Source organism: Solanum dulcamara, chromosome 2 (assembly GCF_947179165.1).
Source record: "Solanum dulcamara chromosome 2, daSolDulc1.2, whole genome shotgun sequence".
Taxonomy (NCBI): domain Eukaryota; kingdom Viridiplantae; phylum Streptophyta; class Magnoliopsida; order Solanales; family Solanaceae; genus Solanum; species Solanum dulcamara.
Window position 1 is genome coordinate 12,787,653 of NC_077238.1, and position 72,089 is coordinate 12,859,741.

Consider the following 72,089-nt stretch of genomic DNA (forward strand, 5'->3'; position numbering starts at 1 on the left):
AAACCAATCCTCTCCTCATTTATCACTTCCTTAGGACTCATCACAACTCTAAGAATTTTAAACCAATAATTCAAGAGGAATAACACATTTAAGGAAATTGACACATTCAACATAATCACATAGTTAAGGAAATCAACCGAGCATATTAACAAACCATCTCTATAAACTCATGCTAACATAAAGGTTTTAGAAATTCTTAGCTCAATAACTTCAACACAATAAGAATCAAATTAATAGGAGACAAGACTCATTCAAATATGAACCATATCAAGAAACTTCATCCTCATGGACATCTAACCTCAAAGAAGAGTAGGGCACATTGGTGGACTCAACCCATGATTTGAGTAGCCTTACATACCTTAGAATAGATTCTTGAAGAAACCTTATTGTTGGGACTTCAATGGAAACTTGGAGTCTTGAAGCTCTTGGAATAATTCCTTATTGGAGAAGAAGAAAAAGAAGGGAGGGATTGCTAAGGCTTTTTAGAGAGAGAGTGAGGGATTGAAAATGGTCCCAAAATGTGCTAAGGCTGATACATATATAATTTGGGACAATTCCCAAATTACCCTTTCTCCAAAATTCGGAAAAATGGCTGAAAATGATCCTGGCACGATAGTGGTGTATCGTGCTATTGTAGTGCCAGGTCGATTAGGCCTAAAACCTGCACATCCGTTAGTGGCGTGCCGCGCCAAGGACCAAACTACCGAGGCATATTCTTGGCGTGATAGTGGCGCGTCGCGCCCTTACAGCGCCAAGGCCATATTTCCTGGGTTTTGGAAAATAGGATTGAAAACCCTGCACACCTCGTAGTGGCGCGCCGCGCCAGGGGTCAAACTACTGAGGCTTATTCCTAGCGCGATAGTGGCGCATCGCGCCCTTGCGACGCCAAGGCCATATTCCCAGCAGTTGCAACCCAGGCCTAAAATTCCTGTCGAGTTAGTTCATCTTAGGATCGTTATATCTTTTGACTCTGAACTCCAAAAATTACATTCTTGGTGGTGTTGGAAAGAAGACTCGACGACCTTTAATTTAATAGATTGTAGGCCATCCAGATTATCGTCTTTCAAAAGGTAGGGTCATTAGAAGTCGACCCCTTATACGAACTCATCCTAAAACTTAGTCATGACGAATCGTTTGGACTTAGCTTGGTCCTAGGGGCCCTTTGTAACCCCACATCACCTCTAACACTGTTTAATTTCTCAGGGACTCATCTTAACTCATGCATATACTTCATAATACTCGAGTTTAACCCTACCCATATACAAGAAGGGTCCGAATCTTAGGGAAATTTTTTGAGGGGTATTACATTATCTCCCCCTTGGGATCATTCATCCTCGAATGACGAGTAACCAAGAATGGACTCGGAGTATAAATCACAATCAGAATTCAGTCACTCAACCAATTAAATTCTCAAACAAATTACCAATCAAACTTATAATGCGCAAACAAATTCAAGTCAAAGAAATGGACATTACCTTCAACATTCTCGTCGGTAGGCACGAATAGATGTGGATATTTAGATTTCATGTCTTCCTCCGCTTCTTATGTGGCTTCCTCAACAAATTGATTTCTCCATAGGACTTTAACTGAGGCGATCTCTTTGTTCCTCAATTTGCGGATTTGGCGATCAAGAATTTGGACTGGGACCTCTTCATAGGATAAGTTATCCTTAACTCCAATACTATCAATGGGGACTACCAATGAGGGATCGCCTAAGCACTTCTTCAACATCGAAACATGGAATACCGGATGAATAGAGGCTAGCTCTGAGGGTAACTCCAACTCATAGGCAACACTCCCAATCCGCCTCAAAATCTGGTAAGGACCAATATATCGAGGACTGAGCTTCCCCTTCCTTTCAAACCTCATGATGCTCTTCATGGGTGACACTTTCAAGTATACCCAATCACCCACCTCAAACTCTAAGTCTTTCCTCCTCACGTCGGTGTAAGATTTTTGGCGACTTTGGGCTGTCTTTAGCATGTCTTGAATGACTCTCACCTTCTCCATGGCTTGGTGAACAAAATTGGGCCCAATCAACTCAACTTCACCAACTTTAAACCATCCAATTGGCGATCTATACCTCCTCCCATACAAAGCTTTATAAGGAGCCATTTGAATGCTTGCATGATAGATATTATTATATGCAAACTCTATGAGAGGTAAGTGATCGTCCCAATTTCCTTTGAATTCAAGCACACATGCCCTCAACATATCTTCCAATGTCTAGATGGTGCACTCTACTTGGCCATCTGTCTGGGGATGAAAGGCCGTACTCAAGTTCACCGTCGAACCTAATCCCTTCTGAAAGGATCTCCAGAATTGGGAAGTGAATTGAGCTCCTCGGTCTGAGATGATAGACAAGGGGACCCCATGCAATCTCATGATCTCCTGAATGTATAACTTTGCATAATCTTCTACGGTGTCAGTAGTCTTAACTGCCAAGAAGTGAGCTGATTTCGTTATTCTATCCATAATCACCCAAATTGAATCATGTTGTTTTCGGGACCTCGACAAACCTGTAATAAAGTCCATATTGATCATCTCCCACTTCCATTCCGGAATTTCTATATTTTGAGCCAAGCCACATGGTCGTTGATGCTCAACTTTCACCTGTTGGCAATTCGGGCACTTGGAGACAAACTTCGCAATATCTCTCTTCATCCCACTCCACCAATAGATCTCCCTCAAGTCATGGTACATTTTTGTAGAGCCCGGATGAACAGAGTATCTATAACTATGCGCTTCGGCCATAATCCTCTCTCGAACATCATCGACATCCGGCATACACAATCTATTTTGGTACCTCAACACACCATCTCCCCCTTTGGTAAAAACCATGACCTCTTATTTGTGAACAACTCCCTTCAATTGGAGAAGGACGGGATCTTAGTCTTGTTTCTTCTTTACCTCTGCCACAAGTGAGGATGTAGACCCATCCTAAATAGTAACTCTGCCTTCATTGTTCTCTTCCAGATGAACTCCTAATCGGGCTAATCTATGTACCTCCTTTGCCAATTCCCTCCTTCCTTCCTCTACATGGGTAGTGCTACCCATGGACAACCTGCTAAGAGCATCAGCAACAACATTAGCTTTACCTGGGTGGTAGAGGATGCTCATATCATAGTTTTTGAGTAGTTTGAGCCACCTTCTTTGCCTTAAGTTGAGTTCCTTCTGGCTGAAGATGTATTGTAAGCTTTTGTGATCGGTGAATACATCAACATACACTCCATACAAGTAGTGGCGCCAAATTTTAAGCGCAAATACCACCGCTGCCAGCTCAAGGTCATGAGTTGGGTAATTTCTCTCATGAATCTTAAGCTGTCTTGAAGCATAGGCTATTACCTTCCCCCTCTGCATTAACACACAACCCAAACCAACTCTAGATGCATCACAATAGATCACAAAGCCCTCTGTTCCATTGGGCAAAGTCAAAACAGGTGCAGTGGTTATCTTGGTCTTCAATTTCTGGAAACTCTCTTCACAAGCATCGGACCATTGGAACTTAGCCTTCTTTTGGTTCAGCTAGGTCAATGGTGATGATATGGATGAGAATCCCTCTACAAACCTTCAATAATAGCCGGCCAAACCCAAGAAGATCCTTATCTTTGTCAGAGACGTGGGTCTGGGCCAATTCTTAACTGCCTCAATCTTCTGAGCATCGACCTAAATACCAACTCCAGATATAATGTGGCCTAGAAAATCCACTAATACAAACCAAAATTCCCATTTGGAGAACTTTGCATACAATACCTGGTCCTTCAGAGTTTCAAGACGACTCTAAGATGATGGGCGTGCTCCTCCTCATTCTTGGAGTAGACCAAGATATCATCTATGAATACAATCACAAACATATCAAGATATGGTTTAAACACTCGATTCATGAGGTCCATAAAAGCTGCGGGGGAATTAGTCAACCCAAAGGACATGACCAAAAATTCAAAGTGGTCATAATGGATCTGAAACGCTGTCTTTGGAATATCATGCTCCCTCACCTTCAACTGATGGTAGCCAGATCTTAGGTCTATTTTTGAGAAACAAGTGGCACCTTGAAGTTGATCAAATAAGTCGTCTATTCTGGGGAGAGGGTATTTGTTCTTTATGGTGACCTTGTTCAGCTGCCTGTAATCAATACACATTCTAAGAGACCCATCTTTCTTCCGCACAAATTAGATGGGAGCACCCCATGGTGAGACACTCGGCCTAATAAACCCCTTATATAACAAGTCCTTCAACTGCTCCTTCAACTCTTTCAACTCAGCCGGAGCTATTCTATAGAGAGGGATTGAGATAGGATGGATATTAGGAAGAACATCAATTCCAAAGTCAATCTCCTTATCAGGAGGTACTCCAGGTAAATCTTCAGGAAAGACTTCAGGAAACTCGTTGACAATTGGAACCGACTCAAGGGATGGAGACTCAATACTATTATCTTTCACTCGAACAAGGTGATAAATACACCCTTTTGAGATTAGCTTCTTGGCCCTACGGTAGTAAATAAATTTACCCTTAGGCACGACAGGACTCCCCTTCCACTCTATGACAGCCTCGTTCGGGAATTTAAACTTAACAATTTGAGTCCTACAATCAATAAAAGCATAACAGACATAAAACCAGTCCATGCCAAGGATCACATCAAAATCAACCATGTACAACTCGACTAAGTCAGCCAAGGTATCCCTATGATGAATTGACATGGTGCAATCTCTATAGACTCTCTCAGCTAAGACAGAATTACCAACAAAAGTAGCTACACTGAAAGGCTCAAGGAGACATTCGGGAATTTTATTAAACTTACTTTCTACGTAAGGAGTCACAAAAGATAGTGTGGCACCCGGATCCATCAAAACATAACAGTCAAGAGAAGAGACTCAAATCATACCCGTCACGACGTTTGGAGAGTTCTCTTGATCTTGGCGACTACCCATAGCATATAAACGATTTGTACCTCCTCTCGTGCCTGAAGTAGTGACCTTTTGATCACCTCTAGCCGGTGGTACGGTGGTAGAATACTGGGATTTGTTTCCCCCTATTGGACACTCCCTCTGAAAATGATCCATTTGGCCGCATTTATAACAACTAACCCTTCCCGCTCTGCACTCCCCCAAGTAGAGTCTACCGCACTTGCCACATGGTGGCTTTCCTCTCGAACCTTGACTCACATTAGCTTGGGATTAAGAACCTTGGGGTTTGAAATTCTGGCAACTCTGTCCCTGCCGATCATACCTGTACTGTGGCATAGGTGCATTGGCGGTAGATGAGGCATAGTTGGAAGGCCTCTTCTGGAAGAAGGACCTGTTGCCCTTGTTTTGCCTCTGTTCATTCTCCTGCCCAGCTGATCTTGCCTTCTTGCTCAAATGCTACTCTCTGTCTTTTCTCTTCTCATCCTCCACCTGTTGAGCGTACATCATTAATCTTAAAATATCCATATTGGAGATCAACAATACCGCTTTGCACTCCTTCTTCACATGTCTTCCCAAACCGGAGACAAATTTCCTCATCTTCGACCTCACATCTGTGATCATCTCTGGAGCATACCTGGACAGCTGGATGAACTTTAGGACGTACTCCTTAACAATCATACCTTCTTGTTTTAGATTCACAAACTCCTCCACCTTCGCTTCCCTTAATTCTCGGGGAAAGAAGTGGTCAAGGAAGGCTCCCTCGAATTCATCCCATATAGCAGGTTCAACATCTTCACCTCTACCTTGTTCCCATTGGTTATACCAAATGTTTGCCACATCTTTTAGTTGATAATACACCAACTCAACCCCTTCAATTTCCATAGCATGCATAGCTTTCAGGAATTTCTACATCTCAACAATAAAATTTTGGGGATCTTCATCAACCTTAGAACCCGTAAATGTCAGCGGATTCATTCTCAGAGAGTCTCTAATTCTGGCGGCAGCAGACGGCTCTTGGGAACTAGAGATAAGAGTTGGTGAACTCTGGTTACCATTTTGGGCAGCCACTAATTGAGAGAGCATGGCAATCGCTCCTCTAAAGTCTGCTTCTGAAGTTGGTGTAGGCGGAGTAGTAGGCATTTGAGGTGCCTCCGCATACCTCGCCAGTCCGCCTCTAGTCTTCGATGGGTGTACCTCTGACTGTGGCATCTCTACGTTATCAGCATTCCTCTGGCTAGTAGCACATTTAGGAGGATTTATCTGCAACGTATAAATGCATGAATTAGAAAGAAATTTTATAGAGTTTAACTCTATCGCACGAATTCAAAGTATGAAAGAAGCGAAATAATTCCTAATGTCTTATAGCCTCCTGATTATAAGTGTGGTGCACAACACACCCATAAGCAAGACTCTACTAGACACGGCTTCATAGACTCCCTAGGACTCTAGAACTCTGGGCTCTGATACCATGTTTGTCATGACCCGGAAGGGTACCCTAGACATGACTGGCACTCGAAAGCCATTTCTAGCCTTCAAGAGAAACACCTGATTCAATCACACTATCATTCAATCACATTCATTCAATGGAGGATTCAATCATAAACACAATATTCACATTATGGGGGCCGAAGGCCAAACACTATCAACTCAACAAAACAGATATGATAGTACTCCTTAAAATAACAGTCCAACCTCCCCACACTCTAGTCTATGAAGCCCCTATCAAAGTCTAGGAGGTGCCAATGACAAGCCCATGGCTACCAACATTCAAAATAAAAGGGAACAACACAAAGCTATACAAGAAACTCAACATCCTCTGGAAACTAGGAGGACTTACCAACTAATAGGGAGTGTGTGGATCTTCAATGGTGCGCCGGTTGATGATCTCTGATACCTATCTTTGCATCATGAAACGATGCAGGCCAAATGGCGTCAGTACATGGAATGTACGAGTATGTAAAAAGGCCGAATAAAACAATATCAGAAAAAGATCAACCAACTCAGAAACCTTAACTCATAAAGAAGTGACAACTCACTCAAGGGTCCTAAGTCTAACAAGAAATAGTTTTGACGGGACCAAATTACATGCCACTCAACTCAACTGACTCAGAGCACTATCAAGACCTAAATGGGAGTTTCTCTTATCCGACAACCATCACTTATGAGCCAGTGATAGTACAATAATCAGACGTTGTTGCCACATTCGTCCATACCTTGCCAAGGCATGAACGCCTCCCTAATCATGGATTCCATAGATTAGTCAAGTCCTATCATTTCAGGACAATAAAATGGGAAAACATCCGACTTTAATGGTTCGATCCCCCGGGAAGCATTCGACTTTAACGGTTCCATCCCTACCTACATTGGCGGCGTAGTTTCTGGGGTTCGAGTATAGACTATACTCTCACCCGCTTCAATGCTCGATACTCCTCCCATGACTCCATGCTCATAAGACTACCTCCAATCATCTCAAACAAGCCCTCACAACTAGTTTCATTTAGGACCTTGCCAACTCATCAACTCTATCCTCAAATCAACTCATTAAAGTCTAAATTAGATATGCATTTATAACATCTCACAAATATAACAAACCAATCCTCTCCTCATTTATCAACTCCTTAGGACTCATCACAACTCTAAGAATTTTAAACCAACAATTCAAGAGGAATAACACATTTAAAGAAATTGACATATTCAACATAATCACATGGTTAAGGAAATCAACCGAGCATATTAACAAACCATCTCCATCAACTCATGCTAACATAAAGGTTTTAGAAATTCTTAGCTCAACAACTTCAACACAATAAGAATCAAATTAATAGGAGACAAGACTCATTCAAACATGAACCATATCAAGAAACTCCATCCTCATGGGCATCTAACCTCAAAGAAGAGTAGGGCACATGGGTGGACTCAATCCATGCTTTGAATAGCCTTACATATCTTAGAATAGATTCTTGAAAAAACCTTATTGTTGGGTCTTCAATGGAAACTTGGAGTCTTGAAGCTCTTGGAACAATTCCTTATTGGAGAAGAAGAGAGGGATTGCTAGGGCTTTTTAAAGAGAGAGTGAGGGATTGAAAATGGTCCCAAAACGTGCTAAGGCTGATACATATATAATTTGGGACAATTCCCAAATTGCCCTTTCTCCAAAATTTCGAAAAATGGCTAAAAATGCTCCTGGCACGATAGTGGCGCGTCGCACCATTGCAGCGCCAGGTCGATTAGGCCTAAAACCTGCACACCCGTTATTGGCGCACTGCGTCAAGGACCAAACTACTGAGGCATGTTCTTGGTTCGATAGTGGCGCATCGCGCCCTTACAGCGCCAAGGCCATATTTCCTGGGTTCTGGAAAATAGGCTTGAAAACCCTGCACACCTAGTAGTGGTGCATCGCGCCAGGGGTCAAACTACTGAGGCTTATTCCTAGCGCGATAGTGGCGCGTTGCGCCCCTTCGACGCCAAGGCCATATTCCCAGCAGTTGCAACCCAGGCCTAAAATTCCTGTCGAGTTAGTTCGTCTTAGGATCGTCATATCTTTTGACTCTAAACTCCAAAAATTACATTCTTGGTGGCATTGGAAAGAAGACTCGATGACCTTTAATTTAATAGGTCGTGGGACATCTAGATTTTCGTCTTTCAAAAGGTAGGGTCATTAGAAGTCGACCCCTTATACGAACTCATCCTAAAACTTAGTCACGACGAATCTTTTGGACTTAGCTTGGTCCTAGGGGCCCTTTGGAACCCCACATCACCTCTAACACTGCTTAATTTCTCAGGGACTCATTTTAACTCATGCATATACTTCACAATACTCAAGTTTGACCCTACCCATATATAAGAAGGGTCCAAATCTTAGGGTAAATATTTGAGGGGTGTTTTTTTTTAAGGAAACAGACCCTACACGAGGCTCCCACCTCTCGTGCACAGTCAGGGGTTGAGCATCACCCCTAAGCCTTAACATAAATAATAAATAGAAAGGTACAATGAGGGGGACATAAAACCTTACCTCCGATCCTATGTTGATTCATAAGTCGGCTAACCTACTAAGGTCGGCTAACTCATCCCTGATACAAAAGAGGGCTAACTAAAAAATAGAAAGCAGTAAACCTATGAAAGGACTCCTCCCAGTATAAGTTGACTATGAAAGCATAAATGAGGGAGACTCCCTCCTTCCATGAGAAAACAAGAAAGTAGCCTACACTAGTCCTATTCAACTACGCTACATATCATACATAGCTAATTGAAGCAGAATAAGTATACGAACCTTCTATCTCGCATGGGGTGAGGAAGCTCTTTTCATCTTTGCCATTTTTAGTCTTGTCGTACCAAGAAAATCCAAAGGAAGTATACAACAACATCTAGAGCATGAATATCAGCTAAGGAGGGTGAAAGGAGGAGAAGTATATGGAACTTGAGCAGTCAGCAGCCTTGGGATTTTTAAAGAAGAAAGTGGTGGGCTGAAAAAACATATCTTGCAAGTCCTGGCTTGACCAGCTGCTTGGATGTTTAACTGTTGTTGCCTTGCATATTAGAGAGATTCTTCTGTGCCTACAATTAAATAAATAAACAGAAAAGGAGCTCCAAGAATTTTGGATGCAAGGGGCCTGTTATAAGTGTGAGACCCCTGCATTTATGGTTGTTATCTCCCATTGTTTGAAGCTTTGTGGGCCTGCACAAACAAGTAACCAAGCAAGGATCTCCAAGAATATTGTTACTAGTAGTGAATGCAGTCTGCTGCATCTCAGCCATGTAGTTGTTGGTGTTGTGATGTAGCTTCTACATGTGTTGTCGTTGGGGAGTTGTGAGACTATATGTATTTATTGGTGTAGGACTTCCAAAACCAGATGCTACAGGTCCAACACAAGGCTCAAAGTTGCATAATGCCTGCACAAAGAGATATAAAACAGAGAACAAAAGTAGAACTGAAGATTCAGTTTTGATGTCTGCTGAATGGATTTCCATGTGTTGGAATTTGTCTTGCTGATCTGGAGAGGTATTGCTGGAGGCTCCTGAATGTTGTTGAAGGTTGAAGTTCTTGTTCTAGGGAAATGGAGTTTTGTAGAGGAGGAAGAACACAACCAAAAACTGGAGCAATTGTTGTGGGGTTGCTGCTTTGTGAGCAGCTCCAAGTTGCTCAGCTGGAGATCCATATTGTTGCCTTTTATTTGACAAGGTGCTGTGAATAGCACCCCTGGTGTTGTTTTACCTACACAAATACAAACAAACAAAGATAGGCAACCAACCAAACACAATACCCAAGAGGGGCTTCTAATTCTGTACAATCCTTTTGTAGCACTCTTGGTGAAGATATTTGATTTGGTGGTTGTATCTGTGATGTCCTCTATGTAGTTGTTGTTAATGCATGTTGATGTATCACTCTAGCAACCTGCAATAATACAACAAACAAACAAAAGTAATAAAGGACTTGCACAAGCTAGCAAAAAGGAAAGGACCTCTAAGAGTGCTTTGGAGCCTGTTAGCTTTTTCAAGGTCGCTCGACTAACATCTCCAATTATCTGATTGAGCTGAAACTTCTTGAGCTTTGCACATACAGCCTTTTCTTTAGTCCTGCAAGATTTGGAGGCTTTTTGCATAAGTTGGAATTTCCAAATTGCAAATTGCTCCCTCTTTAGGCTTAAGACAGCTGACTTTTTCAAGGTCGCTCGCCTAATGTCTCCAATTATTCATTTGAGGTGAAACTTCTTGGGCCTTTCCACTATAGTATTTGCTGCAATCTTGCAAACTTTGGAGTCCTTGGTGCAGGTCCACATGATGCAAATCACCCTGCACATCATACCCTGTTGTAGCTTGGTCTTAGTTCTAGATGTTGCATAGAGAAAGTTGGCATGAATGGAAGGCTGAAGAATTGGTAAAGTCCTAGTATGCCAGGCTGTTGTCTCTCTTCTGTTGAAGTACTTTGAACCTGTATAAACAAGTGGCAATGAGACAAACAAGGGAGATAAGTGCATATGCTACTGCAGGTCCTTTTGCAACTCCATATTACTTCCATAGTAGAGGGGGTTAAGTTGCTTGTTATTCCAAGCTACTCCCAAGAGGAGACCCTTCATTGTGAACAGGATCATCTCCTTAGAGTACCTGCACCCACAAACAAAAAAAGAAAAACACACAAACAAACAATTTTGCAAGTTGTTGTAACTAATACTAATAACTTGTAGATGTTCCTTGGGTGTTACAGGTTGGTGGAGCTGTTGCTGAAGGATGTTGTTGTTGAGAAAGGTAAGAGGCAAGTTGAAGGTGCTGTACAAAAGAGTCCCTAAGCAGGATCTTGTATTACTGCAACCCTTAGAGCAAATCCAAGGAGGGCCTGCATCAGGTGATGTAGGCAAGCTTTCAACTGAAACATGTTGCATCCTGCTACTGTTACACCATGGAATAAGTAAGGCTGTGCCTCCAAGTGTATATTGAAGAGATGCAAGTTTGTATGTACCTGCACAGACAACCAAGAGAGGAAAAGAAAGAAGAATTACCCTATTTCTTACCTCAAGAGGCAAGTTGTTATGTCTAGGAAAGCAATAAGAAGAAGAGACTCTCCCCTTTACAATGGTCCTAATTATAGGATCCTCAAAGTAGCTATAACTATACATAGAGATATCCAAGTTAAAGATCAAATTAGAACAGCAGTTTGGGGGAGGTCAAGGGGGTTTCTTGATCTTTTTGAGCCTTCTTCTTCTAAAATTTGTCATTCTCAGCATGTTTATTTCCATGTGAGTTGTAGCTTCCCTGAGGAGGTCCTGCTTGGTGAAGTAGAGCTCAGGATCTGTGCATTTATGGCTGTATTTGGAAAGACTATCAGTTGTGGAGTTGGCTTCTCTGAAGGCATGATTGCAGCTGAACTCTTAGAATTGGATGATGAGGCTATTGAGTTTGTCCAGCAGTTCCTTGATAGACCAAGGAGGCTTTGTTTCATGCTGCAGCCATCTGATAAGCAGCTGAGAATCAATCTCCAGCACTACCTGTGAATAACCAAGATGAAGGCACCAAGAGAGACCAAAGATTGCAGCTTTAATCTCTGCTTGATTGTTAGTTCCAGCACCTAGAAGAATTGCAAAAGAAAAAATGAGCTTAGAAGATGCATTTCTAAGGATTCCTCCTCCACCAATATTTCCAAGATTGTTGAGAGCACAACCATCAGTGTTTAGCTTCACCAAATGATCAAGAGGCTTGGTCCAGCATACAGGGGTAATCTTGATATCATGGTAGCATTGTTCAACTAAGGGGACAAGGTCTCTCCAGTTGTTAGGCCACATAATATATGGAAAAACATTGTGAAGCAAGTGGAAAATATCCTTAAAGACAGAGAATTTGACTCTTGCAAGATTAGACTGCTTTCCTCCATACTTGGAAGCACATTTATTCTTCCAAAGGTTCCAACATATGAAGATAGAGAGAGCCTGTAACAAGAGCCTGTGGGCCTCATTCTTATACTTAGCATTCCACCACCTCATTAGCAAATTTATAAGAGGTGTGTACTCCTTGTTAATGCCCAAGGAATCAGCAAATACACTCCAAGTACTCCTATCAAAGGCTCCTGCAACAAAGATGTGATCTATGGTATCTTGGCCAGGTCTGTAGCAGCAGTAGCACTGAGAAGGAGGGTGGCCAAATCTGGTAAGCTTGTCATTAGAGGGAAGCTTCCTTCTAATAGCCCTCCAAACAAGAAAGGAGCTTTTGAAAGGGATGTGTTGGTGCCAGACATTGGAGTTAATATTGGTTTTGGGCCTCTTGTCTCTGATGATATCCCAAACAGAAGAACAACTAAACTCTCCATTATTGTTTAGTGTCCAACATGATTGGTCTTGCTTGAGAGGCTGATGGTTGATGTGAGTAGCAATAATAGTAGATACAAACTGTGGAGGAGCCTATTTAATGAGCAAATCAGCATTCCATTGTCCATTGTTCATGAAGGCTGAGACTTGGGTGTTATTGAGCCTGCAGCTGTGAGTGCTGAATTGAGCTAAAGGGCCAATTCCCAGCCAGTTATCCCACCAAAAGAGGCAAGAACCAGACTTAATTTGCCATTGTATGTGAGGCTCAACATTATGCTTGTTCTTCATCAGATGCTTCCAGATCAGAGATTGTCCAGTATCCCATTTTTTGGTAATGGGATTGGACCTTTGACAATACTTGGCTTTGAGAAACTCCCCCCCACGGAGAATGTTTGGTCCTAAATACCCACCACTGTTTATATTGGAAGGACTTGGCCACATCAGATATTTGTCTCATACCAATACCTCCTTCATCATAGGGGTAACTAAGGTTCTTCCAGGAGGACCAATAGTACTTCCTCTTGTCATTTTTCCACCCCAAAAAGAAATTTGTAGTGATGCTCTGGATTTGTTTGATAGTGGTTGTAGGAGGGGAACTAGCTGGGAGAAGATGAATAGGAAGGGCTTGAATGACATGCTTAATCAATGTGACTCTGCCTCCATAGTAGAGGATCTTAGCCTGCCACCCTGTTATTTTATTCACAACTTTGGCAATCAAATCAGAGTAATAAATGATCTTCTGCCTACCAATATAGAGAGGGCATCCCAAGTAAGTGATAGGGCTGGTCTTTTGCTTGAAGCCAGTGACCCTCTTAATCCTTCTTATAGTAGAATTGAAGGCATTAGAGGGGACCATGAAATGGCTTTTATCTCTGTTGATCAACTGACCTGAAGTACTCTCATAAGTGTGCAAAGTATCCATAATGAGCTGCAAGGTTTGAGACCTCCCAGAAGAGAAAATGATCACATCATCTGCAAAGTTGAGATGATTAATCTGGGGGGCCCTCTTTGCCATGAAAAAGCCATGATACCTGGGATGATGGTGAATATTATTCATAAGTCTTGACAGCACTTCAGCCCCAAGGATGAACAAGGCAGGTGAGAGAAGGTCTCCTTGTTTAAGGCCTCCAGTGGAGTGGAAAAAGCCATGTATTGAGCCATTAATAATGATGGAGTACCAGTTATAGGACATAATCCTCCATACCATATCAATGAACCCTTCCCCAAAGCCCATTCTCCTCAAGACCAAACAGATATAGGACCAAGAAACTCTATCATATGCCTTGGCCATGTCCAACTTAATGACCACATTGCCACCACATTAGGCTTCTTAATCTGATGAATGATCTCTTGAGCAAGCATGATATTCTCAGAAATGCTCCTATTCTTGACAAATCCAGATTGGTTAAGGTAAATAAGATTAGGAAGAATGGGAGCTAATCTAAGGCAAAGAAGCTTGGAGATGATCTTGTTGGTGAAGTTACTAAGTCTAATAGGCCTAAATTCAGAAAGCTTGTTAGGATGGTTAACTTTTGGGAGAAGAACCAAACAGGTATGAGTCAGGTATTTAGGCAGGTTTTGACCACTAAAGAAAGTAAGGACCACTCTGAACAAGTCCTCCTTAATAATCTCCCAGTATTCCTGAAAAAATTTTCCATTCATCCCATCAGGGCCAGTTGGTGAGTTAGGATTCATAGAGAATATAACATTTCTCAGTTCTTCTAAAGTGGGGAGAGCTTGGAGATTCATGTTTTGGTCATCACTGACTAGATTAGGGATGCACTGAAGGGCATCTTACTGGATATGATACTTCTTACCTATGAAGATGTGCTGAAAATAAGCACAGGCAGCCCTGGCTATATCTTCTTCTCCCTGCAGCCATGTGCCTTCTTCATCTTGAATTCTATGAATGTAAAGCTTCCTCCTCCTTTCTCTGATGACAGCATGGAAGTACAAGGAGTTCATGTCTCCATCTTTGAACCAGTACAACTGAGTTTTTTGTTTCAGCATGGAGTCCTCCATCTTTAAATATCTAATATACTCAGTATTGATAGCATGCATGTTGGCTCTACATTTCTCAAAGTTGGATGAAATTAGTTCCTCTTCAGCTTGTCTAGCCTTGTCCTCATACTCTTTCACCTTGGCATATATGTCCCCAAACTGCAGCTTAGACCACCTACTAAGAGTAGTAGATAATCTCTTCATTTTCTGATGGAAACACCACATGGGATTTCCTTTAATAGGCTTGTTCCAGCAGTTACTAACAATCTCCATAAATAAGGGGTGATCAGTCCAGCAGTTCAGAAACTTGAAGTATTTGATGTGATGATGATTGTACTCAGTCATTTCTAACAATAAGGGGCAGTGGTCTGAGCCCACAGTAGAGAGGTGAGTAATGGTAGTCTGAGGCATCACTTCCAGCCATTTTTCATTGACCATACCCCTATCTAATCTCCTCCATATTCTGAAGAATATACCCCTCTGATTAGACCAGGTAAACTTCTTACCAGAGAACCCCAAATATTGCAAGCCACAAGCTTCTATAATGCTAATAAACTCCAAACACTTTCTCATATTGTATATGGCCCCCCCTAGTTTCTCTTCAGGATCTGTAATCACATTGAAATCACCTAAGGTGCACCAAGGAAGGGAGGTATTGGACTGGTGAAGCATACTATCCTAAAGAGGTCTTCTGAGGTAGTCTTTACACTTAGCATATACAAAGGATACAATGAACTGATTTGGATTCATTACATGGTTAATTTCACAAGTGATCACCTGCTCTCCATTATCCAGAATCCTGCAGTCCACATCCTTGGTCCAAAAAAGCCAAATCTTACCATTTGGATTGCTAAGTACATGATCCATATTGAGCTGATTTCTGAAATGATGAATCTGAGAGCTATTAGAGAAAGGCTCCAAAATTGCAAAAAGAGAAACCTGATGGATATTCTTGAGAGATTTAAGTCTTTCCATGGCTCCTTGGGTATTAATATCCCTCACATTCTAATAGAGAGTACTAATTATTAGGAGATTTTGGAGGTGTAGGATCTAGTTTTTGGTCTACCCTTGGTGGCACAGTTAATAGTGTTACTTGGTTTGGAGTTGAACTTTGTCCTGTATGTACCTCTTGGAGATAATCCTTGAGAGTTAGTAACATATTGGATCTCATTTTCATAGACATTATCCCTGGATGGGCTGAAAGCTTTGATCAATTGTTCACTCACAGCATCATCCTCATCATACTCATTCATAGGCTGATTATCACTATCCTCTTCATCTTTAGAGACACACAACATACTCATCAACCTTAGGAGAAACTTCATTGTTGATGTTGAGAGTACAGCTGAGTTGGGGGTGAGCAGTAGTTGCTTCAGGAATGAGACTTGCTGAGTGAGGGGGAGAAGTGAGGATACAATGGGCCTGAAGAGGGGTTATATCCATTCCCACTTGATCATCATCAATCACAAACTATTGACAACTCTGATCCACATGCTGTAAAGATATGTTGTCAAGAAACTTAGGAATTTGACATTTCTCAGCATGATTTTTTTCATCTATTTTATTATTTATAGCATCCCTCCTTTTTTTACTCAACTTGTTCTTTTTTGTAGTAAAATATTGGAAACTAGTGCTGGCAATAGACCCCAAATCCTTAGCCATAGAACCTTTGGGAGTTGGCATGGTAGGATCCTTTGCAAGATCCTTTTTTTCAGTGGTTGCAAGCTGGGCTGTAGCATTTATATCAGTATGATCAGTGGTTGCAGGGACTCTAAGGTCACTCCTAGGGTCAGTGTTTTGGTTCTCATGCAAAACATGAGACAAATCCCTTCCCCTTGTGGTTTCCCCTTCCTACAAGTTAGAATGTTTCTCCTTTCCTTTTCTATCTTGACCCCCAACAGCTTCAGCATCAACAACATTAATACTTGGGGGTAGTCTGGGGATTGGGAGTATAAACTCAATACCTAGGGGGCTTAATTCTTTGTTTATATCACTATTAGTTTTACCTGGCCCCTGATTAGTGGTGCTATCCTGACCTGTTGGTTCCTTCCTAAGAAAAGTCTGTATTTGGCTATGTTGTATCCCTGCAGTTTGGTTAGTGGGTTGATCTTGCTTAACAAGATCAACATAGTTATTGAGAGTAGGACTTAGAATAGAAATCTTACCTGGATCAGCATTGTGTTGCTGAACTGGGACATATTTACCTTTGGATGCTGCACCTGTGGGTCTGGTGTCCTGGTTCTGTTGAGCATTGTTATGGCCTTTGTTTTATTTTCTTTTTTGAGTTTGCCAACCATTGTCATCCTTGCTTGCCTTATTGTTTTGGAGCTGTTGTGAAGCATTAGATGTTGGGGGATTGCTGTGCACCTGTAAGTTAGCAGGTTGTGGATGATCTTGGTTTTTGTTGTCCCTCTCCTCTTGGTTCTTACTTTTTTTGGCATTTTCAGTTTCCTTCCTTTTCTTTTGTTCTTCATCTCTTTTCCTGATGTTACAGACATGCACCATATGCCCCTGATGCTTGCAGTACATACAATACTCAAGGACATTTTCATATATGAGTTCTTTCCATCTCCCTAAAGTGGGATCATTTTTGTCATACCCAAGCCAAACATGATGAGGTCTCTCCTGAGTAAGGTTGATTTAGACTCTTACCTTATCAGTGCTTCCTCTTGTCTTTTGGATAGAGGGTGCATCCATGAATAACACTTTACCAACAGGGGCAAAAAGTGTAGTTACAAACTCCTTCTCATAGCAATGCCATGGGAGTTCTGGAAGTGCTACCCACACAGGGGCAATGGAAGTTTCCTCCTCAGGCCTAAATATTGGAGTCCATGTCTGTATCCTCATAACTTGGCCTTCAATTATCATCCTTTGCTTGGTCCATATAGTTGTGTAGTCCATTTCATTGTCCAAGTCAATGTACACATGCCTTGCATTGAAATAGGAAATCTTAACACCTCCTACAAGTTGTGTTTGGAGGATGAAGCTTTTCCTAATTAGCTCTACTTTAGGCATTGTACTACTGAATTTCCCAACAAGAGTATATTTACACTTTGCAGCCAGTTTAACCATGAAGTCTTCTTTATCATAGATTACAGTAGGTAATCCTTGTCTAGTAGTGTAAATAGGAGTGGATAGATCAAGAGGAACATCATTTTTGGCTTGGTTTAGTCTTAACTTGGATTCAAAGGTTTGTATAATAGTGTAGGGGGCAGGGTGAGGAACCTTTGAGGGGTGTTACACTACTTTGGTTGGTGGTTCTGCTTTATTCACACCACTAGTCTTGGATAACAACTGCAGAATTTGTTGATATTGATCCTGAGTGAAGAAAGCACCAGGGTGTCGGTTTGAAATTGATTGACCTTGACAGTTGTTCACCTTTAGTTCTTGTCCCATGCTTTGTGATAACTTAATATTATTTGCATATGCTCCTGAGTTCAGAGACTTCTTTTTAGACTTGAAATCTGTAGGATACCCTACAATCTTATAGCATTGATCCTTAGAGTGTCCCTTATATCCACAATGTTCACACTGTAGAAAAGACTTCCTAGCATTGTAGTTTCCTCTAGAGGTACTTGGATTACTATTATAGCTTCCACCAGTACTGTTGTGTCCACTGGAGGTACCACCAGAGTATGAACCTAGAAATGGACCTTTGGATGTACCTGCTCCATTATTATAATGAGAATTCCTGTGACTATACATTGTAGTTCCTTCTATTGCTTCTGGGGTGGATGAACTTGTCAGGTTTCTCTGACTCTCTTGATCATTTAGAAGAGCATAGACTTTGTTCAATGTTGGTATAGGACTCATTATGAGGATTTGACTCCTAGGAGAAGAGTAGGACTCGTTGAAGCCCATTAAAAACTATAGTAACCTCTGATACTCAGAGTGTTCACTGAATTTTTTTTACTCGGAACATGGACATCTAGGACAAGGCATAAAAGCGTCATACTCATCCTAGAGATCTCTTAGCCTAGAGAAGTAATCATCAATCGACCTTATGCCTTGAGTAAGAGTGTGAATTTCTCTGTATAGATGGAATATTCTAGATCCATTAATAGTGTCAAACCTCTCTCTCAAATCAAGCCACACCTTGCGTGCATCAGATGCTTATACAACAGAACTAAGTAAACCAGGCCTGACAGCATTCATGATCCAGGATAAAACTATTGCATTACACTTCTCCCATTGATCATGTAACACTGGCTCGAATTTAGACTTAGGAAACCTACCATCTATGAATCCTATCTTACTTCAACCTACAAGCCCAATTCTAAAGGATCTACTCCATAAAGAATAGTTCTTTAAACATGTTAATTGCAGAGAAATTAAAATGCTACCAGGAGTATCTGTGGGCTAAAGGAAAAGTGGATGATTCTGATCAATGACTGGGAATGAAACTGTGCGTGTAACTCCATTAGAACCAGTCGATCCTTCAATTGTATCACCATTCACCATTATATTGAGACTTCTCTTGCAGCTTTGACTTGCTATACCTTTGATTCACCTTTATCACTATGTGAATCGAAGTATTCAACAGTCCAATGCTTTGTGATTTGTCACCTACGATCTCAGCTCTGATACCATGATAACTCCATTAAAGGAGTTGTAGTATTGATCAACTTACAGAGAAACAGTAAGAAAAGAAAGGAGAGAAGAAAGAAGAAGAAGAAGAAGAAGAAGAAGAGAAGAAGATCTTATTTCACCATTACTGTTACATTGATATTTCTTAATGAATCATCTTGCTACATCACATATATATACATTGACTTGGCTAACTAACTCCTCATCTAACATGTGTTGCACGTGCACACTCTAACTAACTTGTAACTTGCGCCAGCTCACTAACTAACTTGTGCAAGTTCACTAACTTCCTAACTGGCGAGTCACACCATATAGTGATGATATTTATTTTTACCCGTTGGGTCTAAGAAATGATTTTAATTTGGGGACAATATATAGACCTCGCATGGGTCACGATTACCTAAAATAGGAGTTTATGTGTACTAGTGCATTTCCAATGGATTGATTATCATACTTCATATCAATTCTTACATGTTTGGTTGAGATTATTTGAAGCTACTTGCTTAACTTGCTAATTTTGATTATTTCTAAAAATTGTTACTATTTTGTTTATTTACCTGTTTGAATTACCTATATTTGTTATTGATATGATTATAGAGGAGCGTGGATGTAAGCATGGTAATACTAACCCTTGCCGTCGTTTTATTTAGGATTGATATATTGACGATGTTGTTAAGTGCACGTGTTTCTCATACTCATTTTATACTTGTTGCACCTTTTTATGTGCAAATTCTCTTCCGAGTTTGAGTGGTAGGTGAGCATGCTGCCAGTTAGTGATATCTTGGAGTATTCGGGGTGTCTTTTCTTTTGAACGGATGTAATTTATTTGGTGAAATTGCAACTGCTCTTGTACTTGTGACACGAGGTTATGGACGACGTTTCACTATATTTTCCACACTTTCTATAGTATGAATGTTGCTTTTGACTTTATTATCGACTTTTCTCTTACTTCGGTGTTTAAAATTGCTAAAATAGACTTAATAGTGTAATTAGTTTGCCTACATAGTTTGAGTAGATGCCATCACAACTTAAGATTTTTGGATCGTGACAAATCTCAAACCCATGAAAACTCTAATTTCAGAGTGTCCCAAAAGAATCCAAATCATGACAAGTTTATAATCTCATGATTAGTGTGTTAATCAACCAAGCATTATTGAAAAAGTATAATAAAAAATATCTAAATAAATTCAGGCATGTAAGTTTCTCTACTGACTAAACTGACATAGCAGTCTCTCCTGCATCATAAGACATAATGCAGTAAAACAATAAAGTGAAAGTAGCTGAGTCATGTTGGAATAAGAGAGTAATTTCATGGGGCCTAGTGAAAATTCAACAGATTAGTGAAGTATTCAAAGGAATGAAAGCCAAAATGTTACTTTCTCTCATAACAAAGCAAAACAAAATTAAAATATATACCCTTCCTTCTTGCAGTAAAGGACAACAAGAATATCTTTAGTTGTCTTCTCTTTAATAAAGAAAAAGCACCACTTTTTTTAATTCAAAAACCCCCTCAAATCAAACCAAGAATATATCTAACCTATTGGAATGCAATAGTCCCACATGTATAATTTTCTAGTTTCACTCAAGAAACAAAATCAAGAATCAAACTTTATATATAAATTGAAATATTCCCACATTTATTGTCTTATAGGTAATGCTTGTTCTACATCTCCCATTTACTTCTCCAACATCTTCCTTTGGTTTCACTCAAAGAACAACACAACCTTAGTCTAAAAACAACTTCATACTATTAGTCAAACTACTGCTCAATCCCTTGTTATCGTTTACTCTTCATTTTTCTAGCGAGGTCTATCCTACCTACCCTAATATTTGTCACGACCCAAAATTCCAAGCGAAATGGATCAATTGCAACCACAACAACCTGTTCAAGTTTATCCTAACAATCCAAACAATTTCCCAAACCAACCAAACAATATCCCAATGACTCAATCCTCTTCTTCTCATAACTCATCAAATGGTTCATTTGTGAGTGTTTTTGTTGTCCTAGCTATAGTTTTTGTCATATCTGTTATTGCTTGTGTTGTAGGACGTCTATGCAGCAAGAAAAGCAATGGTCCTAAGGTGAAGAAAAGTCATGGTCAACCACAAAAACAAAAAGAGGGAAAACAAAATAAGCACAATGAGTTTCATAATAAAAGAGAAAGAGGGGATATAGAATTTGGATTTGATAAGAAAATTGCAAGTTCTAAAGTGGCTGCAGCACATGGAGATCATTATAAGGCGTCTAAGCCTTTTAAGAATAGTGGAGGTAAAGGCGGAGTTAGATTTTCTGATAATCATATTGATTTCAAGCTTGGTCCATGAAAATTTGTAGGAAAAAAATCTTCATAGAGGAACTCCCTTTATGTGCTAATTACTTGGTAGTAGTTTTTAATTTTATTTGTTAAATTTTAAGTGCTTTCATAACATGGAGGAAGGGGAGTAGAAAGGTAAAGGGATTCGTGAGTCACGCATTTATTGTGTGGAAAACTTTCTGCTGGTAATTACTTCCTTATGTTTTTTTTTTGTTGGTTAATTGTAGCTTTTGGCCTGGGTATTTTGTTTTGTATTTATGCCTAATGCAACATGATTGTTGTACTTGGTATTGTCAAATTTTAGTATTTTCTGTTTATCAATTGGAATATATGGTTGGGGGTTCAAGAAAATCCAGATTTGTTAGCGTTTTTTTCCATTTCATTTGCTACTCTGTGTCTAATCTCAATGTCTCCAAAATAACCCACACTGAGTAGGCGTTTTAACATGTGATTTCATCTAGTAATTTGAAATTAGGATATGCAATCAGCATTTGGACATGTGATTTTATCTCATAATTTAATTCCAAATTCTCCAAAAATCTTGATTTAGAATTTCATATCATGATTTCACATTTTCAAATATAAAAATTAACCCATAAGTTTATATTTTGTAATTTTTTTATTATTATTTTATGTTTACTTATTTTTTTTGCGAGAATATTAAAGGAGTGATCAAATATTCATGGAATATGAACTTGATGATATAGTTATTAATGACATTAATTAACAAATGACTTAATAAATATAGTACACCACAACTCATGTTCAATTTTACTTTTTTATTGAATTAAAGTTCAATCAATAAATATTTTATTTTATTAAAAAAATTGTGATAATGTATTATACTTTTGTTACTAACTTTTGATTATTTGGTAAAATTGTATAAAAAAATGGGGCAAGTTTTATAATTTTTATAACTTATGGGTTTTTATGTCTATGAGCTAAAAATACTATTTAAAAAATTTAAATTATATGTCTAAGCAAAACTTCTACTCAGGTCATATGATTTTGATTTTAAATCATGATTTCATTTCACATTTGTTTTAAATTGTCAGGTTGCAAGCATTTAGTTACTAAGATCTGATTATGAGTGTTATTAAATGATAAAATGAATAAAAATTCTCAATTGAAAGACATGTTCTAAAGGGTCCAATGAATTCCTAATTGAAATTAGAGGATCTTTTTTAATTGATTCTTTTATCACAATGTGATAATTTACATCCTTGAATGACCCCATTCGAGAACAACAATTGGCTGCTGACAAAATTATCAAACATTCCTTATTTCATTTCAACAACGCATGAAAGTAACAAGCACTAGATGGTCCAAAGGTATAGGACTGTACTTTTCTCTAAATTTGCATAAATGTAACCTTAGACTATTTAGTTTACAAACATGATCGAAGTATACATTATCTATACACTTCGATTGTATATGCTATGTGTAAGGGGGTCAACTCATGATGATCTTACTCACTTCGACAGTCTAACACTTTAGACTCAACCTTTCTTTCTTTTTCCTCAATCTCATTTTACACTTAAACAATGCCTACGAATTTAAAAACACACAAGCACGTATAGAAATAAGTTCCAACTTTGTATTAAACTTATGCCACAAAGAAGCACACAAAATCAGCCTTACAAAAATTCTGCCCAAATGACTCTCTGCCTGTGACTGATCTGCCTGTGCCATTAAATAGGCCACAACACCCAGTCACATGCCAATCATATGCCTGCAGAGTCAGTTGACATCCCCAAGATAGGCCAAATTTGAATTTCAAAAAAACAAGTTTATCTGCGATGCTGACAAGGCCAAAACGGCTAGAAACTGCCCTACCGCCCAACTGCCCACGCATGTGCGAGGCACACGCGGGCAACCCTCTTTTTTGGCGCCAAAATATGTACTCGCGCCTACCCACGTGCCTGCGCCGTGTCTAGGTCCTGCCTCGCACAACTTGCCATTGTGGTCCAAACTCCTCAGCCTTTGCCTCCTTTATCCAGCACTTAGCCCACACTTGTTTAGCCACGACCTTGCCACTAGGGGTGTACATGGATCGGGTTGGTTCGGATTTTTTACAAACCAAACCAAATCATTTGTGTCGGGTTATTAAATCTATAAACCAAACCAAACCAATAAAAGTTGGATTTTTTTATATCAATTTTTCTCGGATTTTTTGGGTTTTTTCGAGTTATTTTGGGTTTCTCGGATTTTTCATAGTATCTAATAAAAAACACAGAGCAGTACTTCTTAAAAAGAGTTCTAGTACAAAATATCAGCATATAAGATGGAGACAAAACACTGTTTGAAGTTTTAACTTTATAATATAACTTTATAAGATGAGCTTTTTTTGTATATTATTTAGATGAGCTTCTCAAGTCCAAATCTAAATGTAAGAAAGAAAATAAAAATTATGAAAAATTTTAAAACAATATTTATAAATTATATTTTAATAAATATTTTTATGTATAACATAATTTAAAAGTAGTATATCTATAATCGGATAGGTTTGGGTTCGGTTTGACTTTTTTTAGTTAAAACCAAACCAACCCTATAACGGTCGTTTTTTTTTCCAAACACCAAACCAAGTCAAACCAAACCACTAGTCGGGTTTTTTTCCTGTTTGGTTCGGTTTATCGGTTTGGTGCGGTTTATCGGCTTGCCCTGTACAGCCCTACTTGCCACGATCATAGCCTTGCCTTGCCTTATCTTTGCCCAGCCCTTGCATGCCTTAGCCACGTCTTGTCTTGCATACCTTAGCCACGACATTGCCAAGGTCTTGTCAATTGAACTTAATCTTGACTGATTGCATTGGGCCTTAATTAGGTTCATCATGTAAATTCCTAGCCATGTCCTAGTCACTCGAACCATCAAGCTAAGGGTCTAACACTATGTATATTATGTATAGGGTATGTATATATTATATTGTATAGTCTAAAGTATATATTATCTATATATTGTGTACATATTTTGTAAACTAGACGGTTCACAGGGATTAGACTGTAATCTCAATCATTTATTCATTTTGTTATGGTCAAGCCAAATGATTAGTTACTTGAGAACTTCAAACTAGATTTGACCAGGAAAGTAATAAAACAACGGATCGAAATTTTTTTTGTACTCCGATAAGAGCAAAGAGAGATAGTGAGTGGGGAAGCAAGATTAGGGAAGATCGTATTTATGGTCGTTTGCTGGAGGAGAAAGGGAAAGGGGAGTGGTTGACGGTGGAGAGCAGCACGCAAGAGAGGAAGGATGTCTTCTAGACGGAAAAAAAGAAATACATATGTATTAAAGCTTTTGCTGTGAAATTAAAACTATCACTAGGAATTGCAATGTTTTCAAACTATATATAGGTATATGTTGTATTACAGAGGCTTGTATTTGCTCTATTTAGTTAATTTTTCCTTGTTCTAAGTCATTTGATTTATCAAAATTTACTAATTTAATTAATTTAGATTCACAGAGCATGTATGATTTATTAAAAAAAAGCCATTTCTTTTAGTTTTAAAGCTCGAACTCTCGTCCTTTAATAAAAAATAAAGAGAATTCACATATTTCAACATTGTTTTGATGGTCATACATCTTATATCAGATGCACATATTTTTCAAATCTTAGGCACCAAATAGTCTCATTAGAATTATTTTGAATCTTTATGTCAAAATACAAAGTTACATCTTGCACAATACATGGTAGCCTTCAAATAATTTTCATAACATCACTCTTCATACCGCAACTGCAAGAAGTTCGAGAAATTAAATGAACAAAAAGAGAGTATGTTGTACAGGTACAAAATATTTCTAAAGAATGCAAAGAATCTAGAAAACTCACTCCTGATAATGTACCACTCCCCAATTTTAAACAATCTAAAACATTCACTGACAATAATGCTAATTTCTCACATTCACCAATTATCAATTATTTTTTTTTACTGATTTATTCATATAACAAATCAGGCCAAGAATTGTATTTACGATAATGTGGCATACTATAATTTAACAACGTTAGTTGGCCTTCGACCAAATTAATTGGAAATCAGTCTAATTTCTTTTTTTTGTTGTTTATGACTTTGTGAAAATTAGGGAGAATGACCATTCGGCTTATCTTATATTTTTACTAATCAAAATTGACCTAATTATTACTCTCCTTCTGTCCCATATTAGATAGACATCTTGTTAAAAATATTTGTCTCATATTATTTGGCCACTTATTAAATCAAGATAGAATTAATTAAAAAAATAAATTATTTTACCCCTACAATTAATATGGTCTTTTGAATGTAAATAATTCTCAATACTGACTATTTCTATACTCTATATTTATTGCATTAATATAAGCAAAGAGCAAAATGATAAAATCTTCCAATATATTAATATTTTTTAATTACTATGTAAAGTTGGAAGTGTTTATCTAATATGGGACAGAGGAAGTAGTTAATTATCTCATATAATTTTATCAATCGTTGATTCCCACCCGTTTTTCCTCTTTCACGTAACTTTTTTAGTGTTCAATATAATTTTATCAATCATTGATTCCCACCCGTTTTTCCTCTTTCACGTAACTTTTTTAGTGTTCAATTTCTTCTCTCTCTTTTATTATATCACCTTCCTCCCTTATTTTTTTTCAAAGTAAAACTTCATTCCCCGTTCAATTTGTGATCGGTGGAGAAATTTAAAGAACCTTTTTATGCTTTTTTTGCCTTCTTTCATCTTTTCTATTATTTGAAGATAAATTGTATCTGTAGCCTTATTTTTCTATTATTATGTAATACCTATTTTTTTCCCTCACAAAATTAGGGGTGGATGTTCGGTTCTTCAGTTCGGTTTTGTTAAAGTTCAGTTCGACATTTTGGTGTTCGATTTAAAAAAGTGTGCACCATATTTCAAATCAAACTAGATCGGTTCGGTTATTTTTTTTCAACTTCGATTCAACTTATTTCGGTGTTTTTAAAATGGGTTTCGATACAATTTACTATGATTATTCTATATATGACTTACTCATTAGTCAAAAGAAGAGATTTGTTGAATCCAGGAGTAACATCTATATTTCTTAGGTGAAGTTTATCAGGTACTTGATAGAAGTACAATATTGGTAAACTATTTTGATTATGTCTTTGATCCAAATTAGTTATATAGGTAATCTATATCTTTTTCACTCTATTAAGGCAATATCAATATTTCATAGAGTAATTTGAAATATACAAATACTAGAAATATAAGTATTAAAACTCAAAAATAAAAAACTAGTCTTTTGTAATGAAAGCAAGCAACTTCATTGAGTGAAGAGAGCAATGGAGAGTGAAGAGTGACGACGGAGTGAAGCCTGAAGGAAGAGGGGCTGCGGGGAGAGCAGTGTTTAATTTAAGGCTCTAAAATTTGGGCCAAAATTTAAAATGGGTCATTGAGTTGGGTAAAAATTAAAGAAAAACTAAATTCATGCCCCATAAAAGCAAAATAATTACAAACAAATACCCCTTTACAATTCATACCCCCAAAGCATGAGATTCGCGAGCAAAATACCATCACAGTATTAATATACTAACATGATATCATTGAGGCTGTTTCAGTCCTTAATGATACCACCACAATATATCTATATACTATCATGGTATCATTGATGTCTACTTCAATCCTTTAGCTACATCTCCATAAAACCATCATATACTGGCATGATATCATTAAGGATAGTTTCATATAATCATTAAGGATCGTTTCATACAAATATTGAATGATATCATCATAGTATATATATACTGTGATAATATCATAAAGATTTTTCTAAATCATTTGATATTACATTAATGATACCACCACAGTATATTTGTATATTATCATGACATTGAAAATCCTTAATGAATCACTTTTAAAATCCTCAATGGTACCATAACAATATCTTGATACCTTATCGGTATCATATAGGATTGAACTCTTTTTTAAAAAAAAATAAAAAAAAATAATTAAGAGAAAATTATTAAAATCACAATCTTATTTATTAAACTAATTAGTAAATATATTATTTGTGATACTCCTTCGGTATGTTGATACTATATCGGTATCATATAAGACTGGCTTAATCCTCTGTGATATTCTATCGATATATGATACCCTATCATCATGATGTCAACGGGCGAATTTAAAAATAATTAAAGGGGGTATATATATATATATATTTTTTAAGGGAATAGAACCTACACGAGGCTCCCACCTCTCGTGCGCGGCCAGGGGTTAAGCCGCTCACCCCAAGCTGTATTATACATAAAACAGAAAAAAATACAGGGAGGGGGCATAGACCTAACCTCCAATCCTATGGTGGTTCATAAGCCGGCCATCCTACTAAGGTCAACCAACTCATCCCCGATACATGCACACGAAAATAAAACCTAAAAACTATGCACCTAAAGGAGAGGACTCCTCTCGACACAAAGAAATTAGGAAAGCATAAATAGGGGAGAACACTGTAATTGGGTGCTCAATCCAAGGGTGCAAAATGAAATAGTAGATCATGGAGGCTTTTTAATCCATTTGGTCTTCCTCCGTCTGAAGCTAGGCAGACCGACTCTACCTAGCATGTAGTATCCTCGAGTACTAGGAGGTAGCTGATGGAGGGTGGTGTAGTGGCTTGGAGTGGTAAGAATGTGACTATGCTTGGAGAGAGCATCCGCAGTGAAGTTTGCCTCCTTGTATACATGCCTGCAAGAAAAGAAAGCAAATAATTTGGAAATAACAACAAGGTCATGAGTTACCTGGTGAAGGCTCCACGGAGGTTTCGTTTGATGATTGATCCATTTAGTGAGCAACTCCGAGTCAACTTCTAGGATAACGTGCTGAAAGCCCTTTTGAATGCACCATTTAAGCCCATAAACTGTCGCCTCTAGTTCGGCTTAATTGTTGGTTCCCTCCCCTAACGGTATGGCATAGGCGAAGATGAGTTTACCCATGTGACCCTTTAAGATTCCACCCCCCAGTTGGCCCCAGATTACCCAACACACTGCTATCAGTGTTCAGCTTGACGAAACCTAGTTGTGGCTTAATCCACGAGACTTGGGTGATCTTCATCTCATAAGTACACTTATCTATACAGGAGATGGTGTGGATCCAGTTCGAGGGCCAATGGATATAGGGGTACGCGACTCTAAGGAGAGTTAAGATGTCCTTGAAAATTGTAAATTTCACTCTCGCCAAACTAGAACTCTTCCCCCCCGTATTTGCTGACGCACCTATTCTTCCACAAATTCCAACATATAAATATTGGGGTGGAGTGGAGGATAAGTTTGTGAGCTTTTGTGCGGTACTTGCGAAGCCACCAACTCATAACAAGAGGTTTGAGGGGTGTGGCATTCATGCCTTATGCCTTATGCCTAGGGAATCTGAGAAGTAGCGCCAAATATTCCTAGCGAATTGGCCAGTGCTGAAAATGTGCTCTATGGTATCCGCACCTGGAATGTGGCAGCAACAACATGGAGTGGAATCATAGCCGAATGCAGTTAGCTTTTCCTCCGTTGGCAGCTTGCCTCTAAAAGCCCTCCACAACAAAAAGAAGCATTTAAAGGGGATGTTTTTGTGCCAAGTGTAATAGTCGGAAAATGTCTTGGTCCAATGTTCCCTGACAACCTGCTATGCCGAGGAACATGTGAAGTTTCCATTGGTATTAGGCTTCCAAATGGCCTGATCGGGTGTGTTTCCTTGCATCTGAATTGTGGAAGAAGTAATGAGAGGGACGAGTTGCGCTGGTGCCAACTGATTTAGCATATCGATGTTCCATTGACCATTTATAAGAAAATCAGCCACCCTCGCATTGCTTGCGTTTCCCAATTCCTGCCTATAGTTGGTTAAGGGGCCGATACCTAGCCAATCGTCCCACCAAAAATAACACGAACCCGAGTGAAGCCTCCATTGAATATGAGGTTCAACAATGTGTTTGTTGTGCATCATGTGTTTCCATACAAGTGACTGGCCAGAATGGAATTTCTTTCTGATGGGGCTGGCTCTCTGACAGTATTTGGCTCTAAGGAACTCACCCCACAACGTTGGTTTAGCTCTAAAGATCCACCATTGCTTGAACTGGAGAGATTTACACACATCTGTAGTTCTCCTCAACCCAATACCTCCTTCGTCATATGGATAACAAAGTTTTTTCCATGAAGCCCAATGGTATTTTTTCTTGTTATCCTTCCACCCCCAGAAAAAATCAGCGGTGACTCTCTCAATCTGTTTGAGAGTAGTACGGGGGGGAGTAATGGCCGAAAGAAGGTGAATGGGGAGCGACTGAACTACGTATTTCACGAGTGTAGCTCTACCGCCGTAGTTGAGGATTTTGGAGTGCCACCCTCTAATTCTGTTGACAACCTTAGAGACCATGTTCGTGTAGTACATGACTATTTGCCTGCCAATGTACAGAGGACATCCTAAGTAGGTGATGGGACTATGCTTCTGAGTGAAACCCATAACCTGTTTCACCGTTTCCACATTGTCTTGGAGTGCATTGGGATGCATCATGAAGTGGCTTTTATTTTTGTTTATAAGCTACCCCGATGTCTTTTCATACAGAGTCAAGGTCTTCATGATAATTTGAAGAATTTCCCTCCTTCCGGAGGAAAAGATGATAACGTCATCCGTAAAACTCAAATGGTTAATTTGTGGGCCTCTTTTCTTCATATAAAAACCATGGTAGAAGTGGTAATTATGAAGTCTATTCAGCATTCTGGAAAGCACCTCCGCTCCCTAAATAAATAAAGCGGAAGCAAGAGGATCACCCTGTTTGAGCCCTCTGGTGGAATGGAAAAAACCATGTCTAGATCCATTAATAATAACAAAGTACCAATTGTTAGACATGATTCGCCAAATCATATCAATAAAGGTCTCACCGAAGCCCATCCTTCTCAGTACCAGACAAGTATAAGACCAGGAGACTCTATCATATGCTTTGGCCATGTCTAACTTGATAACCACATTGTCACCAATAATGGGCTTTCGTATATCGTGGATAATCTCCTGTGCTAGCATGATATTTTCGGAGATGCTTCTTCCTTTTACAAATCCAGATTGATTGGGAGAAATAAGAACGGGGAGAATCGGTGCAAGCCTGAGGCTAATGAGTTTTGATATGATCTTATTGGTGAAGTTACTGAGACTAATGGGTCTATAGTCAGAGAGTGTGTTGGGGTGATCTACCTTAGGGAGCAAGACCAAACAAGCATGAGAAAAGAATTTAGGCATAGCATACCCTCCGAAGAAAGAAGTAATCACTGCTAGTAGGTCCTCCGAAATAATCTCCCAGCAAGTTTGGAAGAATTTTCCATTCATACCATCTGGACCAGCTGCAGAGTTAGGATTCATGGAGAAGATCACATGTTTCAATTCTTCAATGGTAGGCGTGGCTTGAAGGATTTCATTCTGAGCATCTGTGATTATTCTAGGAATGTAATTCAAGATGTTCTCCGAAATCGGAGATTGATCACCTGTGAATATTTTCTGAAAATGATCGCAAGCTGCTCTAGCAATGTGCTCGTCGCCCTGAATCCAATCCCCTTCTTCGTTAGTAACCTTGTGAATGAAAAGTCGTCTTCTCTTACCACAGATTAAAACATGGAAATACTTGGTGTTAGCATCTCCATCCTTGAACCAATGTAGTTGAGTTTTTTGTTTGAGAATGTTTTCTTCAATTTTAAGAAATCTGATGTATTTGGCGTTGAGAGAATGCAATTGCATCCTATTCTCTTCATTATAGGATACTATCAGATTTTCTTTGGCGATTTTCACCAGTTCTTCATATTTCCTAACCTTGGCAAAAATGTCGCTGAATTCTACTCGCGACCATTTGCTAAGTGTGGAGGAGAGCCTTTTCATTCTTTGGTGAAAGGACCACATTGGGTTCCCAATAGGACTCTACAGTTTCGAGAAAAGTAGGGTTATCCACCCAACAGTTCAAGAATTTAAAATATTTAATGGTGGAATCCTGTCTTTCATTCATTTCTATAAGTAGAGGGGAGATGGGTGATTGAAGTGTGAGGCATAGCGGCTAACCAGTTATCGGACACTATAGCTCTATCGAGTCGCTTCCATATTTTTTATGCATATCTCGTTGATTACACCAAGTGTAGTCTGAGCCATGATACCCCAAATTTGTTAGGCCACATGCTTCAATAACGCTAATGAATTCAAAGCTTTTGTTCATGTTGTAAGGGATTCCACCTAGTTTCTCATTCGTGGAGGTGATGACATTGAAGTCCCCAACTGTGCACCATGGAAGGTTAGTGGAAGCGTGATGCATAAGTCTATCCCAAAGCGGTCTTCTAAGAGTATCTTTGCATTTTCCATAAACAAATGTCATGAGAAATGCACTTTGATGCTTTACATGTTTCATCTCGTAAGTTATCTGTTGGTCGTCAACATCAATAACTTTACAATTAACATCTTATGTCCAAAAGATCCAAATCTTACCATTAGGATTGCACACGGACCTATCCATACCAAGGTTGATTCCAAAGCTTTGGAGATGAACATTGTTAGAGAAAGGTTCTAGGATAGAGATTATGGACGTTTGGTTGGATATGTTTGAGCGACTTAAGTCTATCTATGACTCCTTTGGTATTAATTCCCCTAACATTCCATATAATTATTCTAATCATTGATGGGATCTAAGGTTGCGGAGCCTAGTGTTTGGTCTGTTACTAGGAGCATGAATAGTAGTAATTTTAGGATTGTGGTGAACCCCTCTAGGTGATAAGCCTTGCTCACTAGCTAGTTGGTTCATTTCATCGTTCGTGATTTTAGTCGTGATCCTAGAAGGTACAGCTGTACTATTAGACTGTTCAACAATCTCTTCTTCATCCTCTAACCCAACCTCACTTTGAAAGTCTTTGTCGTATTCATCCTCCGAGTGTATAACACCATATTCATCATCACTATCAGGAGCTGAGATCTGAGCCTCCTTAAAAGTGCATAGGATGTTGATGGCATTTTCAGGTTGCATAAGAGGAGCTGCTTGAATATTCAAAGGGGTAAGGTTAAGAGGATCTTCACCACCAAAATCTGGGCTTCTAATTGGGGTGGTCTAATCTAGGAGGACATACTTAGAGCAAAAGTTTGAAACCACCTTACCAATGGTATTATTTTCAACTCTATCAGAAGCAGTGTTTGTAGTGGTAGAGGTTGAAACTTCTTTTTGCTTTTCTAATTTCTTCTTTCTAGCTCTCTTTCTCCTTAGATTTTTAAAGTTACTAGGACTAGCTGAGAATTCTATATCATTAGTGTTGGAAATATCTTGTTGTTTGGTGATAGAAACTTGCACTTGGTGGGAACAAGGACTAGGCACATGGTCACTTGAGGTTGTGCTGAAACTGTAGCCATTAATTGGGTCATTTTCAGCCCTCTCAATGTGACCAACCCTTTGTTTTTGGTGTTGAAAAGTTGTAAGTGTAGGTGCCATAGGCTGAACATTTTGTTCTTTCAACCTAGGAGCTGGACCACCTTCTAAAACCTGACTGGCCATATTTTGCTGCATATTCTCCTTCAAAGGAACAACAGAATTAGCACCTACAACTTGCCTAGTTTCATTGGAGAGGACAGCTTCAGAAACTCCCAAATCATGCCATATTTCTTGCAAATCTAAAGCTACAGTCTGGCTCAAGATCTGCTGATTATGAGGCTGAGAATGGCCTGAGGAACTGCCTATTTCCTGAGTGGAGATATGGCCAACTACAGGTGCAGGTCCTTGCACTTGGTTGGGACTAGGACTAGGGGTTGGATCACTCGAGAATATGCTGAAGTTATAGGCATGGTGTTGGTATTTTTCAGTATTTTAATGTGACTCTCACCATGTCTGTGGTGCTGGAATGGTATGGGATTAGAGGCTGGGGCTTGCACCTTTTTTTCTTTCAAGTTAGAGAGTGAAATAGCACCCAAGACCTGTAAATTTTCTTTTACAGAGACAACAACACCATGTCCCAGTAACTGCAGGTTTTGGGACTGAATAGGGGCATCATTCTTGGCATTTTCCTGTGGGGGATTAGGAGAAACTGAGAACCCTAACTTTTGTGCATTGACAAAGTCCATTTTGTCCATTTGCTTGGAAGAAAAGTGTTGAATATTTAAAGTGGTAGCAAGGGCTCTAAGGTCATTCCTAGGGTCAACCATAGGGTTCTCATGCAAAACATGAGACAAATCCCCCCACTGGACACCCCATCCTGCAGGTTAGTTGGTTTCTCCTGAATACCATCCTCTCCTCCATCAACTTCAGAATCAGCCAATACATTAAAAGTAATATTCGGGGAGACATGAGGGATTGGGAGCATTGAGTCAATACCTGATTGGCGCTTGCGATGTCCATGAATTGCATCAGTACCTGTATTCTTGGCTTGGGTGGGTTTATATACCTGATGAGTGTTTCCTTGTACCTTCTGGGTGTTTTGCATAGTTTGGGTCTTACCTTTGAAGTTTCTTTTCTTTTGGGTTTCCCATTGTTCATTTGAAATTTGATTCTTGTTTGTATTGGTTGATTGTTCCTTAGCCTTGCCTCTTTCTTCCTGAGATGTGGTGGTAGATATTTCTGGTGGTACCTGTTGCCTGAAACTTACAGCATTAGTTAAGACAATAGGAGTAGAGATCATACCTGTGTGTTTTGTCAACGCATCTTTGCTTAGCTCTTCTTCCTTGTCTTTGGCCTTGTTGCGTTCTGCATCTCTTCTGTTGATGGGGCATAAAAGAGGAGTATGGCCTTGGTGTTTGCAATAGGAACAATAAAGGGGGACATCTTCATAATCGATGTCCTACCATCTACCTTCTCCATTTGGATCATCATTTTCATCGAATCCAATACAAACACTTTGGATTCTAGGCTTTGTGATGTCCATTTGGACTTTTGCTTTCGCTACGCTCCCCCTTGTCTTTTGCATAAAGGCCATGTACAAGTGCAACACTTGTCCCACGTCCGCAAGCAAGAGCATAACAAATTTTTTATGGAAGCAGTGCCATCGGAGCTCCGGGAGTATGACCCAAACGGGAAAAATGGGGGTTTCATAATTTGGATCGAAAGTAGGGGTCCAAACTTGAAACCGCATAAAGACACCGTCAATGTACATATGCTTACTATCTAAAATGGTGTCTCTATCATGTTCATTATCAAGGTCAATGTATATGTGTCTAGAGTTGAAGTGGGTAATCTTGACCTTGCCCCTTAGTTCAGTTTGGGTAATGAATTTCTTTCGAATAATCTCCATTTTGGGCATAGGGCTGTAAAACTTGCCTATGAGTGTATACTTACAGGATTCAGCCATCTTAATCATGTAATCATCTCTCTTAAACATGATGGCCGGACATCCTTGTTTTGTAGCTCTTTTCGGAGGTGATAGGTCTATTTTAGTTTCGGTACCGACTTGTCTAATCCTAAGTCTTGTGGCTAAGGATTGCATTATGATGGACGGAGGGGGGTGGTTAGTAGTGGTGGGTTTATTGTTGGGAGGTTTAGTTGTTGGAGGTATAGCACTGGGGTTAGGGAAACTATAGGTTCTTTAGTGATTTTAGGGTCGAATTTTTTAAAATTGGATGAAATGGTAGGAAAGTTTGAGACTGTGGGGTGTTTGGTAGTTTTGAGACCATTGGAGGTACAAGGAGTGTCTGAAGTAGTGGCATGATTAACTAATACAGCGTCGGACCTTAATTCACTATTTTCGTGCCTATTGGTAGGAGTTGCAATTTTGGAATTTGAGTTCGGGGTATCTAAAAATTGTGTTTTTTGGTTTAAAATGTTCGTATTGGTATGAGGGTCGTTCTGGTTTATAGAATTGCTTTGGGCGTTCAACGGAGTGGTGATTCTGGTGATTCTTTGAGAAATTCTAACACTAGTAGTAACGTTTGAAATGATGGGATGGTCGTTTTCATTAGAATTTTGTTCCTGACGTGTATTTGGATGCTGGGGAGTACTATTGAATTGAAAAGGATTTTTTTCGGTCACCGGAGCTCCGGCGCAACCACTGTCAGCATGTATTGTCAAATTGGAAACCTTAGAATTGAAATTCGACGGGTTCGAAACCTTACCTGATGGGGCTTTTTGGATGGTTGGATTCCTATCATCATTCTGAACAATTTGGCATTGCCAATTTCTGAATCGGAGCCCCGCCGCCTCCGGCCAATGGAAGCGTAACCCTAATTCCCAAATTCGAATCGTTAGAGAGTGAATTCAATGGGTCTTTTGGGATTTCTGTGTTCTTCGTTGCATCGTGATCAAAACCCATTGGAAAATTTATATTTTCGTCGACATTCGTGGTGACGCCGCCGCCGCCGGAAGTCTTGCAGCCGCCTGAATCCTTTGAACTGATATTTGACAAGATTGGTAATGAATTTGATGGAGATTTTTGTATGGTTGTATTCGTGTTGAGCTCCTCTACACTTTGGCATTGGTCTTGAAGTTCGAATGTCACCGGAACTCCGGCGTCGAAGTTCAACAGTAGAGTACCGGCGACTCCGTCATCTATTGGGGCTGGGCTTTTATTATGAGGGGCGCACTGAGGTGGGAAACCAACCCCAGGTGGTGCGCCAACTTGAATACCATCGGCGGGCGTACAAAAGACATCCCAATTGGCCGGCGACTCTTCGGAGTTTCGCTGGACAGTCGCGGCTTCATTTCTCTCGATTGCCTCGCTGAAATTGCTAGATTTTCGGATATGTTGTAGCTGAGATGTTGTTCTAACATTCTCAATTGGTGGTTTATCAAAACAATTCACAGAATTGGAGCTAGAATAGATTTCTCGTTCAGTAATCGCGTTTGGTTTTTCAATATTCCCGGGGCTTCGAATGTCCGATTGAGACGATTCTTGAAGAGTTTTGCTTAGTCGAAGATTGTATAGTTCTCCGGACTGATCCGGTGGCCTGAAAAGTTCTGTCGGCGGCGATGATGTCATTCCGACAAAGTTGTTGCTATTTGTAACGACTATATTTTTGAGAGCGTATTTGCTACAGTAGAAATGTTTTTTTAGCTATTCATTGGCCTTAAAGGGGGTATAGCAGTAATTAGTTTGGCCGAAGGGGTATATAAAGAAATTTTTAGGGAAGGGGTATCGAGTGGTAAATAGTTTGTTTAAAGGGTTCATTTTGTGTAGTTTTCTCAAAATTAAAACATTTTGGGTCAAAATATATAAGCAATATAATTTAAAATATTATTTAATAAAACTTCAATTTTTTGGTATACCATAATTTCGTGACCCTTATACCAAACCGAAGAACCGAAGTTTTTGAAAAAAATAATCGACGCCAAATCGAAAAATCAAAGAACCGACACCAAAAAATCAAATTAATTTTATTCGATTCAATTTTTCGATATTAATGCCCACCCCCACACAAAATAATCATTTTTATCGTATTGTAAAATGAAGAACCGAAAATATATTAAGGTGTAAATTGTGAAAAATAAGAGAATAGGGTGCAAGGTAAAATATGAAACATAACTTAGGGTGCAAAATTTAAAGAACCCGAAATACTCTTACGTAAGAGAAAAAGGAGAAAATTGAAAGCACCTGAAAACGGAGGAGTGCCACCGGAAATCATAGCCTCCGGCGATTTCAGCAACGCTTCCGGTTCAAGCAGTTTGAAAATCAATTGCCGGAAAACTAACGGAGAGAGTCATCGGAACCCTAGACCGATTCAGTGAGTTGCCAGATCCATTCCTCATTAAGGATGCTTTAAGAACTTGTCTTGTCTCAAAATGGTGACAGTATCTCTAGACTGCAGTTGATAACTTATATTTCTGTTTTGCATATGATTTGAGCCTAAAAAGCTTCATTTCCTTTGTGAACTATGCATTTGCTCGTCGCACTTCATGGAAAATCAAATAATTCTAGCTCCAATTTGACTTATGTAGATACTGTATGATGTCGAAATCCGCGATGGTTGAGTATGTTTGGATAACAAAGTGGAAGATGTTACATTGTATTTAAGTAGTGATAGCAGTCACGAATTCCCTCAATGTATATGCACTTGCTCGTCATTGATAAATTTGAATTTCGGTGTTGTGCATTTGATGAAAAACTTGTTATCGGGTGGAAATTTCTGACTGTTTTATCGGTAGCCTTGGATGATGAAACTGTTTTGAACTTACTGTCAGGTTGTCTTGCTTTGGAAACATTGGAATTGTTTTCGTTTAAGGGTTTCCGTAGGCTGTATTGAGATTATGAAATTAAGTGTAGTGAACACATTCAGAACCCTTAGTTTGGACAACTGTGATTCATGTTGAACTCTCCCCAATGCCTTGGTCAGTATATAAGCCATAAGAAATCCCTTCTCAATTTTTCTAGCTTCTTCACCACTATGGAAGGGATTGTAAATAATGACATTACATAGGTTGGCAATGAATCTAACACATCATTTATAAAGATAAGTGTGCCCCCTAGTGACGGATATTGGGATTTCCACATAGCTAACTTTTTCTCTGGGTTTTCAATTATCCCAATCCCATATTTCCAGGACCTTGCGTTTGTTACCTAAAGGCATGCCCAGATAAACTGTTGGCATCTGATCTATTCCGCACCCCAAGATATTGGCCAGCACTTGCATCTGTGCAACTTCCTTGATCAGAAATAAACTGCTTTTGCTCCAGTTTACACACAAACCAGAGACATATCACCCTGATGTGGCTAATTTGTTCTGCTTTAGTTTCACAGAAGATCATAGTATCATCTGCATAATGCAATTGGCAGATTTCCAAATTCTCATGCTCTGTTGTTGAGTTTGAAGCCTTTCAACCATCTATTATGAATAACAATCCTCATCATACAATTAAATCATGTCCGGAGCCTAAGCGACAACTTTTTAAATCAAAATTTCCAAAAGGGAAATAGAAGATGGAAAGAAACCAAAGGGGAAAAAGCGCGAGGGACACCACACCTTACAATAAAAAGTAACTTTTATTGTAAGGCGTGAGGGTCACCACGCCTTATAAGGCGGGCTGAGCCCCACGCCTTATAGGACGTTCTGTACCACACCCCTTGTGAGTTATATGGCAATCGAATAAATTCCTCTCACCCTTGCATTAATAGGCTACACGTTAGAGGTGGTGAGAAATATTAAGTTAGATGGGCAGATTTATAGGTAAGTTCAATTATATTCTTGATAGGTGGAATTCCTTCTTACTAAAAGACGTTCTTACATTATGATTACAAATCAAACAATTTATTTATATACTCCCTCCGTTCCTTTTTAGTTGTCACGTTGCAGTTTTTGTGTGTTAATTTGACTAATGTTCAAAGCTAAATTAAAGTACATTAATTTGATATTTTAAAATAAAATTTAGATATTCAAGAACTATAGAAAAGTACTATAAATTGTAATTTTTTTCATATCAATATGATGAAAAAATATATCTTAAAATGCTAGAATTTGACCCATTTTCTCATTGAACGAAAGGTACGAAATAAATCAGATTGATAAAAGTACCATGTGAAATCTTCGGTTTTTCCCCTTCCTCGATCCCTATCCCATAGGTACAGTGTTTGAATCAATAGAGAACCTTTTCTTTAAAAAAAATGTGACAAGTAAAAGGAACGGAGGGAGTAAATACAACTCCCTTTGTCCCAATTTATGTGGCACCACTGAATTTCGAGATTCAAACCTTTGAAGTTTGACCGTGAATTCGATCATAGAAACTGGAAAAAAAATTAAATAAAATTTATATATTTGAAAACTGCATAAAAAGTACTATAAATTATAATAAATAACAATTTAAAATATTTAAACTACATATAAAAAAGTCATTCACAGAAAAATTTAGTTGTATCTCAAAATTTCAATTGTGACACGTAAATTAGGAGAAGTAGGTTTTATGGACCATAACTTCCAAGAAATCAAAAAAAATAATGCCCCTATTAGCTTGGAAGCACGTGATAATGCACGGGTGATAAGGCACGCGATAACTTAATATTTCTCACCAAACCTAACTTGCAGCCTATTAATGCAAGTGTCTGTGGAGTTTATTCCCTTGCTATATGCCTTACAAGGCATGTGGTACATAATGCCTTATAAGGCGTGAGGTCAGCCCTCCTTACAAGGCTTGGTGATCCTCACGCCTTACAATAAAAGTTAACGTCCTCCGTTAATTTTTATTGTAAGGCGTGGTGTCCCTCACGCTTTTACCCCTTTGGTTTCTTTTCATTTTCTGTTGCCCCCCTTGGAATTTTGATGAAAAAATGTTGCCCTTTAGGCTCTGGACTCCTAATAAATCCTTCCGTGGCTATTATGAGCAGAAAAGGTGAGAGAGGACCCCTGTTCCTGGGACCGCTTTCTGAAGAAAAAAAATTCACACGTTCTCCATTCACCAAAATAGAGAACTTGACAGTTTTGACACAAAAAATTTCAGCCACCTGTCTCCAATTTACATGATTGCAATTAGCATAAAAGATTAGTTGCTCATCATATTTTAGTCTGAGTCTCTGTAAAATCTGGGGAGATGGAATTCTTATCTGTTCAAAACACTGTGTAGTGACATATATGTTCACAACCTAGAGAAGAGGAAGCATTACCATCTTTCATGAAGTCTGATCAATGTGTATTTTCATTCATGTGCCTTAGTTTACTTTCACGATATTATTACTTTTTCACAAAAAAAGCCGTCCAACTGTTTCTGTGATAGGTTAAATCTCTGTTGCATTAGGAGCCAAGTCATGCACCACTAAACCAATTATGAAATGGTAGAGAATATTCACTTACAGATTCGGCAGGTCAAAGCTAATGTATTATGACCCTCAACATAATAACCTGTTCGATTATCTGGTTTGCATAGATGTAAAGGATATTATCTATGATGGTAAGATACGGAGGAAGTTTTGTATGGTACTATGGTTGAAGTTTGATTTGGTTCAAGACGTAGAATATCTTCTCCCAAGTGTTTATGGACATTCTATCTCATCTCCTAAGTGTTTATGAATAGTCTATCTCTTCCCCTGAGTGTTTGTGGACATTCTATGTTTTCTTTTACCTTGTATTTTAGTCAAAGTACCGGTCATGTTTGAACAGATTCCTTTTTATTTTGTGAAATCATGCAATTCTATTGATGTCATACTAACAAAGTACTAATCTGTTTGAACAGAATGAAAAAAAATAATATTCACTCGTTTTTTTCCTTCCTATATTCCTTATAGTATCTAATTCTTGAGTACTATGTATAGAGTTGGCAGTGTCACCATGGCTAAATTCGGAGCAGATGAGAAGATTCTCAGCTTCAATGATGTGGTTCTCAGGCGATTAGATTTGGACATCCTCAATGGTCCTAATTTTCTCAATGACCGCATCATTGAGTTCTATTTTAGCTATCTCAGCTCACTCTTTCCATCTGACGACATATTACTGGTACCACCTTCTATTGCTTTCTGGATTAAAGAGTGTCCTGATCCTGCAAGCCTGAAGGATTTCATGGAACCACTTCATCTTTCTCGAAGGAAGTTGATTCTCTTACCTATAAACGATAATTCTGACGTGTGCATGGCTGAAGGCGGGAGTCATTGGAGCTTACTGGCTTTTGATAGAAACTCCAATGTATTTGTACATCATGACAGCAGCTCCAGGTGCATGAATGAGTATCATTCCAAGCAAGTATACAAGGCCACTCTTCCCTATACATCATCCAACGCCACTTATAAAGAGTGTCCAAACGTGCCAAAGCAAGTCAATGGTTATGATTGTGGCGTGTATGTCTTAGCTATTGCACGAGTCATCTGTCAGTGGTATGCAAGCAGTGAAGCCCAAGATGCAGATACTCTGTGGTTCTCCCATTTGGAACAGGTTAGTCCAAGTGCTGTTTCTGAGATGCGTAATGATATTCTGGGGCTAATAAAAGGTCTGATGGCTGCACCCAAGAGTGTAGCGTAACGCTCAATGATGTGAGTGAAAACCATGCACAAGTTAAAAGTCCAGCAGAGATCAAAAACACTTGCTGAGGTTGAAATTCCAGCAGTGACCAACGTGAAGTTTGATTGTCAGTTGTCTCACGATTTTGTTGGATTTTCAGGAAAGATTTGTTATTTCAAAAGAAAGCTAATGGGGAAAACTAGGAATATAGCATCTCCATTTTGATAAAATAAATTGTTGAAAAGACTGTAACGTAATCTATAGTAGATGAGGCATCCCTGGTGTCGATGTAAATGGTATTGATCAAGCCTTGGTGCACCTTCTCCCTAATAAAGTGGCAATCTATCTTCTCTTTTCTTTTCTTTAGATCCAACAATTATAATTATGAAAAAAAAAGTGAATCTAAATCTAATGAAAATCCTAAAATGAAAAAAAAAAACAGAGAATAAATTGGGGGTTCGGGAGAGGCGCTGGGAAAGTTTGGGAAGAAAGGAGGAAGGAGGGGTGAGGTAGTTGTGGTGGGGTTTAGAAATAGGTATTTTTTTTTAATTATTTGTGGCTGAAATTTAGTTTTTTTCCTATAATGTAGTTTTTAAATATTATTTTGCACTCAAATGCCACGTGTTCTTTTTTATTTAGTCGTAGTGTCAGGTCATTCGCGAATGTGTTACACACATTGTGTAATTTTAGCTGTTTGTTAAAAAAAGTGTCAAAATGACACAACGGGACCCTACATAAGGTGTCTAAAGTGAACATTGCCCAGTTAAGGTGTTTAAGTGAAACTTTGTGCCAACTTTAAGGAGCCATTGATGAATTTGGCCCCCCTACCTTTGTGGGGTAGGAGGCTATTTTTGGTGGACCCTCGGAAGGTGATCAACAGCAACAACAACAACAACCACCCAGTGAAATCCCACAACGTGGGGTCCCTCGGAAGGTGATCATTAATTGGAAATTTTTGCATCGAATCTTTAGCCAGGTGGGGTCTGGGGAGGGTATACCTTCGACACAGTATCTTCAGCATCTGGAGATTTTAGGAAATCTTGAAGAACTAAAGTGTAGGCTAGTAATATTATCCTATGTGGTCACTGCTAGGGTTACTTCTGGTATTAGTTGTGTCAGCAAGTACCGGAATGATTTTGATGAAGAAGTGAGTTGTCATGATTGTCATCAAGCTTAGGGGACCCCTGACCAAGTTTATCTCCAGAACTTGACTCATGTAACTGAGCTAGCAATTGGAACTATGATTGCAGAGGTATGATTTTCAAGTCAAAAGACATTATGAGCTCTATTTTAAAATTTTAGCAATAGTTGCAGAATGTGTACCTCAGTAAGAGAAGAGCCCTCAAATCTGATGAGAAATTTCTCTGCAACTGTAAATATCTATGGGAAAATTTGTTGTTGCTAGAATCTTTAGATGGTTATATTTGTCATAGAAAACTACATATCTGATGTCAATTACTTTCATTTTCTAGTGTTTTCTTTCTTTAATCTTTACTAGTTTCATTGTGATCATTGCATCAGGTCATGTTCATGTTGCCACTCAAAGGAGTGGCTCTTCTAGAATTGAAATGCAAATGTTTTAACACTAGAGTTGCATATAACAAAGGATAATGTTTATGGAGTTGCTAGTCTTTTGCAGACCTCTCCTTTCGTAGGGACAATCAACATAGAATTGGAAACCATGAGCATAACTTCCTATAACTTTTGCTCTTGTTACACTCATTTATTTCTTGATGTGTTAGCATGCCCCCTAGATCCTTCCCTGACTGTAAATTGTTCTGAATCTGACATTTCAACCATGAAATTGTTTTTTTTAATCTATTTGTGAAATGTTAGTTCAATAAGGCTTTAGACCCTTATTTGATCGAAATTATATTCTCTCTCCAACTTTGTCTCGCTAGCTGCCCATTTGTTGTGAGATATTTGGGCCAAGGAGATCACATTAGTTTGGAGAGTTGGATTTCAAACTTTGTATTTCCCAATCTCAAGAATGTTAGTGTTCTCTGCTCAATAGGGATGTGTTTCAAACCCTATGATAGAGTTTACGAACTTTCAGAATTCCTGCTAAAGAATGCAGTCGTCTTGGAGAAGTTTGTTATCATATCAAGGAGAACGAAATGCCAGTTGTGTACAGAGTTTTGTGAACTTAAAGCATTATGTCATACATACAGTGTTTTGTGAACTTAGCATTATGTCATACTTGTTATGGATGCTTGAGTTCTCATGTAGAGTTGCCTGTTGCACTCTAGGCATTGTACATGTGCTAGGAATTTTCTGCCAACTGTTATATTCCTGGACCCGTCGATATAAGCAGATCTACAAGCCACATCTTTCTGTTTATTAGGTTCATGAAATGTTGACTTTCCTATCTTTGTCAAATAACATTATGGTTATTAAAATTGGGAGATGGTTTCCCCTTCTGGCTTTTTCATGGAAAAAGTAGTACATACTGTTTGTTCACCTCAATAGTTCTTGCACATTGTGATTTGTAAAGATCTTGACTGCTCTTACTTGAGATTAGTGTCATAACAGGAGTTCTCTCATTCATAAGGCGGATTTGAGTTGGCAAGAGCAAGAACGCGGGTGGGTGGGGGGGTCAAGTCTTCCCTTTCATGGAATATATCAGGCCTTCTTGTCCTGCCTCAGTTCTCAGATGTGCTGAGTAATTGTCCTAGTTGGCCATGCCTCAGTTCTCAGATGTGCTTTGGCTTGGGCCTGGATGCTTGTCAATCCAACAATGAGTGGGAATAAAACAGAACACACAGGATGTTTATCTCAAAAGCCTGAAGTCAAGATAAGCATTTACAAACATAGGGAGGCAAGATACTGTATGATTATCAAGAATTCCTACTTTGAATTCAAATATTCATATACAAACTGATTCAATCAAAAAAGAAAAGGAAAGAAAAGAAAATACTACAAAGTATTCCCAATAATTGGACAACTTGTAAAATCACACTCTGAAGCTTGATCATCTTCAATTGGATACTGTCATCCAACTCATGAATATCATCAAAAACAAATACGCGCATACGAACGCGTACGATGGTTTTTTATGATCTATTTCTTTATGTTGCTTTTTATCCTGTTCTTGTTCTTCTTCTTCAAGTATAAGCTTCATCATCTCTTGGTAAAATTTCCGAGTGATCAAGATATGTATAACTTGGAAAAATAAAGATGGAAGAAAAAATATTGTCCTATCTAACCAAAAACGATGCCATGTCCTATGTGTGACATGTAAAGCAGGAATTGTCCATGTTACAACAACTATGCCAACCATTGTGGCTTTTCTTGCTTGTACATCTTTTATTTCCTCTACTTGCATTTTTTTGTAGGTTGATAATATAATGCCCTCTTTTCCCTCTTTGAGTATTTTTCTTCCCTTTCTTTGGAGGGGGGAGGGAGTGAGGGCAAGAAGCAAGGAGGATGGGAGTTTTAATTTCTTACTACTAAAATAATGGAAATGAACACTAATTTGGTAAAGAAAAAAAAAGATTTCGATGGGATAAAAGAGATTGATATGGATGGTTAAGAGATAAATGCTCTCATTCATTATTAGTTTTAGCTTTTAATGTGATGGATAAGATGAAATCTCTCAGTTTCTCTAATTTTTAGTTTGTTAGATAGCTCATTGCTTGTTCCTCCTATTTTTTTTTTTTTTTTTTCCTTTTTCTTTGAGAATTCTTATTAATTCATTGTAATTTTACCATTAGTTTCTTTGGCATAAAAAAATTAAAAAAATGAGGTACGTCATTTGGTTTATGTGGGCTTTTTAGAGTGTTTTTTTAAGCATAGTCATGATTTTTACATTGTGCGAAAATTTTGAAATGTAATTCGTAAATAATGAATTAAGATCGAGAACTGAAGATAATTTTTGAAGAGCGTAAAAGTTATGAATTAATAATTCTTGAACATATGTCTTTTTATTTGATCGTCTTACTAAAAAACAAGACAGTTTGACACACAAAGCATCCCATATTCACGCAAGGTTCGGGGAAGGACCTTGGGGGTGTGTGATGTAGGTAATCTATGAATCCATTTAGCCATGATAACTATTTATTTGATCGAGAACTGAAGATAATTCTTGAAGAGCGTAAAAGTTATGAATTAATAATTCTTGAACATATGTCTTTTTATTTGATCATCTTACTAAAAAATAAGACAGTTTGACACACAAAGCATCTCACATTCACGCAAGGCTCGGGGAAGGACCTTGAGGGTGTGTGATGTAGGTAATCTATGAATCCATTTAGCCATGATAACTATTTATTTAATTTTTGAATTTTTCACTTTATTTGAAAATCAATGTTTGACAATATATTTGAAATTTGGAAAACATTCAAAACCATGTTTACGCTTTTTCTCCCGTCTTTCAATTTCAGTACATCCAAATAATCAAATATTATTTACAAAAATTAAAATCAAACACAATTCCATCTTCAAAAAGTTCAAAAAAATAAAAAAAAATATTTAATTTCTATGGACAAACGGCTAAACATATACATTAACATCGAATCAAATGCATTTTGTATCAGAATGTTTCTTACCAGTCCAAACAAACGATATAAATTGAATTGAAAATTTAAACATAAAAATCGTCTTTTTTTTCCTGACACTTTCTCAGTCTCATATTAGTTGTTCACTTTCTTCTTTACACATCTCTTAAGAAATCATAAATAAGAAAGATAATTTACTAATCTACCCTTTAAAGCAGCTTTTTTTTTGGAATTTTACATACATGTTTACGCTTTAACAAAAAAAATAATTATAAGTGTAAAATGAAAAAATTAATTAATTTTATAAATAAATTTAAAATAGTTATTTTTAATATTGTAAACAACTAAACGTTGGAAATATTATTCGTAGCATCAAATTGACAACTTTTCACAATCTGATTTGAACACATGCAAATGGTACTTCCTGACCTTGCAAAGTCCCCAATGATTCTTTCCAATAAAGTTTAGAATTTGTAACAAAACATAAAAATTAGAAACTGGAAAGAGAGAAAAAGGTAAAACTTGTACTATCTTCAAAAAAGAAGAATAGTAGCAGAAAATTGGCATTTTTTATGTACAAATTAAAGTACAAAAACAAACACACCTACTTTTTTATTCTTATTCCCCGCTTATAAAGGAGCGATGATCTTATTTTGATTAATGATAAAATAATTTTATCACTGCACCACAATGCATGTTGGCCACTAAACTTCTTCTATATAACAATATAAACCATAATACCTTATTTTTTCACATTAACTAATTACTAAACTATGTGAGAGCTGCCTAGTAAATGATAGAAATATCAAATTTGGGAGCCAATTAAAAATGAGGAATTAAGATCTTTTGGGTATTTATAAAATTAATAGAGGAAAACGATCTTTTTATATTTTTTAATATGTAAAATAAAAATCTCTGATAAAAAGAATATAAATTTAAAAGTAATAATTATATATGAACTACAAAATCAATTTTCCCTATTAAAACACATGGAGGGCTACTTTATAAATTACATATCAGAAAAAAGAAATAAGATTATTGAATGACTTTTAAGTGTAAACATATTTTTCTTTCTTTGGTTATTTCAATTAAACGTTTTTATTAATTAGTCAAAACTTTAACACGTTTCAATCTTTTCCCTTTTATATGAAATTTTCTGAGTGACATATAGTTCAGTACTTTAATGAGACAGGTAATTTTATGAGTTTGTTATAGTAATACTTAAAATTTAGTGACCTGAAATTAACATCGGATGTTTTAAATGTCAAATGATGTGGTGCAGTGGATGAGACTGGTGTTTTCTTAATGATAAGTTTCATCTTGGCACACGCGAAGCCAGAATTTGAAATTTATGGGTTTGAAATTCTAATTTTTTGAAATTAATAATTTGTATGTATAGAATGAATTTCTTACTACAAATTTAGAGTTTGAATCAAAGTTACCGGCTGAACCATAACCAACACATTGACTTCGCTCAGAATCTCGATCGAGCCTGGATATGGAAAAATTCTTAGTAGACTGTGGTTCCCCAAATGGACCTTACCCGACGCGAATCCTTATTAGTTGCACTCCAAGACAAATGTTTTAAGTGCCAAAGGTTGTCGAATGTCGAGTAGTGGACAAGACTGCTCCTTCAATAATTAGAAGTCTAAATTTCAATCCATGACTATTAAAAAAACCCTTGATAGGAAGCTTTCGCCTGAATGAATCTTATCCAACACGAATACATGTTAGTTGGGATCCAACATGGATACCAAACACCGATAACCAAAAAAACAAAGTATTTTTCACTTCAAAATATTCTAAAAATGAGAATGCAACTGTGGAATTCCTTTTTTTATCAGCATGTCATGTTTGTCTTGTCTAGAGTCTTCAGTCAACATTTTCCCCAAAGTACTATTCTGTCTGTAGGTTACAGAGGGGGCCATCAGAAGCCTCTGACAAAGATTGTTGTGCTGATTATTGGATACCCCAATATCACAAAACCAATTGGTTATAACTGTCGTTTGCCTAAATAAAGGCAGAACCACATTGCAGAAAACCATTCTGACTGTTCTTGTTTAGTATTCAAATTTCAAGAAAATTTCTCAAGTTGCTATTAGCCATGGAAAAAGCATTGGAATGGTTAAGGCCACTTGTTGATTCCAAGAATTGGGAATATTGTGTTGTTTGGAAGTTTGGTGATGACCCTTCAAGGTAAAAAGTTGTTTCAAGTCTTGCTACAATTCTTGAAATTACTTTGATTTGCCATACTCGACTTGAGGGACCTCCCGAAATAACCTCTCTACCTCAACGAGCCTAACCACTCGTAGGATTTATGTTGTTGTTGTTGTTGTTACAATTATTGATATCTAAAATGCATAGTCTAGTGGGGTTCAATTGAATGCATAGAGTTTCTGGCTCTGCCCATTCTTGAAAATTGAAATATTTTGTCCATATGGTTGTTTTGAGTGTATGTGTGTGTCTGAGTGTGACTTATAAGTATTTTTGGTGTTTAGGTTTATAGAATGGATGGGATGTTGCTGTTCTGGAGCTAATGGAGTTGATGTCAATGTTAAGAAAGAAAATGGAGGAAAACAGAAATTTACTACTCTGTGTAGAGATATCAAAGTACAGCATCCAATTAGAACAACAGCTTGTGAGGCTTTGGCTCATTTTCCTCTTTCTATTTCCCTTTATTCAGGGTATGTTTCTATTTCCCCTTATTCATAAATGTTGTGTTTTGCTTTCTTTGAGCTTAGGGTCAATCGGAAAGATAAGGTCTTTGTACACTCCATTCTTCTCAAATTCTATTTGTCGGTTTACACACCAAGTATATTTTTGTTGTACTTGAATTTGATTTATTTCAACCTACATACTATAAAAGGCATGACTACACAAACTAACTTGAAGATATGCAAAAAACAGGATTCAGGGAGAGGTTGTAACATCAAATGAACCAAAATGGATTAATCATGCTGAGATTTCCAATTCAAATTTGTCACATGTAAGTACAACGCTGAAAGTTGAAGTCTTTCCTGAATTCTCAAGATTAATTGGAGACGTGTTTTAAATTGAATTCTTCAACTCGTTGCAGGAATTAAAGGGTACCCTAGTATTGATCCCGGTTGCTGGTGGACTGGTTGAGCTCTACAATTCAAAGCTGGTAACAATCATTCTTTATTGGATTTTAAGTTAATGTAATATGTGAGATAATATACTTTTGTTTCTGATAATGTTAGAAAAGTTGTTTGTTAAGTAGTAAATTGGCCATCAATATGCACTAAACTGAAAGACTTAACTATTTACTTTACATTAATTTGCATTGAACAGATATATAAAGATCAAAAGACGATTAATTTCATTATCAATCGCTTCAAACTTGGTTCAGAAGAAGCCAATACTTCCATTGCACAGAAACAAGATCAAGTTCTTGATTTCATTCCCTATGAGAAATCGAACTTTTGTGCTCCTCTCCTGCAATATGCTACAAGTTTTCCGTCATGTGCACTTCATATTTCTCAAGTATCTGAATCTAGTGCTAACCCTAGCATTCAAGGATCATCGACCGGTTCCATTCCTTCAAATGAACTTACCTTGTGCCATTCACCTTCTGACCATTTGTCACGAAATGTACCTTTAAGTCATTCTACTGAAGGGTATTTTGAGCACACAGAGCTTCAGTGCAGTGGGAACTTATCAAGAATGGAAGGCACTGCTTTTCCTTGGAAGCAAGAAACTTTTATAGTTGCAGGAGATATGCTCGCGATGGGTAAGAAAAGACAAAAAGGACCTTATCAGTCGAAGAATCTTGTCACGGAGAGAAAACGAAGGAACAGAATTAAAGATGGTCTTTTTGCTCTTCGAGCTTTAGTTCCCAACATCACTAAGGTTGCTAAGAAAAGCTACTTATCTTGTATTTTAATTCTATATGTCGTTCAAAGTTTTGATACTATCCTTGCTTGATTTCTTTCAGATGGACAAAGTAGCAATACTTGGAGATGCGATTGACTATATAAATGAACTGCAAGAAAAAGTGAAGTTATATGAGACTGAACTAAATGAAATAGATGCTAAAGTTCCCAACGACGAAACGGCTGAAATGGTCCTATCGGACATGACTGAAATGTCCAAAGTTACAACTGATAGGAAAAGAATTGAGGTTCTGGAAGTTGCTCGATTTCTTTATATGGATTTAGAGTTAAGATAATCAACATGGTGCCATCAAGTCTCCTTGATATTTTTGCATTGCAGGTGGAAGTGAACCAAATTGGTGCAAGAGAGTTCTGGTTGAAGGTTTCTGGATCACATAAATCTGGAGGATTTACGCAGTTGATGGAGGCCATGAATTACTTAGAACTTGAAATTGTAAATGTGAGTTGTACCACGTCTGGAGGGGAGATCGTGAGCGTTTTCATAGCAGAGGTAAATTTCAATCTTTACTTATGCTAGTCTCTGTTTATCTTTTCAAAAATGTTGTTGTACTCATGTCGGATCCTCCAAAAGTTATGCCTAACATATGGAGGATCTGACACGGTTGTGGTGACAATCTTGGAGGATCGGAGAAACATTAACATTTGGAGGATCCAACATGGATGTTTTCCGTGCATATTGACATCTACTTGCTTCTTGCAGGCAAATGTGGACAGAGTTGTTGATGCACAGAAGCTGAGATCCTCACTAATTGAACTGACAAGTTGAACATATATATATACATATATATATATATATATCTTTTATTGAGCCACATATTAACTACCTAGTTTGTCAATCATTTGACATATTAGATATTTAGCTTGCAGAGACCAATCAATTGACTATGTAAGATAAGAGGATGATCTCAAACTTGTGAACTTATATGAACTAAAAATCTAGGATTTAATAGTTTTAATGGAGTGAATACATAACATATGTATTCACATTGCTGATTAATCGATATAATTTTCATTTGCGTTTCATACTTAACCATCAATTTTAGTACTCTCTTTGTCTTAATTTATGTGACATTATTTGATCAGACACGATAGCAACGACTCAACATAATCGGAAGCCTAAAGCTAAATCTCAATTAGAGGCCTAAAATCTAAATAAACTTCATATGTATTTATTTAAAATTTATTTTTCTTACACTTTTAAATCCAAATTATTACTTAATATTTGTTATAAATGAGTTATTCAAATATTTGTTTTTCAATTATTAGTTTTAAATAAGATTTTATAAATTCAATGTTTGAGAAACATTCTTTCACCAATCATCCTATGAATTGCCAACATAATTTTATACGTAAGAAGTTGACAAACTTCGAATAAGAGTCAATATCATAGAATCTGATTTTAGAAGTTAAATCAGGTTTTTGACAAACAGTTACTCTAACTTATCGTAATACTTGGAAATTTAAAAAGAAATAGAAAAAAATAAATTACAATTCACTTTGTTCAATATTTTTTGACTATTGATTCATATTTTTGACAAAGTATTACTCTAGCTTATCAAAAATTTAAAGAAGAGTATAAAAGAAGTTAAAAAGAACAAAATAATGTGAATATTAGTGAAGAGAGTGTTAAAATAATAATATTATTTTTTTGATTTCTTCTATTTGAATGAGATTAAAGAGAATATAAAATATATATATTTTTTTTAAAAAAATGTACTTTTTAAAATCATAAATAATCAATTTTTCTATAAAAAAATTTACATACAATTTATTATTGATAAAATTTAGAAGCCCCCCAAAATTAGGGACCTAAGATATATGCCTTATTTCTTTAAGCATAGAGCCAAGACACAATATATAAGAAATAAAAGAAAACTTTATTATGTTTATAAAATTGCCCTTATTAAAGATATTTTAATATTTATTTTTAATTAATTGTTTTCACAATAAAATATTAAGTGAGTCTCAATAAAAGTCTGGACTTCTAGACGAATAAAACCGAGGTGTAAACTTAAAACATCCAAAAGAAGACCGTTCTTGTTTGACAATTAAATTCTTTTTGACATTCAGCAATGCTTGATAAGGAAAAGTTAAACTAAACTTGCTTTCGAAGTAAGCACGATTAGTGATGTTCTTTTGGATTGCTTCACGGGTAAGAAGTTACATGCACGTAACGCTAAATTAATAAATGCATATGTATTTATTATTTATGCAAAATTTTTGAATTTTATAATAGTTTATTGATATATATTTTCATTTTATTAAATTACTTAATCAAACTAAGAGTCTGTTTGCTGCTAAAAATTGTTATATTTAGAAGTATTTTTTTTTTTAAAATAGCTTTTCAGAAAAATACTTTTGAAAAAAAACAATTTGTGTTTGGCTAATTCATTTGAAAAGTGTTTTTGATAAGCAGTTTGTGTTTGACTAATTTTCTTTTAAAAATACTTTTGAGAGTAAAATTAGTATTGATGCACTTTTAATATTAAAATTATATTATGGAGAGAAATTATTTTAAATATTTATTACAAAAAATTTAATTTAATTAAAATGTACATAAGAATTTTTCAATCAATATTATACATAGATAGATAAAAAATATAATTAAATATCGATATAATATTAACATGATAATTTAAATATAATTAAAAATATCAAGAAAAAATAAATTTAAAATCATTCCACAAATTAAATCACTACATATGAAAAATTCACCACAAAAATAAATAAATATCCATATTCAAATTTTTAAGCAATATCATAAATACATACATAAAAATAAATTAAATATTGATATAATATTAACTTGATAATTTAAATATAATTAAATAATCAAGCAAAATAAATTTAATATCATTTCACAAATTAATTCACTACATAAATTTTTTTTATCACAAAATAATTAAATTAATATAAAAGCTATATTGATAAATATGTATATATATATGGCAGGTATAGTTTGACGTGGCAAAAGGAATAAAAATGACGAATACGTCAGATACAATTCATACGGAGAGCTTAATTATTACAGAGGAATATTAGCTAGGATTACTAAAAATATTTTCACGTAGATAATATCAATGATCATAGTATTTTAGGACTCGAATGTAACTTTTCTATTGATTAATGTATTACCTTTATATTGATCCCAAGGAATACAATAGCTATATACAATTGTGTTTTTGTGCTTCCAGTTTTTCATATAATTTTCTCTGAAGCTTAAGATACTGAAACAACTTCGGATTCATTGCAATCATTCATCATCGGAAATTAAATGCCTCACACGATGTTTCTAATAACATTGTTATTTTTATCTCATTTTCTGCTTGCAATATCAAATACAACTAACTGTTAATAATCAAATATAACTAATTAAACTGAGACACATGTTCTTAACCTCATATATAAATATTGAACTATATCATGTTTTTCATAAACAAATTCATCACTAAAATAGTATTTAATAATATAGTTATCTATTATTAGTTACTTGCTAACACTTAACTATTGAATTAACAGTTTCGTATCATGTGAACACACAAAACGAACAATGTCGAGAAAATATAATTTAAAAAGAACAAATGGACGACTGAATAATGAATGCCTAGCAAAATTTAAAAACATGAAATAGCTTTTTCTCTTCCTTAATCCAGGCCCATTCCTCCCTTCCACATATATAAATAATAATAAATAAAATCCTCTACTTTTTTATTTAATTCTTTTTTTTTTTTTTACAACAAAAGTTGACAAAAAACCCTCCAAATCTGCGGTCAGATATTTCTCCTTTTCCCCTCTTCTTTGTCACCCTTTTGTCACCTTTCTTTTTTTTGGCTTTCTTTTCAGTCTTGTAATACATGGAACCATAACACTTTCTTAGAGCCTAAGTTTCTCCAACTATTTATCTTAATTCACTCTTCTAATTTCTTACTTACTTTTAAAATGGATCAACTTGGAGATGATGAACAAATTTCCATGACAATAGAAAACCAAGAAATGTTACTCTCTTTCGATTCCGAAGCCGAGTCTCCTACTCCAACATTAGACAATTCCTTCGGGTTAGAGACGAATTCAAAATTTAGTTTCATTAATTCAACTTCTAGATTATCATACGATACTCGATCATTACATGAAATTATAAGTTCCAAATTTAACAATAATTTTTGAAATTTTAGTAATTTTTCACGTATAAAAAAATGTTTTCATTCGATTGTATATGCAGGTCGTTCAGAAGAAATGGGGTAATCAAAGTTGAAGAAGGTAACGAAGAGCATGATTTGATCAAGGCAGGTTTTGTTAGTGGATTGCGACAATTGGGAAAGGAAATTGAAGTTGTGGCTATACACAAAAATTTATGTTCAACTATAATAGGGCAAGCGAAATTGCAAAGTTTTCGCATTTACTGTGAAGCAATGCGGAAGAAATGCGGTGGAGATGCTAATATTAAATATGCTTGGTTTGGTTCTTCCAAAGATGAAATTTATAAAATTATTTCATATGGATTTTCTACAATTACTGAACCAAAATCTGGAGAATGTTTTGGTATTGGAGTTCATCTCCATCCTGCAAATATCCATGGGTAAGCAATGAAACATAAACGTATAGTATTCTCCTTAATTTGGTCCATTTTTTTTAATTGATTTTTTTTTTTGGGTTGAAGGGTATTATCGGCAGTGGAAGATGAGGATGGATTAAGGCATATCTTACTTTGCCGAGTAATCTTAGGGAATACGGAAGTGATTGAGGCTTCATCTAAACAATTTCAGCCAACTTCTCCACACTTTGATTCTGGGGTTGACAATTATTTGGCTCCTAAAACATACATTATTTGGCCTTCCTATATGAATTCTCATATTTTACCAAATTTTCTACTCACTTTCAGGTCTCCTACTTTATTATCAGGTAAGAAACCCAACATTTATAATTTTGTTTTAAATAAATAATATTTTCTCTATTTCATATTAACTGAATTTGTGAGGCAATGCACAAAAAAATATTCAAAGACATAATTTGAACCATATTTTCTACTATTGTCTTTTGTAAAATCATAAATATAACAACTTTTCAAACAGTGTGATTTATCTCCTAGAAAATATAAAACTTCAATAAATGAAAGGGCAAATATGAAAAAAGTTTCAAACATTCATCTTGAACTTTGAACAATTCAATTATTTTGAACAATGAAAAATCTCTCAAAAATTTAATTAATATAAAATAGAAAAAGTATATAACTAATTTCAATATTATTAATATCTACATAATACTTTAACTAGCTACCGAACGCTCCTCATTTAATTAGTACAAGATTGAAGAATGTTATGTTATTATTTTTGTTTATTTTCTTAGGTGCTTCTTCAAAAATCAAGAAGGTTCCGTTGAAGCCTTCTCGTATAAAGTTTCATGATTTATTGCGTGTGCTTTCCAAATTTTTACATCCTTCAAGAGTGGTTTTGATCTCAAAATACTATGAAGATTTTCAGGTAACTTTTTTTTAAAAAAAAATAATAATTATCTTTTGTGTGAGTAAGAAAGAGAAATTTAATTTATTATTATTCTCTCTGATTGCGTGTTCTCTTTTAAATGTATAGAAAAATAAGATCACAAAATTAGTATTTATTCGAAAGCTGAGGCAAATAGCTGGAGATACGTCATTAAGAGCTGTCATGAAATTGTATCCAAATACTATTAAGGTACAGCTTTTAAACAACTTGGTGCATTAATGACCTTTAAACAACCATTTAAATAATTTTGTCTTATATTTGGCAAGATATTATGGAGGTTTTTATTTTTATTTTATGCTTTCCTAATTTTCATCTTCTATATACTTTTTAGTTGCGAATTGGAGGAACGTGATCAGGTTGCAAACAATATCATGATGGCGGAGTTTGTCAAGAGTGAAAAGAAATTTTCCTTTCTGTTTATCAATTACGACAAGTTTCTTATTTGTAAATTAAAAGAAATTTGCGCAATTCATAAATACTTTTAATTATATATTGAATTGTGATCTGACTTATTTGAGTACATTAGATCATCTTGCTTTAAATATATTTGATATCTAGTTTCTTTAACTCAACAATAAAATCCGTATGAAATAAACGAAAACAAATCACATAATCATGGAATAACGTTTTTTGTTCCTTATAATTCTTTTATTATACTGTCCGCTATTTAATATTATACCGTTGATAAGTTGAATAAATGAAGTCTCTCAGAAAATTGTTCGGTACGTCGTACGCACATATGCCCATAATTATTAGAAAAATTTTGGGTATTCTAACCGGCCATGTGAACTTTTGGGTTGGTATGTCGTGTAGGGGTCATCCCATGGCATAATTTTTTATTTTTTTTGCAAGGTTTAAAAGTTAGAGAATAAAAAAATGTAGATTTGGTGGTTGACATATTTCAACAATTAAAAGATCACTCTTTTTTTGGTCAAATCAAATCTAACTAAGAAATCTATCAAAATCTTAAATATTTATTTTCTCATGAAGTCACTTATGACATCATAGGGAATTTTTTTTTTTAAATAAAACACTCTTTTCACGTCAAGATAGAGAGAAAAAAATATTACAAGAAAATAATTTGTGAAGAAAAATAGAGTGTAAGCGATATTTTTAGTAAGATAGAAAATCAAAAGAGTGTTATTCCTTTTGAGTATGTAGTAGTCACTTTGACTATTGTACTCGTGACTACACAGTGTAAAATTCCTTGTTATAGTGATATCAGTTGCTTCTCTTAATCCATGATTTTTTCCTTATTTAAAATGTTTTCTAGTAAAATTCTTGGTGTCATTCTTTTTCATTGTATTTTTATTATTTTGATTATATATATTTTTGTGTTTGTCGACATTTTTTCCAAGAAACTGGTATCAGAGAGTTGGTTCGCAGTATCTACATTTCCTTTGGGAAAACGATGGAAGCCAATACAAGTAGATTTGTTACTTTGAATGACGTTAATTATGTCATTTGAAAGAGAAAGATGAAAGATCTGCTCTATGTTAAGAATTTTTATCAACAAATCTTTACCACTATAAAGCCTGAAAATAAAACAGATGAAGAATGGATATCTGTTGCACACATAGATTTGTGAATGTATTAGGCAATGCATTGGGAACAACAAAATGTCCTTAATATAACAGATGTTAAGTTTAAAATATCATGATGGTTCTTCAATGATAGATCACCTGAATAATTTTTAGGGGATCATGAATAGTTATTTATTATGGGCATTAAATTTGACAAAAAAATTCAAGGCTTGCTTCTACTTGGTTCCCTACCACAGACTCTTGGAAAACATTTAGAAATTCATTGTCAAATTCTACTCCGGATGATGTGATCTCTATGAATTTTGTCAAGAATAGCATCTTGAACGAAGAAATGAGAAGAAATCTTAAAGTTCATCTTCGTTGGATATCCTGGTTACTAGTCCTAGAGGGAGAAACAATACTCGTGGTTCTCTAAATAGAGAACGTAACAAAAACAAATTTAGAGGAAGACTAAACGATATTGAGTGCTATCATTGTGACTTGAAAGAGTACACAAAGAAGTTTGCCGAAAGTTGAAGGAGAAAAACAAAGACAAAGAAAAAAATAAAGAAGATGACAATGAAAATTAACTAGCCACCATCACCACCGAATATCTTATTACTATCCTTGATACGAATTTGATAAATATTACTTGTAGTGAGTAATGTTGCATTGTGGACACTGGTGCCGCATATCACGTGACATTAAGGAATTTTTTTTTCTATTCCTATACTCTTGGTGACTTTGAAACCTTGAATATGAAAAATGAAATTGTACCTAGGGTAGTTGGTATTGGTACAATTTATTTGAAAACTAGTATTGACACTAAGCTAGTTTTGAATATTATGAAACATGCACCTGTCTTCGTCTGCACTTGATTTCTATTGGTGATTTACATGATAAAGGATATGTTAGTACCAATGGTGGTGGAAAATAAAAATTGATTAAGGGTTCCATGATTGTGACTCATGGTAACAATTATCATTGTCACTATCCGAATCCGAGCGTGATGGAAGTCTTAGTCAACAACAATACCCCCAAAGACTGGTTGTCACACGTACAAGCCTTTAATATAACAAAAATGAACATAAGTACAAGTCTCAATGTCTTTGTCACTCGAATAGAACAAATCATAATAAAAAAGGACAAAGGAGGCGCCGACAACGAACAACTGCCTCTCAAGTCTCCTTAAGGCTTCAGATGAATGAATGAAAACTAAAAAATGGAGTCACTGTCCGGACCCGAAACCTAAAAAAGTATAGATATTAAGGAGTGAGTATCAAACAACACAATACTTAGATAGCCAACTAACAAAATGAAGTAAATCTAATAGACACTAGAACTCCTTCCAACCCAACAGAACCTCCTTAACTACAACTTGCATAGAAATCAACTCAATTTAGACTACACAGTTCATATAGCACATAGATCAACAATAGCTCATCATCATTACCGAATAAGTAATATCAGTATCAAATATATCAATCATAGAGACACAATGGGCATATACACAACTTTACAATGACAGATAAGATGCAATGCAATGCAATGTGATGTCACATAAGTGATGCATGTCTATCTTTGATACACATCCGTTGTATAACATACTGAAACCCATAGGGGCCACACAAGGACCACGTATCCGCCGAAACCATTTTTCATCGGCATCATCATCAATCGCTGGAATAATTTTCCATCGGCATCGCTAAAACCATTTTCCATCGGCATAAGTATTAACCATCAAAATCATTTCCCATTGACATATTGCCGAAATTATTTTCCATCGGCATAGTCATCAATCGGGTCTCATCACAGTGTTCCAAAGGCAATGTAAATAAGCATATTCACACAAATAATGAGAGAATGATAGTGTCCATAGTCACAATGCAATTCATATCAATGAAATTTATGTCACAATATCAATAGTATATCAACATCAACAAGTACATCACTCACATCATTATAAGTTATCAAGTCTCCATTTTATTACCCCTTTTATCACAATTAGGATTAATCGGTGAGCAAGTATGTCCAAGTCAATTTCCATAATCAATAATGAGCAAATGACAATTGCATCAAGTTCATAATCAATAAAGGCTACCATAGCGTTTCATCAAGTTCATATCAAGTTCAAGTCAAGAGGTTCACGTTTTGAATCACAATCATAGCACACATAGTCTTTTATCACCCTGATATTTTATTAAGCACAATTCACATGATTAACATCTCAAACCTTGTTCCCATTACTTTCCAACACACATACGAAAGCAAGTTCAAGTAATCTACAAGATTTATGAGATTTTAGAAATTCACTTGCTTTAATCGTTACTCAGTCAATTTCTAACTTGAGTATTTCCTTTCCGAATAGAGTATGAAACACCACAATCTATTCACATAGTTATTCATAATCAAATTATGAAACTTACGACACCAAAATCATGAAATTAGGGTAAAAGGGTCAAAATAGCTCAAAAATATGATTTTGAAAATAGAGTTAAATTTGGGAAATTTTGAATGAAAATGATCTTTGAAGTATTTGTAACTCATTGATGAAAACCATTTCAAAAACAGAGTTGAAACCAACTAAAAATCACCATTCTATCAAAACCTTTGCTCTTGAATAAAACCCCTATTTCTTTAATACCAAAATCTCAATTTTGATGTTAAAATCTGTAAATAATTAATGGGTAATGAAAGTTTTAGGTTAGGATCACTTATCGAATCAATTAGCCAAGAAAATCCACTTCAAAAATTGCCTATCGAAGCTTTTGGGTCTCAGAAATGGAAGAAATGACATAAAACCTGGCTAAACCCCTTAGTGTCACTTTTTCAACTGTCGTTGCGACAACTGGGTTGCTTTTGTGACGCCCGCAAAAAAATATCCCATTCGCTTTAGAGAAGGGTCTCCGCTAAAGTGAAAGTCTTATAAGTGACATCCCCTTCGCAAAAGCAAAGGCACCAGGTACAACAAACCATTCCTTGGACATAAGCCATAAAGTTCTAGAATTGACCCTCAAGATTCATTTGAAATCTTGTAAAGACAAATCATATATGCTACCATACTGAATTCGACGTTTCAGACTTAATGGATTCATTAGAATTCAAATTTGAAGTCTACGTGACCCGAACTTCAATAAGTCATAACCAAACCAACTCTATGCCTCAAAAAGACCAAAATACCCTCAAAGCTTCCAAAATATGCATAGGAAATCTCTCTAGGCCTAAAATCATCCCTTGAATCCAATGGAGTCATCAGAAATTCAGTACGAATATCCAAACTCCAAATGTTGACCAAAGTCAACTCTAAACTCAAAAACTAAATAATTTCCAACTTAGGACCTCAAATCCTCGATGTTACTCCGAATCTGATTTCGTCAACTCTCCTAGACCAAACTCCACATTACAGAGTTGATGGAATCGACATAGTTCTATTCCTATACTTGGAACCCTAAGTGGCACCGAATATCAATATTTAACAACTTAAATCTTCAAAACTCAAATCTTTCCAAAAACCTTAACTTTTCAAAGAATTCATAAAACCAACTTCAAATACTGATCAAATATGACTCGAGACAACTATCAGGAGTGGTAAAATGATCATTTTGCAAAAATGACCAAAAATGACCTTCATAGTCATTAGATCATCTATCACTAAAAATCATGATCGTCCTCAAACATAAAGTAAAGGAAAGTACCTAGAACCTCAAAAAGTTAGAAATATCGGGCATGCATATCATCTTTTGAATCCTAAGTCACCTCTCTAACTGAACGGTGCCTCCACTACACCTTCACTGAAGCAGCCTTATTGGTATTAAGCTTACGAACCTGTTTATCCAGAGGCTATGGGCTCCTACTTAAATGTCAAATCTGGACCTAACTCCACCGAATCAAGGGAGATCACATGAGACTCGTCCAAAACATACCTTCGGATCATAAAAATATGGAACATAGGATGTACCTCTGCTAAGCTATGTGGCAAGGCCAATATATAAGCCATCTTTCCCACTCACCCCAAAATATCAAATCGGCCAATGAACCGAGGGCTAAGCTTGCCCTTCTTCGCGAACCACATTATACCCTTTATGGGCGACACTTGAAATCAAACATGATCACCCTCCATGAACTCCAATGGTTGAACTCTCTAGTCTGCATAGCTCTTTTGCCTACTCTAGGCTGTCAAGAGCCTATCCTGAATCATATGAACCTACTCCATGACATCTCTAAGCAAGTCAGGGTCTAAAGAGTCCATCTTAGCTGAATCATATAACCCAATAGGAGATCGACTACACCGAACATACAAAGACTTGAATGGGGTCATATAAATGTTAGAGTGATAACTATTGGTGTAGGCAACCTCCATTAAGGCAAATGCTGATCCTACCTTGCACCAAAATCAATAACACAGGCTTAAAGCATATCCTCCAACACCTGAATCATTCGCTTGGGCTATCCATTAGTCTGTGGGTGAAAAACTATACTCATATCAAATTTAGTACCCAAACCATGTTGTAATGCCCTCCAGAAGAACGAAGTACATAATGAACCCTGGTAAAAAATAATAGATATATGCTTTTCATGAAGCCGAAAAATTTGACTGATGTATAACTAGCTAGCTTCTCTACCGTATACTTTACCCGAACTGGAATGAAATGGGCACACTTGGTTTGTCTTTCAATAACTACTCAAATGGAATCATCACCACTCACGATGGTAGGTGAACAACTTACTCTATTGACATAATATTCAAGGGGAACCCATAAAAAAGTCCATGGCGATCTGCTTATACTTCTAAGTAAGAATGAATATCCTTTGAGTCACACCCCTAGGCCGCTGGGGCTTACACTTGACCTGTTGATAGGTCAAACACTTGAACACAAACTTTGCGATATCCCTTTTTATCCCACACCACCAGTAGTGTTAGATAAGATCATGATACATCTTTGATGACTCGGGTGAATAGAATAACGAGAATAATAAGTCTTCTCAAGAATTAACCTGATCAAGTCACCCATATTGGGCCCACAAATCTTTTCCTCGATCCTCAAAACACCATCTGAATTAAGTCTAGCCTCCTTAGTTTCACCCCTTAACACCTTGTCTCAAATGAGACATAACTTCTAATCATCAAACTGTATCTCCCGAATCTTCTCTACTTATGAAGAGTGAGCCTCAATGAAAGTAATAAAATCTTTACTCTCTTCTCAGAAACCTGCAACCGAATGAAATTGTTTACTAAACCTCTAAACATCCTTATCCAAGGGCCTCTTGTCAACAATAATCGTAGGGAGACTCCCCATACTAGGAGCTTTACTACTCAAAGCATCGGCTATCATATTGGCCTTCAATGGATGATACAAGATAGTGATGTCATAGTCTAGTAACTCAAGCTATCTGTGCCGTCTCAAGTTTAGATTCCTCTGACTGAGAATGTACTAAAGACTCCGATGATTAATGAATGCCTTATAATGCACACCATATAGGTAATGACGCCATAACTTGAACACAAACACCACCACTACTAACTCTAAATTTTGAGTAGGGTATTTCTTCTCATAAGCCTTCAATTATCTAGAAGCATAGGCTACCACCTTCTCTTTTTGCATTAACACTCCACCTAGGCCAACTTCGGATGTATCTTAATATACCGTGAAGTCCTCGGGTTAGTCAAAATAGGATCCAAAGTCAATAAAGTCTTGATCTTTTGAAAGATCTCCTCACACTCATCGGACCAATGAAAATCTACTACCTTTTGAGTCAGTCTAGTCAAAGGAGCCGAAATTGTAGAGAATCCCTATACGAAGCATCTGTAATAACTATCTAATCCCACAAAACTCTAAATTTCGATAAGGGAAGTAGGCCTAGTCTAGCGTCTAACTTCCTTAATCTTGGCCGAATTCACTCTAATATCCTCTTTGGAAACCACATAACCTAAAAATACTATAAAATTAAGCCAAAACTCACACTTGGAGAACTTTTCATATAATTTTTGCTCTCTAAACCTTTAAAGAACCAACCTCAAATGAAAAGCATGATCCTTATATGTCTTGGAATACACCAAGATATCATCAATGAAAATAATCACATAAGATTCTAGATATGAACGAGACACTTTGTTCATCAACTCCATGAACACTATTGGGGTGTTATTCAATCCGAAAGACATAAGCAAGAACTCATAATCCTCAATTGATGGTAACCAAAATTTCAAATAGATCTTAGAGAACAAAGCCACTCTTTGAAGCTGATCAAACAAATTATTAGTACGGGAAATAAGATACTTGTTCTTGATAATCACATTGTCCAACTATTTATAATCGATGCATATCCTCATTAACCCATCCTTCTTCTTCATAAATAGAACTGGTGCACCCCAAAGTGACACACTAGGATGAATAAACCCCTTACTCAACAAGTCTTGCAATTGATCTTTTGTCACTCTCTGAGAGGGTACCCATGGACTGACCGACACTCGGAGACCATTGCTGGCCCTAAGTGAACTACCTGGTTCGATCACTCATTTAATCATATTATTAGAAGACTTAAAATAACTCAAAGGAGATGGTTAGGTGGGTTAAACATTCAATACTCAATAAAGGAATCATTTAAATAAACAATCTTAAGTGTCTACTCAGTCTCAAAAGTAATGGTCTTTCAAAACAACCGGACTCAAGAAATCTCAACTCCAATCTACACAATTTATATCTAAGGAGCCTCTATCAACTGTCAAGAAGGTGCTGAGACAAGCCCATAACTACCTCAAAGAAACTACTAAAAATAATGCATGAAATAAATATGATTCCTCCATAAGCTAGGAGGTCTCATCGCTATCAGGAAAGAAATAGATCCTCAACAAAGCACCTGTTGATGATCTCAAATACCTGTATCTGCATCATAAAATGATGTAGGTGGAATGGCATCAGTACGTGGAATGTACGAGTATGTAAAATAGATGAAGGAAACACGATTCAACAAACTCAACATCAAGTGACTTAACTCAAAAGACTTAACTCAAGGGGATCAAATCAACTCAAATGATATGTAAGTTTATAGTAAACAATGCTTTAAAAGTAGACTCAATGATGTGCAACTCAACCAAATCAAACCATTTATTTTAGGAAAGTTTCTCTAACCGACAACTATCATTTATGACTAGTGATGATACATACTTTGCACTACCATTGCCCCATCCATCTAATACCTTACCAAGATAAGGCAAGATCAACATCATTAGATCCACAAGCTATCAACGTCCAATACCTTGCTAGGGTAAGGGACGATCAACCTCATTAAATCTATAATCAAACAAAGTCCATTATTTTTGGACTAAAGAGGCATAACCTCTATCCTATGCTGGTTACGTAGTTTATAGAGTTTGAGTTGTTGTCTACTCTTATCCAAACCAGTGTTCAATACTACTCCAATAAGACTTAATATGCTCATATACTTAATCAACGCAATTCATTCAAATTATCTCATCTAGTCTCATTGGACTCTTATCAATCTCTCAATCTCATCTCAATCATTAACTCTATTATTTAAAAACATACTTTCAAACTCTTTTACAATTAATACTCATGCTCAAATCAAATATCATTGTGAATAAATATACATTACTCAATAGAAAAAGAATTAACTCATTATATATAAGGACTCAACTCAACTCTATACTCAATCTTGGCTTAATGAAGATGTAGGGCACGTAGACGAACTCAGTTCAATATTTGGATAAGCCTTAAATACTTGGGAATTGAAGGAACAATTGAATCTCGAAGGAATTGCTTGAAAATCTTAAACCCTTTCTTTCTTTCTTCTCTCCAATCACTTCTCTCAAAAGTTTTACTTATTAGTGAGAGGGAAAACCTTTTTGGGTAAGTTAAAGGACAATTTTTTATCCCTAAAATGTAGGGTTTAGTTGGAAAAAGACCAGAATATCCTTCATTAAAATTAGGTCGAGCACCCTTCACGCAAGGCCACCATGGCCCGTGAAGCTCACCACGGTCCGTGGTGATGACCGTGGTCTAGAAACATAGGCTGGATTAGAAGAGGTGGCTACCATAGACACAACTATGGCTCGTGTTGCTCACCAAGGGTCATGGTCATACCTCATGTCCTTATCTGCCTTTAAGGTCCTGGGGTCAAGTTCATGAAAGACTTCATGTACCCTTTACCTTAATTCCTCTAATTACTAGCACCACCACAATACCTTTCCATAAGCCGTGAAGAAGGGTACGACTCGTGAAGGGTCTCTTGGTCTGCTCTAGATGCAATTTCTCTTATTTCCTAGAGTTAGTTCAGGGTATGGACTTCAGGGGTGTTAAATCTTTCATCTTCTTCAACTTCACTGAAGCCATGCGATAATGTGGAATAGCAATAGGCTTAGTGTCCAGCTCCAAGTCAATAGAAAAGATAATGTCCCTATCCAGAGGTACACTAGAAAGATTAGTGGGGAATACATCGGCAAATTCCTTAATCACGGGAATGGAATCCATATGAGATGTCTCAATACTAGTATCTCGGATAAAGGCTAAATAAGACATACAACATCTATCAATGAATCTCCTAGAATGGATATAAGAGATGAACTTACTAGGATAATAATTGCTAGTACCCTTCCATTAGATTCTCGGGACACCAGGTGTCACTAAGGTAACAGTCTTACCATAGCAATCAAGAATAACTCGATAAAGAGCTAGCCAATCCATACCCAATATAAAATAAAAGTCTACCATCCCAGAATAATCATGTCTACCCAAGTATCATACCAGGCCAACTAAACAAAATAGGGCTGATACACTCGATCCATGATTAAGGACTCACCCACAGGTGTAGAAATATAAACAAGTACAGGCATGTGATCACAAGTCAAATCAAATACAATAACAACAACAACCTCAACCTAGTGAAATCCCACAACTTGAGATTTGAGAAGGGTAAAATGTACGTAGACCTTACTCCTACCAAGGTAAGATGACTGTTTCTAAAAGACCCTCGGCTCATTAAAAGCATAAAAGAGGTCAGATAAGGATAAGAAGTTCAAAGCGATATGGGAAAGCAAATAATGAAAGAAACACAGATACAATAGAGCAATCAAAGTACAGAAAGTAATAGATAATAACAGAAATCAAACCACAAAAAATTATGGTGCGCTAATGCGCCTACTAATAAGGAAGAATAACGAGACTATGATCTAGCCTTCTACCCTAATATGGGTCTTCCATACCCTCCTATCTAAGGTCATGTCCTCAGTAAGTTGTAACTGCGACATGTCTTGTCTAATCACCTCTCCCCAATATTTGTTTGGCCTACCCCTACTTCTTCTAAAACCATCTATGGACAACCTCTCACATCTCCGCACTAGGGTATCTGTATCTCTCCTCTTCACATATCCAAACCATCTCAGTCGTATTTCTCGCATCTTGTGTTCCACCGAGGCCACTTCTACCTTTTCCTAAATAGCTTTATTTCTAATCTTGTTGCTCCTGGTTTGCCCACACATCCATCTCAACATTCTTATATAGGCAATTTTTATCTTTTGGACGTGAGAGATACTGGCCAACACTCTACCTCATATAACATAGTCAGTCTAACCACCACTTTGTAGAACTTTTCCTTAAGTTGTGGTGGCACCTTCTTATCACATAGCACATCGGAAGCGAGCCTCCATTTCATCCACCCTGCCCCTATATGATATGTGACATTATTGTCAATCTTCCCACTTTCTTTCATGATAGACCCAAGGTACTTGAAACTACTTTTCTTTTGTATGGACTGGTCACTAAGTCTAACTTCCACGCCAACCTCCTGAGGTGTCTAACTAAACTTGCACTCTAAGAGATCAACAATGCAGCTTTACACTCCTTCTTCACATATCTTTGCACTCTAAGATAAATTTCCAGTGGGAACAAAGTAGAGGTAAGGATGCTAAGCCTGCTATTTGGGATGAGTTTGAGGGAGCCTTTCTTGATCACTTCTTTCTTAGAGAATTGAGGGAAGCGAAAGTAGAAGAGTTTGTGAATTTGAAACAAGAGAGTATGACCGTTAAGGAGTATAGTCTAAAGTTCATCCAACTATCCAAATATGCTCCAGAGATGATCTTAGATATGAGGTCAAAGATGAGGAAATTTATCTCTGGATTGGGAAGATATGTGAAGAAGGAGTGCAAAGCTGCATTGTTAATCTCTGACATGAATATTTCTAGATTAATGTTATATGCTCAGCAGGTAGAGGATGAGAAGGGAAAAGACAAGGAAGAGCATTTATGCAAAAAGGCAAAATCAGCGCGATATGAGAGTGAAAAAAGGGTGAGACAATATCGAGAATGCTTACTTTTGCTCTTGGTTTTCTACTCCATTTTTTGGTGGCATTGAGGTACTTGAAAAACTTTTGGGCATGGGTAGCCACCTGCGTTGGTGTTCTTGTTCATATCAGCTTTGAAGTTAATCTAGGAAACAAGATCGCATGATTAACGGATTCCTCACGAACTATACAGGAAACCCACATGTGTTCCTCTTCTGTCCAAGGAGTCCCTGTTCGCCATTGTATGTATACTTTTGAACTTTTCTGATTGGAATTGCTTTTCATTTCCAGATAATTAGGTAATGGAACAAGTCCAGACTTGATGGAAGGCACGTCTTCAATTAATATATTATAGCGATCCATGATATCATCAGGCGATTCCCAAAAAGTATTTCTACCATCTTCCTCAATAGACTGTTATCGTTAAAGTAGTTTTTTAAGGCATTCTCAAAAATCTTCTCCTAGATTAATAGTGACACAAGAGGGTGAATGGTTATTTATAGATTTTGCATCCTTTTGTTTATGTCATTTGCATTTAAAGCTGTTTAATTTTTTAAAATGATATGTTGTATATGGTTCACCTTTTCAATTTGGCAAAGTATTATTAGGATATGGTTCCCTCTTATCTTATTGCCTATTACGAGTAGTAGTGGTTATGAAGTAAGTGTTTTTAGCTTTGAATATTTTGGATAGGTGCACATTCTGTACATGCACTCATACATACATGCTTGTAAGATTAATCAATTATCAAGTGCTAGCTTTTGTGCATACAATTATTAAGTTTAAACCATGTACAAAAGCTAGCCCTTCATAATTGATCAATCTTCCAAGCATGTATGTATGTGTACTTGTATAGAAAGTGCATATTTCCAAATTATTCAAAGCTGAAATACTTCTTCATAATCACTATTAGCCATAATAGACAATAACATAAGTGGAAACAATATCCTAATAATACTTGCCGAATGGAAAGGGTGATCATGTGCAATAGATCATTAAAAATATTGAACAGTTTCAAAAGTAAATGACTGACAAAAATATGCAAAATGTGAAAATATCCATTCACCCTCTTGTGTCACTATCAATCTAGGATAAAATCTCTAAGAATACCCTAGCAATCTACTTTAAGAATAACAATCTATTGAGGAAGATGACAGAAACACCTCTCGGAAAATTGCTTGATGATATCATTGATAACTATACTATTTTAATTGAAGATGTGCATGCAATCGAGTATGGCCATGTTCCATTACCTAATTATCCAGAAATGCAAATCAATTCCAATCAGAAAAAGTTCCATAGCATACATAGAATGGCGAACATGGACTCATTGGACAGAAGCAATTCCAATCAGAAAAGTTTAAAATCATATTTAGAATGGGCAAGTTGAGAAGATAACTTCACCAGTAGCATATATAGAACAAGCACGAAGATACTTGTTGTACACTACCCATAGAAGTCCCCAGAGATACTAAACATATTATGAAAACATCTATATTGTTTATCTTTCTATCGGATGTATGGTTTTATAATAAGAAAAAATAGTAAAAAGAATTGTCATATTTAACAAGGATGTGAAATACATCTATAGTTACTTGTATCATTATTGAAATACAACCATTTAATGGCAAGGAATAGGAAAATCAATATTCATCTCAAGTTTTGCAAATGTTTCGTTAATTAGAGAGTATAGAAATTTGTCAGTCGTCTAGAAAATCAAAAACTTGTAATTCATCCACAAGGTAAATAGTATAAAAAATTGTGATATACTAATACACAATTACATAAATAGATCTTATGAGGACCACGGAAGGGTGAGAGGAGAGGGGAGGGGGGGGGGGAGAATAAATAAGTATGGGATCCACATCATCACATGCCTGAAGTATTAAAATATATAAAGTGAACTAAGTTCAAAGATGCAAAACCAAAAAAGCATTAATACACAAAGAAGCATGTATAGAAAGATTTGGATTTAATAATGTGTAATTTACATAAATTTTGTAGTATTAAGAACTAATTACATTATTTTTCTACTTCTTTTTAATTACAAAAATCTCTTAAAATTTATGCTCAGCATCATTTTTAAAATATATAAAATGAACTAAGTTCAAATATGCAAAACCAAAAAATTAAAGCATTAATTCACAAAGAAGCATGTCTAGAAAGATTTGGATTTAATAAAGTGTAATTTACATAAATTTTATAGTGTTAAGAACTAATTACATTATTTTTCTACTTCTTATTTACAAAAATCTCTTAAAATTTATGAATTTCAAATAATTGATGAGTTCATACTGAAGTACTTGTCTTCTTCTTAAATTTCTCTTGCTTTTGCTGGCTCTAGTTTAGTAGTTTTTTTTAGGGGTGGGGGGTGGCGGGGTAAGGATATCCAGTAATGAAAATTAACGTTGATTTGCATATCTAGTATCATTTCGATCTTTTGTACCAATTTTAAGAAATTTAATGAAAATAACTTCTTAAAAGTTAGATGAAAAAACTGGATTATAATACACTCCTATCTAAAATAGTCGAGCAGAAAACTCGAATTTCAAATCAAGCACCTATAAGATTGACATTCAAATTCAGTAACTATAATTTGATAACTTAGGAGCACACTTTTCAGCCAAACTTCCATTACATTCATGGAAGCAGAAAATTTCCACAATACAAAAGATAATGAATTGAAACTACGTTGTGTGGGTCTAAGCAAACCGACCAACAAAAAAAATGTCCAAAGGTGGAAAAAATAACTAGTTAATTATTTTATCTCTATAAGAAATTAATTTGAAAAGGTGAAAGAACTTTATGTCATGAAATTCTGATGGCATAATTTAAACCTAGTATATATGGGAGGAATAGACAATTACAATAATAATTTTATAATTTAATACTAGTCAATATCTAATGAAAAAGAGATGACTAATCATCAGAAGACGCTAGTGGTATATCTACTTGAAGTTTCAAGACCTAAATTGATTCTTGAATTTCTGTACCTAACAAAGCATATTAGGGTTGATACTCTATCATTGCTCCATTCCCCTTTTAATTTTTGAAAATAAAGGGAAAAACAACTCGACTAAGATCATATCAACCTCCACCTTGTTTTCTAATTTTAGTGGAGATATTTTGAGAATTCATTATTCTCAACTTTCAAAATCTTAATCAATACTAGTACAACAAAGAAACTAGTTTATTTGCACCAACGAAAAAACAAAATTTGTAAACCTAGGGGAGTTGTGCGATATTTTGAGCTAGATAAGGTACTTTTCATCTATAAACAAGTTAAAAAAAATCTACAATAGACATTCGTGCGTATTTATTCATAACACACAATTAAACTAAGATAACAAAATTCAATAATAATATCACGTCCTAAATGGAGCAGCACAATATAAAGAGGTAGTAAAGAATGATGTGCATAAATTGATATTACATATTACTCCTATTATTATATGTTGTATTTGGAAATAGACTTGCGCTTGCAGGCATGCAAATCAAAAGAAATTTAGTAGATACAATCTTGAGCAACAAGTGAACTGGACAGTTCAAGCGGCCACCATCAAGTCTTTTCTTGGATGCAAATTTTCTTTTCCTTGGAAGGAATTTTTTCACAATCTTGTCAATTTGCAGCCTATTCCCAGATTACTGATGGAGTTGGCAAAGTCCTGAGCAAGGAATTCTCAAGCTCAACACTGATGGAAGCTTCAACATAAGTACTGGAAGGGCTGGAATTGGTGGGGTTCTCAGAGACGAAGAAGCAGAGTTGACCATGGCCTTTTCAGTCCCGATAGAGTGTTCCAATCACAATGTAACAGAGGCAAAGACAGCATGGTATGGTTGCAAATGGTGCATTCAGAACGGTTACACTAACCTTAACATCGAACAAGAATCTTCGCTAATCATAGGAATGCTCAAAGATGGAAAAGCTAGAAGTTTTAAATTAAATAAAGTAATCGAAGACACTTTTGTACTGCTTAGACAAGCCACTGTCGGGTTCACTCATTGCTACAAAGAAGCCAATCAACTTGCAGATTGGCTGGCAAAGTGGGAATGAACTCTCAGGCTAGCAACACATATCTATCATGCAAACGAACATGAGTACTAAGTTGAGAATAATTGGATTGGGGACACCCTGTAACTTAATTCAACAAACAGTCTCTTATTTTCTTTTTCATTTACTTTTTAGGTTTAGAGTAAGAAAAAGTGGGGTTGGGTTGTGGGGCCAAGGGCCTCTTTAACATTTTAAAAACTTGAGTTGTAGAGTCATGGACCTCTTTAAAATTTTAAAAACTTGAGTTGTGGGGTCATGAATTTTTTTTAACATTACAAAAACTTGGAGATAAAATACAAGTTTTATAAAAATATATTTTATCAATATTTGAAATATTATATAAATTTTAATATTAAAAAATTACATGTCACAATTCCAATAATATTTAAAAACCCCTCGGGATTCAAATATACTCTAGACCTTTTCATTCCAGAAAAGTTCAGAATGAACTTTTCTTTTGAGACACCACTTCATCTTTCTCCCGACTACTCGAAACCATCGACCTCCATAACTCACAGCTTTCTCCAAGAACAAAGCCGTTTCTGGAGTTCAAAGCTCTCACCCTCAAGTTTTCTGTAGTTCAAAGCTGTCATCCTCAAGTTCGAACTCTCAGGTAAGTTTAATTGTTCTTATATAGTTTTTCTAATTTCTTTTCATATTCTTGATTTTGCATTATTATGGTGTTTTGACCTGGAATATATCTAAAAGGTTTTTGAATATTTATGTTTATCCAAGTCGATTTTGAATATTTTGAGATTTTTACAGTTTTTAAGATCCAATTTTTTTGAAGATCGAAATTTTTTGAAGGTCAAATTTACTTATGTTTCTGGAGATTTCTGTCATTGCATGGTTGATTTTTGTTAAAAGTAGTACTTATTTTGGATTTT

General features: G+C 36.5%; 4 protein-coding genes across 4 annotated transcripts; all 4 read left to right on the top strand.

The window, feature by feature from the left end:
- Nucleotides 1–20,811: 20,811 nt before the first annotated feature.
- Nucleotides 20,812–21,883, top strand: LOC129875581 (uncharacterized). Its single transcript, XM_055950881.1, has one exon. The coding sequence runs from the start codon at nucleotides 21,143–21,145 to the stop codon at nucleotides 21,608–21,610; it is 468 nt and encodes a 155-aa protein (XP_055806856.1). The 5' UTR covers nucleotides 20,812–21,142; the 3' UTR covers nucleotides 21,611–21,883.
- Nucleotides 21,884–37,015: 15,132 nt separating this feature from the next.
- On the top strand, nucleotides 37,016–41,780 carry LOC129880345 (NEDD8-specific protease 1). Its single transcript, XM_055954333.1, has 2 exons — nucleotides 37,016–37,233; nucleotides 40,746–41,780. Exon 2 carries the CDS (start codon nucleotides 40,762–40,764, stop codon nucleotides 41,443–41,445), a length of 684 nt encoding a protein of 227 aa, XP_055810308.1. The 5' UTR covers nucleotides 37,016–37,233; nucleotides 40,746–40,761; the 3' UTR covers nucleotides 41,446–41,780.
- Nucleotides 41,781–47,942: 6,162 nt separating this feature from the next.
- Nucleotides 47,943–50,857, top strand: LOC129875583 (transcription factor bHLH90). Its single transcript, XM_055950883.1, has 8 exons — nucleotides 47,943–48,116; nucleotides 48,419–48,604; nucleotides 48,828–48,906; nucleotides 48,997–49,065; nucleotides 49,233–49,790; nucleotides 49,876–50,061; nucleotides 50,154–50,324; nucleotides 50,535–50,857. Exons 1-8 carry the CDS (start codon nucleotides 48,025–48,027, stop codon nucleotides 50,598–50,600), a joined length of 1,407 nt encoding a protein of 468 aa, XP_055806858.1. The 5' UTR covers nucleotides 47,943–48,024; the 3' UTR covers nucleotides 50,601–50,857.
- Nucleotides 50,858–53,738: 2,881 nt separating this feature from the next.
- On the top strand, nucleotides 53,739–55,811 carry LOC129875592 (probable inactive poly [ADP-ribose] polymerase SRO2). Its single transcript, XM_055950888.1, has 6 exons — nucleotides 53,739–53,889; nucleotides 54,054–54,410; nucleotides 54,492–54,733; nucleotides 55,178–55,311; nucleotides 55,420–55,521; nucleotides 55,664–55,811. Exons 1-6 carry the CDS (start codon nucleotides 53,774–53,776, stop codon nucleotides 55,682–55,684), a joined length of 972 nt encoding a protein of 323 aa, XP_055806863.1. The 5' UTR covers nucleotides 53,739–53,773; the 3' UTR covers nucleotides 55,685–55,811.
- The last annotated feature ends 16,278 nt before the right edge of the window (nucleotides 55,812–72,089 follow it).

What these genes read in the sequence shown, in the direction of transcription:
- LOC129875581 (XM_055950881.1), top strand. Translation starts at nt 21,143, where the DNA reads ATGGATCAATTGCAACCACAACAACCTGTTCAAGTTTATCCTAACAAT.
- LOC129875583 (XM_055950883.1), top strand. Translation starts at nt 48,025, where the DNA reads ATGGAAAAAGCATTGGAATGGTTAAGGCCACTTGTTGATTCCAAGAAT. An exon ending in TAGTTCCCAACATCACTAAG is followed by an intron (nt 49,791 to 49,875) that starts GTTGCTAAGAAA and finishes GATTTCTTTCAG; the next exon opens with ATGGACAAAGTAGCAATACT. An exon ending in CTGATAGGAAAAGAATTGAG is followed by an intron (nt 50,062 to 50,153) that starts GTTCTGGAAGTT and finishes TTTGCATTGCAG; the next exon opens with GTGGAAGTGAACCAAATTGG.
- LOC129880345 (XM_055954333.1), top strand. Translation starts at nt 40,762, where the DNA reads ATGGCTAAATTCGGAGCAGATGAGAAGATTCTCAGCTTCAATGATGTG.
- LOC129875592 (XM_055950888.1), top strand. Translation starts at nt 53,774, where the DNA reads ATGGATCAACTTGGAGATGATGAACAAATTTCCATGACAATAGAAAAC. An exon ending in AATACTATGAAGATTTTCAG is followed by an intron (nt 55,312 to 55,419) that starts GTAACTTTTTTT and finishes TTAAATGTATAG; the next exon opens with AAAAATAAGATCACAAAATT. An exon ending in TGTATCCAAATACTATTAAG is followed by an intron (nt 55,522 to 55,663) that starts GTACAGCTTTTA and finishes TATACTTTTTAG; the next exon opens with TTGCGAATTGGAGGAACGTG.